At 45.2% G+C, this 72,089-nt stretch overlaps 1 protein-coding gene across 1 annotated transcript; it reads right to left on the bottom strand.

Annotated features, from left to right (window-relative positions):
* Positions 1-23,077: 23,077 nt before the first annotated feature.
* On the bottom strand, positions 23,078-68,955 carry GALNT15 (polypeptide N-acetylgalactosaminyltransferase 15). Its single transcript, XM_016140227.2, has 10 exons — positions 67,787-68,955; positions 49,674-49,840; positions 46,177-46,381; positions 40,686-40,853; positions 38,147-38,264; positions 36,577-36,771; positions 33,897-34,028; positions 33,405-33,509; positions 28,889-29,032; positions 23,078-26,484 (listed from the first exon to the last, which is right to left on the bottom strand). The coding sequence occupies exons 1-10, from the start codon at positions 68,314-68,316 to the stop codon at positions 26,338-26,340; spliced, it is 1,911 nt and encodes a 636-aa protein (XP_015995713.2). The 5' UTR covers positions 68,317-68,955; the 3' UTR covers positions 23,078-26,337.
* Positions 68,956-72,089: the final 3,134 nt, after the last annotated feature.

Genomic DNA, 72,089 nt, shown 5'->3' with positions numbered 1-72,089 from the left:
GACCGGAGATCCCAGGCTGTGCTAATGAACACAGTGGGAGAGCCCCAATATGGGCAGCCTCTGGGCTGTCTGTGCCCCCTATTTAAACAGGCAATCACACTTCCAGCACACGCTCTGGCTGCTAATTACACATCTTAGAAAAGTGACAGCTTCTGCAGGTGTAAGTAATTAGGATTTCTTTAACTCCATTTGGGATGCCTGCCATTCCCTACTTCTTACAAAGCAAATTGCTCATGATTACATATTTGGCTGGAAAACCATTTACAAATTTTTCCTTGTTAAGGGTTTAAAATGAAGGACATATGAAAAAGAAATCACAGTGTAAAATACTAGCCCCAGCTCACAAATGCTTAAAATAGGGGAAGAAACAGTAGAATCTCTTTCTCTGCGGATTTACAGGAGAACCCTAGAGCCCGGGGCGGGAGGGAGGAACCGGTAGAATCCTGAATGAATATTAATCAAATTCTAGGAAAGCATGTTAGCATTATTCAAAAGAAAATTGATCACCCCTAAAATAAGGGGAGAAAAGTCACTAACCCGTCTTCCCCATGCTCTGGTGCTGGTAAACAAGTTTGAGTTTGCAGGGATATCAAAGGTAGGCACATCCTGCTGCTGGAGCAGGAACGAACCATGGAGGCGGCTGGTGCAGAACTCTGGGAAGGTCATTGCTTCTGTGTTGCTATTAAACTCTGAGTTCACAGCCAAGCATTTGGTGATGAGCTGGGGGTTGCTGTTGGTCAGTAAAACAACAGTAAAAAGAGCTGACTTACAGCAGGAAAGAGAGAGGACAAATTAACCACTGGTGCCTCCACATCTGTCTCTCGCCACCTCTAACTGCAGCGATCTTCAAGGTCACAGCTGCTGCTTCCTTTCTGCCTTCCAAATTTTGCACAAATCTCTCTTTTTTAGCCAATTATAACCCAGAACCATATAGGGAAGATAATCCTGGAAAATATTGTTCCAGCTTAGCCAAGTTGATACCGCACAAAACTATCAAAGTTTTTGATATTGGAAAACCTCTCAAATCTACTTGAGGATTTGGGTTAGAAGCCCCAAAACATTTAATTTTTGTATAACCTGGCAAACCTCATCATAACACCTGCTACCGGAGATGGGACAAACACAGGAAACTGACCTGGCTACCAGTGCAGATTGCAGAGGCACAGTGGGCCCAACAGGCTGCCTCCAAGGAAGGCAGCTACCTTGGTCCTAGAGGGCCAATGAGGGGTATTGAATGAGAGACAGGATTCAATATAAAGAAGCTCACAATTAGGGATGAATGTCTAGTAAGGGGTGGGTGTGTCCTAATAAATGGCATCATCAAGCCACAGGCACTACTCCAGTCCAGGGGGGTCAACACTTGGAACTGGGACAGGTGAGCAATTCCCATGTGAGACCTGACCACGGCAGCAGGACCCAGTCACTAGGCAAAGATTTGGGGCCAGACTTCATTCTTAGAGGGGAACCAAGTTCTTGGGTAGGGTCGAAGAATGTACCTTTGGACAAAGATTAATGTCAAGGTTGAGGGAGGAGAAGAGAGGAAAAGAAATCCTTAATTGGCACCACCTGTGATCCAGGCTCTTTAGGTGCGGGCAGCACAGGTTACCTGGGGTCACCCCAGAAGGCACCAGGTCCCAGTCTACAATCCCAAATGACAGAACTTGAAATATTACTGTAGATGGCAGGTACTAATTGAGCTACTAATTGGTGAGGATAACAAGAGTGAGCTAGCTAGGATGGGGCATTGGGACCACTTAATGAGACTGAATGAGATACGTGTAATGCAGCGGAGTGTTAGCACACAGTGAGAGCTCAATGACGAATAGTTTAATCTTACATATTTCTTCATCCATCGAAAATGACTCAAACACTATGGTCTGGGGAACTTGCCTGAATTTATAGATTAAGACAACACTGCGCTTAGCCATAATACATCGGAATCCAATCCAGAGAAGAACTGTGAGTGGTAGCGAATGAAGGATTTGTTATAAGGATTAGACTTCACGTTTGTGGGAATGAGTGGAGAGATCGAAGCAAGGCAGTAATCTCTGCATCTAATGTTGAGCCTAACATAGCTATAAGTCTGCCGAACTGGTAGTTGGAAATGAAAATTTGGCATGAACAAGAGAAAATACAAACAAACCTACAACTGTCTCTTGCCACCTCCAACCTTGATGCTGTGGGTGGCTTCCGGGGTGCCCTTCCCCATGGGGTTGCATAAGTACTTGGTCCAGAACAAGGCAAGCTAGCAGATCAACGACAACACGTGTAGCACTCACTGCTCCTAGTGCCCCACTCCAACCTTCAGAGCATAGAAACATGTCTGCTGCTTTACTTCCGGCTTCTGAAAATGGCACAAAATTTCTCTGGTGGTCAGTGCTAACCTGGGACCACACAGGGAAGGGGATTCTGGACAACTTAGTTCTGTAATCTCAGTTTTGCTAAATTGGCACCATATACAATGTTGGGGAAGCCAAAGCAGGGGAGGGACACCCTATTTGTTCTTAAACAGGTAAAGTGATAACAACACGACGTCATGTAGATCATACTGTAATGTTAATATTATTATCCCCATGTTAACGAAAACTAAGTCTTTGCCGGTGTGTCAGCTAGGTGTTGTTGCATTACAAACTACCCCAAAATCGAAAACGGTCATCATTTAAACATTTTTATTATGTCTCTATGTGTTAGCTGGGGTTGGCTGGTACCGGCTGGGTTTGGCTGGTCCTGGCTGGGGTAGGCTGGCCGTCTCTAAAGTGCAGGCTGGGCCTGGGTCTGGTCCCACGTCTCCCTTCTTCCTCCGACCAGGACAAGAAGCATGAGAGTTAATTCTCACTGCACGTGCACATTTCAAGTCTTTGCTTGCATCATGTCTGCCAATGTACATTTGCCAAAATAAGTCATGTGACCGAGCCCAAAGACAATCAGGCAGGAAAATACAATTCTCCAATGACATGGTGGGATGGGAAGGAGTGAATATTTCTGAAAAGTGATCCAAACTATCATAGTCATTAAGTAGCAGACTTGACATTTCGATCCAATACTTTTGACTCCAAATCCCATTTTCTTTTCTTCTGTGGCAGTGTTTGAATTACTGAAAAACTTTCCAAGTAGTAAAATGGAAGCAGTTGAAACATTAAGTCAACCACTCTCGTCATGCCGGCCAGACACTGGACAACAGACCTGTGGGATTAATCTTTGCTACATTTGCCTTTTGAGATGAGCAAGACTTTGGCTGTGTTTCTCATACTCAAATTCAGAACCATGGAACTCCAGTAATGATAGGTTAATATTTCAAAAGTCTGTCAAAAATACCTACTTAAAGATATTTATTAGCTCTAATTACATAGAGAAATGGGGCCATGTGCTCATACAGTGCCATTAAAAGTGAGATGTAATGCCCGTGGGAATCTTGACTACCCACCTTACTGACGTGTCTGCTGGCACTTTGAGATGATTCATTTTGAGTGTTTTTATTGCAACGGATTCTCTGATACATTTCAGCATTATGCAACAGTTTGTTATCTAGACTGTTTCATACCAGGTGAGTATCTCTCACTTTAAGTCTGCTGTGATCTACACGGCCATACTTGAAACTTTGAACTTTGGACCTTTAACAAGTCTGCAAAACATAGTTTATACATTCCTGGCAAAATGTGGCCTACTTATGACTTGACTTGTCCATCTGGCTTGGCTAAGCACTCCCCACACCATGCTGTTTTAGAAGGGGAAAAATCAAGGTTGGACACGAAAGAGGACTTTCTGCTTGGGATAGTATTGAGATTAGTCTTAGTTACCCTAAAGATGGGTAAGCAGTGTAATTAAATCAATAAATATGCTCCAAGAATACTTTTTCTATGAGAGATGGGCCTGATCTCTGTGCAAAGAGGAGTTTTAAAAAAATAGACTTATATTACAGAGAATCTTTAAGAACAGGATAGATTTTTTAACCAATAAGTGACTCAAATGTATGTATTACCAGTTACATGATTGGAAACTTTGTTCTTTTTGCCAAACACGCTCCTTACTCATCATCAGTTTTAAGGAATTACTGCATGGACATAGCGAGGCAGCAGGAGTACCTGACCTCGGCCAGATGGCTCTGGGATTTCTTGCTTGCGCATATGTTCCTGCCCCGTCTGTGGGCTAAGTGGGTCAGGGCCCCAGGCAAAGAGGCCAAGGACAGTACTGGTCACCTCTCTGGGCCTTGGTCTCTCAACTCCTGTAAAATAAGAGATTCTGAAGAAATGATTTTGAAGGTGCCTCTCAGCTCTGTTCCGATGTGACTTTGAGCAGGTGAACAGCTAGCTCTTCTCCTCTCTGTTCAAGTTTCCTGGCTTGCCTGAAGGTGCAGCCTCCAGATGACTGCTGTGCTCTGGGCTGTGGGACTGGGAGGAGGATGAGAAGGAATGGAGAGGGGACTGAACACTCTCAAGAGAATGATTGTGAACTGACAGCCCTAAGGCCCATATGGGAAGCCAGAGCCCCGCTGAGCATGCCAGCTTGCTAAAGGGCATATGGAGCCAAAACCTCTCCAGACCCCTGTGTTCTTCTTCCCAAAAAATAGCCTACCTGATGTGAATGTCAAGGCAGCCCACATCTAAAGGACCTTCACTCCAAGTCTTGAGGCAAACGAAGCCCACCAGTTATAGGCCTTGGGGACTTCTCAAGATGTAGCTACCAGGCCTTTTGCATTCTGGAGCTGCACCATCCAACATGGCAGCCCCTAGCTACATGTGGCTTTTAAATTTACATTTTAATTAAGGTTAAATAAATTGAGAAGTCAGTTCCTCAGTCACACTACCACATTCAAGTAACCATGTAAAAAGTGGCTGCGGCTTATGGCTACCATATTAGATAGCTCCAGTAAAGGATACTTTCATTGTCACAGGAACTTCTGTTGGACTTTCTGTTCTAGAATGTGGCACAGTGTTCAAATACTGAAGAAATATAACACACCTCTCCCAATTTCTTTGTATATTACCTTTCTTTCTTGGCTTGCATTAAAATGTCCTAGTAATATATTCTTAAAGAGTGAAAAGGATGAGACATTTGATATTAGAGTTCAGGTCTCAGCTCCCTGCACCAAGTTTAGGAGAGTTAGCCTGTTTCTGCATCAATAAGATAAGAATAATAAACCACCCCCACAGACTATGAAAATCAAATGAGATAATAAACACGAAGCTATTGGTAAACCCTGTGCACTATACAAATGCCATCAAGTGATGCACAAGGAGAAAGGGAGGGGAGATTGACATTATACTTCTGTCAAAAAAAGAGGGGGTTTGGGGAAATAGTACTGGTAGGTTTTCAGAAGAGACTCTAAAGGTAAAATAATGATGCTTTCTTTTGGGACAAGACACTTACCTCCTGCTTCCTTCTCCTTAGGGAGTCTTCTGGAAAATTTAATAGGCCTGATAAGATGCCCAACATTTGGGTTTTATAATGCAAGGCCAAGGGCCCTTCCAATCGTTGGAATTATAGCCACATACCATAGAAATTAGCTCAGAAGTCTCTGGAGGTATACAGGAGACGATCCCAAGACCCACCCATTTGTCTCTCAGGAGATGAGAGAAGTTTTCATTGTTTCTTCTGCGACTTTACTGCATAAATTCATATGAAATTCTGTCCAGACTCTGCAGTCACTTTTGTCCTACGTTCAATGCACGTGAGTCTGTGGATGCTTACCTAATAATAAGTTGTGTCCACTCTCTCTTTTTGTTGACAGAATTGTTTTATTACCCCAACGGGATCAATGAATGGTTGAATTTCCCATGTAGAATGGAGTCACCAAGGGGTAAGCACCCCCCAGAGGACACAGGCTCACAGGGGAGGAAGGGCTGGATTTCTGGTAGGCATTTAGACCCAAGACAGAAGAGAGTAGCTGCTCCGGTTTCCAGGGCCCACCAGTGACAAAGCCCAGGAAGGCAGAGGGTTACCACAGGCTTATTCTCAGATCGTCCTGTGCTTGCAGGGCCTTACGCCTCTAGTGTGGCAGACTCACTGATGACTCTAAAAAATGTGACTTCTCCTATAAAAGCCCATGAAACAAAATTTCTGTTTTCAGTGCTCTAGGGCTTTGCCTAACATAAAATTTAAAATCACTGAGCTTCCAAGAACAACAAAAAAGTTCCCGCAGTTTCCTAGAAGAGGCTGGAAAGGAGCCCCTAGTCACACTGCATTAGTGGCCTAAGCTGGTGGCAGATTCTGGGTGCTTGTCTGCCTTTTGCAAAAGGGTGGTGGGTGATAACACAGACGTGTAAGTAAGTATAGTGCTACACAGGGGCAGAACGCAAGGGGCGAGAGGTTCCCAAGGGCTCTAAGAACTCAGATGGCTGAGGGACAAACAAGGGAGGGAGTTGCCTCCTCCCACTGAAACTGGGGCTTACGCTAGGTCCAAAAAGCAAGTCAGCTGACAAATTCAAAGATGAATTCAGTAACAACAAACAAACAAACAAAAACAATAACTGCATATATTCCAGTCAATATTCTTTCAAGTCTTTTGTTACATCATGGGACATTTAACAACTGCTTTGCACATGTTTATGCTTTTGGACAACTTTCATACTTTTCATTATTTTCTGTTTAATTTCTTTATTTTCTGCCAGTATTCCTGGTTTCATATTGCTTATAATTACGAAATGCGGGGAGGATATTAATGTTAAAAAAAAGGGGCTCGACTGGTACAAATTAAATGTCTAACAATAGAATTGTATTGTTTTGTCTCATAAGTAATGCATCCTCATTAGAGAAAAATCACAAAACTCAAACAAAAGAAGACAAAGAATGAGAGCTCCTGTAACCCTACCTTCCCTGTGAACTCAGCAAATACCTGGCAATACCTTGGTGTATAACTTTCTAATTCCTTCTGTTTGTCTGTCTGCCTGCCTGCCTGCCTCTCTCTCTCTCTCCACACACACACACACACGGAAGCACTTGTGTACTTTTTTCCAACAAAAATGAAATCACTTTGTACATGTTTGTTTGCAACTTGCCACAGTTCACATAAATGATCCACCAGTTCTTGGACTTCTCCACTACTCTCTTAGTATTGTAAGTTGGGTTGTTCCAATATTTTGTTATTATAAACAGAAATAACTGACAGAAATGAATCAGACTAAAGAGGCAAGATAGAAAAAAAGTCTTGCAAAATTCTGAAAACAATGGATCTTTGGGCGACTGAGGCCCTCTCGCGGCCCACAGGTCCAGCACACAAGGGACAAAATGGCCTGGATTCCAGTTCCCCCAGAGCCCCTCATCTAGCTTCTCCACCCTGCCTCCCCCCCTCCCCCCACCCCACTGCCTGGTTCCTTGGTCCCAGGATTCGAGAGCCTCCTTTGCTGCCTCCTCTCGGAGTCACTGGCCCCTTTGCAGGCCTCTCACCTCCAGACACCAGTTAGAAGAAGGGAGCACTTCTGTCACCCCAGATGACTACGAGAGCTAATGGAGCCTTCATGTCCATCTTCCAATCTGCCCTAAGCTGCTGTTTGTCAGGGGCCAGTCAGTCCAGGCCCAGGTGGCTGCATAAAGGACAACCCAGGACACTGGTTTCCTGAGAGCCTAGGGGAACTTAGTCCAGGGGAACTAAGCCCCTCTGTCTACTGTCCTTGGTTCAAATCCTGGGTCTGCCGCTTATTAGCTGTGTCCGTTTAGGAAATGGTTTAACCTTTCTGCAATTCAGTTTCTTCCTCCGTAAAATAGAGACAATGATGTTTTTTTCACAGAGTGGCTATGAGGACTGAATGAAATAATGAATGTTTGCAATTAGCACAGCACCTGCTTCACAACCTCACTTTGTCTCCTACTAATTTGATTTTGGGCGCCTTAACCTGTCTCTGTCTAGTTTCTCCGTCTATGAAATGAGGAGCATAACAGCACCTGTCTCACGGGGTCGTCAAGAGGATCACTGTTAATGTAAACAAAGCCCTTAGAACGGTGTCTGGCACGTGGAATGACCCTAATAAGTGTCTGCTGCTACCATTCATTTACCGAATATTTGTTAAGTATCTACCATGTGCCAAGCACAGCGATAAAAGCTGGGAAAGGAGCGCCTGTTATCAATCAGTCTGCTTTCCACGCACTACCATGCCCCGCCACCACCCACTCTCCTGCACGCACACCGACGGGGATCCCCCAGCTTAATTTCTGATCGAGGCCCAGCTGCGTCTCCCTTGCCTCCCTCACCTCATTCCCAAGCAGGGGAAACTGATTCCAAGGACGATGGCTGCTACTCAGCCCGAGAGATTGTGCCGTGGTCCTGGCATCTCTGAGGAGATGCATTCGGCGGGCGGGCGGAGAGCACTCAGCGATGCCTCCCACCGGTGTGCGCAGGGAATCGGCATCGCGACGCCTCCGAGCTCATCGCCAACCTGCGGTGGGAGAAGCATCTGAAAACACATCCCTATTTCAAACAAAAACAGAGAGGTGCCGCATTTCCATTTCTGTTCCTCTCATGGCGATTTCATGTTTTCTGTCTTTTTGTCTCCAAGGAGCTGTAGGCACCACCGACCTAGGGTGACCAGTGTCCTTCGCTGCGCCTGCTCCCGATGCAGTTCAGAGAAGGGCTCCTCCTCCGTGGCGCCAGGACTCCTCTCCCCAGATGACCCCAGCTGGTGTGCACTGCCCCTTCTCTGACCCTTTTTGTACTCGCTTTGCATTGTATTTCGATACCCATAAACATCATATTATGTGTGTTCTTATGTGAGATGCATGTATGTGTGTTTGTCTGTATGAGAGAGAGACTATAAGAATATTTACTTGCCTTCTGACTAAGGTCCCCACAATCTTTTTTAGGGCAGAATAAGTTCTTGTGCGTTTTGAGGAGTAGCAGGGGGCAGGAAACAGTAACTTGACCGATACCTTCTCAATGAATATTGTCAACAGGCAGCATGAAACGGAGTACTGCCCTGCCTCAAAAAATAGTAAAAACAGAGAAGGTGGGACTGTGGCTAGGATAGGAATGGGTCAGTGGGCGAGCAGATGGTCAGTGACTGGGTTGGAGAGATATCCCCCAGATAACCCCGGCTGCCCACAGGTGAGCCAGAGGCCTCGGCACTCTGCACACACTTCATGGTTCCCTGGAGCACCCGTGTGCTGTGTGAGGCGTCACTGCCATGCTGGGCCTTGTGGGCACAAGGTAGATAGATCTTCAGCGTTAACAGTGCTGGGTCGGGGTGGGGGGCAACAGATGGGGGTCGAGGGGAGCTCTGGAAATTTGGAGGGGGCAGGGGAATAAAGAGGAGCGTCTACATTCTCAGTGTAGAGGACAAAATTGTATTTTGGTAGAAAAAATATGCTTCTTCTAGAACGGGGATCCCCAGTCCCTGGGCCATGGACAGGTACTGGCCTGTGGTGAGCGGCAAGAGAGCGAGTGAAGCTTCATCTGCATTTGCAGCTGCTCCCCAGCGGTGCCTTCACTGCCTCAGCTCCACTTCAGATCATCCAGCACTAGATCCTCATAGGAGCGCCAGTCCCTGGTGCCAAAAAGGTTGGGGACCGCTGATCTTGAGGACTGATCTAGGTTATCTGACTCTAGCCTCTCATTGACTTTAAGCTTATTTTGCAACTCTGTCCTTGTAGGCAGCTGACAGCAATGCCAGATGGTTCTGGTCTGCAGGCGTGTACTTTCTGTACTTTCAGCAAAGGTTCACTTGTCTGCCCTCCCACCCTGTGAAAAGATGGGTTTTGCCTCATTTACATATTCATTTCAATAGTCTTATCTATAAATGTATCTGTTCTTTGGATTCTCTTGAATAACACCTCCCTGACCCTCCTCATGAGTTCAATAAAATGGTTCCCTCCTGAGTAAAATAAGATCTTTAACATGTGTTCATTTTCATATCTGTATGAGAGTCATGATTTTACCAGTTTCTTGAGACTTAACTTTTAACAGTTTTTGCAGGATTGAGGAGGGGGCAGCTGGAAGGTGAAGCGGGGGAGGGAAATGGGCTACCTGGACCTCCCTGGATGTGGAGGGAAGTTGGTGATGGGGCCAGGGCACCAGGTGTGTGTGGACAGAGTAAGGAGAAGGGCAGAGTAGGGGTAGGAGGTTCGCCTAGGAGAATAGGCACCAAGTGAGGAAAAGACTTGGGGAATACTCCTGGGAGTCTGGAGGGGGCTGGGCTGAATGTCTGGGGCCCCCTGGGAACCAGAAGCCCTGTGTCGAGGGGAGGAGAGTCCCCTAGCATGGCATCATACTCTGGGGACAACTTTCTTATCCTCAGGTTTCTCATCGACAAAATCAAAGATCTTGGGTACTTTCTGAGCATCCCTGCAGCATGAGGCTTCCAGGTTGTTCTGGAAACATCTCAGGACTAGTCCAGCCAATGATACTGCTGAGAAAAATCATTTAAAGCCTGAAGTTAAGGCAAAAGGATGTCTGCATGTCCTTTCAACATCACATTGGAGCATTGTCCAACAAGACCTGCTTAAGGATAATCTAAATCTCTAAAGAACTGTGCCTCTGTTTGGCTTACAATTTATTATTGATTAGGACTCAGACTCAATAAAGTAAGATGTTAATTTGTAGACAGTAATAAGTTCCAAGTGATTTTAGCCTGCTGCAGATGAAAAGAATTTCTGTCCACCACAAAATATAACTCCCAAGGTTTTATTGTCATCATCTAATTCTAGACATCATCTAATTAGACATCAATTAGACATCATCTAATTCTGCTATCTTATTTCAACATTCTTTCTTTATTCTTTGGGGGGAGGGGCTTTATTTTGCTTTATTTTTTTTTCTTTGTTGGAAGGCAACAGTCTTTCACTAACTGTATATACTATAGCTGGCTTTACCATTTTGCTGAAACCCTCGTTAATGAGTTAAATAAACTTTTGGCAAATGCTCACTATAATTTAAATGAGGGTCATATTTTTTTTAACATTTTGCAAATATACATTGACAGTGGAGTTGCCAGCTTATGCTAGCATCTGCATAACACAGTGTACTCTGCATTCTCTTATTTACTGAGCTACCTTGTGCCTGGCACGGTGCTATGTGCTGAAGTTAGGGGAAATGGAAGCTGAAGTTAGGGGAAATGGAAGCAGACACCGATCTTAAGGAACTCACACTTGTGGCGAGAGAAAAGCTGTTTGCTTGCTTGTTCGTTTATTAAATCAACAGCTACAATGAAATGTGATGAGCCCCATAATAGAGATTAGATGCTTACAGCACCCCTAGGTTGATGTCTATGCTCACCTCATCTTTCACAAAATGGGTATTTTAAACGGTAGCTGGAATCTTCAGTGGACGGAGTGAGCTACCCACATGTGGTGATGCTTACGAGGAAGGAAAAGAGAGTTTCCTCTCTCTGAAGCACCTCACCTCATCAGGGCAGGACCAGCGGCCCATAGGTTTTTAATTTTCTTGAAATCTCCTGGCACTATTTATTGTTTAGAATTTATGGTGCCGTTAGCTTTTGCTGCCTTTTTTTTTTCTTTTGGTCGTAGGTTGGGACAAGAGTGGGACACAGATGAGCCTATTTGCTTCTCCAGGTTCCATGAACCCTCCGGGGCCGTGTAGCTTTAATATTGTTTGTTGTGCGCTGACCTGGTACCTGTTCCAGTTCTGCCACTAGATGGCGCAAGTTCACTTTTCAGTGCAGCAGCTGCGAGACATAGGCGGCAAGGGCCTTCGGATCTGATGACTTTCCTGGATTTGAATTCTTTGTTAATTTTGTGACCTTAGGCAAACCAGTTTCCCCTTTTGTAAACAAGGAATGATGAAAATCACCTTGCAGGGTGGTTTGAGGATTAAATAAAGTGACATAGGCTAAGCACCCTGCAGAGCTTCGGACACACAATTAACTCTCAATAATCACTACTCTTCTCTTATAAAGACATTGTCCTCAATCATCCTACAATAAAGCACACACATGTGCACGTGTAGAAAACACTATTGTAGTTGCTGAACTAGAAAACATATCCTCCACCCCCTACTTTCGAATTCATTTAGAATTTACCCTTGTTCAAATGCATTTATGTATGAAAAGCCACATTCTGAAGATGTAAAGATCGAGTATGTAGCAATAATAACAATAAAACAACCAAGATACTCATTTCATCCTTCTCTAGTTTTCCTAGCAAAATTACAAGCCATAGGCCATGCAACTTATGAGAAACAATTTCAATTATTCCCTCTGATTTTAATTATAAATAGTTTACTTCTATAATCCTTCCATTTCCTATATTCACTGGTAGAAACACTGTTCTTTTTAGCCATATGATTCTCCTTGCCCCTTCAGAGTTAAAAGAGTGGACTTCCCTGAGAAGCACACAGATCACCTCTAGAATTGTCCACTAGGAGGATGGAGGCCCAAGCATCCCTCCACTGGCCCCCATCCTCTCAGGACTGAGCGTTGCCCTGGGGGTGTTAACTCTCCCAGCCAGCCAGGGTGTGAACAGCCCTCCTTCAGAGAAGACCCTGGGGCAGAACGCAGGAGACCCTTAGCTAAGAGAGTCACAGCCCCGCAGTAGTGGCCAGGAGCTGCGGCTGTGCACACAACCTGCCTCCAAACTTCTCTACAGGTTCCAAGTCCCATTTAAAGTTCTCCTGTGATGGTTGCAGCCGGCAGCAGAGTCTGCATCATGTGGAATGCCTGTCACTCTCCTCCCTGACAGCCAGGCTCCATTTAGTGTAAGGATTTTGTGGCTGGGAAGGTTATCTGAGCTGTCACCAGCCATGCTTTGTCACCCTCTGAACGAATGACAGGAAATGGATCAGCAAGCCCTGTCAGTTTCCTGTTACTAGCTTCATGTGAGTGACTGAGGAGGTAGAGAGACCCCAGTTAAATGTCTCCAGCTACACTTAGAGCTTTTCAAGAGACAGAAGAGCCCTATTAGCCTCTGCTTATTCTTCTGCCCCTTGCACTCCATGAGTTGATTGTTGCTTAAAGCTATGCAGCTAGGCTCACGAGGATACCTCCACTCTTATGAGGGCACAGAGCCTACGTCATATGAGGCCTGAGAAATAAAAAGGCACCAACCTCTAGGCTTGGCACCCACACCTAGGCTGCTGAGTCCCCTCTCTACTTAACATAATTTCACAGAATACCAACATTAAACATGGTCACTCTTGTAAATGCAGCCTGCAAGGTGCATTGGAGAGACTTAATGCCCCAGGGGTAACCTTCAACCAGTAAGGGAAGACAGCTGGTGGAAAAATGTCCCAGCCTGCGCCTGTCAGGTGGACAGTTCTGGAACATGTTCTGTGGGCATCCCAGAGCAGAAAGAATCAAGCCCTTTGCTTGCAACACCCATATGTTGGTTTCTCCTCCCTCCCTGTCTCACTCTTCCTACTCTGTCTCTTCTGATCCCAGGGGTCACCTTCCAAATTAAGCACCTGCATCCAAGGCCTTGTTCAGGTGTGCTCTTAGATTACTCCAAACTAGCACACCTCCCCAGGACCCACCTGCCACCATCGCCTCCCTATAGAAATTCTTAGCCATAATGCTGGCCAGTATTGTTTCCACCCCCGGCACCAAACAAAATTTCCCAAGCTCCTGGTCACAGAGACTGGTTCAGGGGAGGGCACATTCCCCAAGCCAGCTGGAGCTTTTGCTGGGGATCCTGGTACATAGACACTGGGCCCGTTGTGGCGGTCGTTTAAAGATGGCTGCACGTGTCCTGTTATTCCTCCGTTCGATAGATGGGGTCTGTTAGCCCAGAATCTGGGCCGATCTGTGATTGCTTTGAGCAGCAGAGAACAGTGGAAGGGGAGCTATATCAGGTCCAGGTCTAGCCTTTAAGAGGACTGGCAGCTTCCGTGTTGGTCTCTGGGTGTGCTGAGCCTCCGTATAAGAAACCTGAGTCCCTGCCACAGAGACGACGAGCGAGGCCCCGAGACTACATGGAAAGGAGAGGCCCCAGCTGAGCATGGCCTGCCAGATGCTCCCGCCGAAGGGCCTGACATGTGAGTGCAGCTCTTTTGGACCCTCTAGACTAGACCAGCCCCCAGCAGAATACCAAGTGACACCAGTAGGTGCCCCAGGAATTGCCTAGTTGAGCCATACCCAAACTCCTAACCCAGAAAATTGTGAGCTATAGTAAAATAGTTGTTTTAAGCCATTAAGTTTAAGGGTAGTTGGTTATGCAGCATTGGAACACTGGAGCAGTGTAGTGGGAGGATGTGAGGTCTAGAATTGAGGCCAGAGGGGCAGTCGAAAGCCATCAGCTGGCCATCTTGGGGGACCAGGTAATAGAGCTAAATCAGAGGAAGCCAGACCGAATGATGGAGCCTAGTGATCCTAGTCATCCCTAGAAAAGCAAGGGAGTTAGGCACTGGTATGAGAAAGGGGGCTGGGTCCGTTCTCATCCAGGCTAGGGGTAGGGGCTGTCAAGTGCAGAGAGGAGCCTAGCGATCCTGGATCAAGCTGAACCTGAAGGTAAACTATCCCATACTTGCCAATTACACCAGTCTATTATTTTCCCCTTTTGCTTAAGCCACTTTGTGTTAGATTTCCTTTTGCTTGCAAACCAAACCATCCTAAAAAACCCAGCCCCCAGTTTTCCTCAACATTGAAAAATTGAAAGTTTAGTTTTGTTCTGGTCTCTGCAGTTGCTGAAGAGCAGTTTCCTAATAAGGCTACTTCTCAAGGGCATCCAAATCTCCTAATCCTGGCTACATGGCAGAATACTGGAGATCTTTTAAAAATACAGATGCCCAGGCCCCACTTGGTCTGTGGCATTTACTGCCTCAGGGGAAAAATAAAAATGCAAAGGAAAAGTTTGGAAATGTGACAGCCTAGGTTCTGAGGGGAATGGAGGGTATACCCCCAGACTCTGAAGCTCTCCTGAGGAGCCAAAGTCACACTTTGCACATGCCCACACCCACTGTCTCAGAGGCTGGATATGCCCAGTCAGAGAGGGGTCCAGAGGGAAGAAAAGCAAGGGACTTGGGCGCCATTATGAGAAAGGATGCAGTGCCAGCTCCTATCTGGGTTAGGGTTAGGGGGCTGTCAAGTGTAGGGTGAATCTGTGGCTCCCAGGAGGACTTAAGGAGGTGGCATGACCCTAGCATGTCCCTGAGTCTCAGCTTAACACAGAAGCCACAGCGTCTGTGGGGTAAGTGTGAGCAGAGGGTGTTCCCGTGTGCCCGGTGCGGTGCTGACAGCGGCAAAATAAATGACTTCCCAGCGCCTGGAAGCACCAAGGCAGTGATAAAGGGTGTGAGGCATGCCCACCCTGGATCTCCCGTAGTCCCAGAGAGGCTCAGGGAGCAGCGCTTCTAAATCCTGAACAGATGAATGTAGCTGAAAGTTGGGCGTGGAGGGATTGTCCAGATATTAATGAGAAAATTTAGAAGCTACAGTGTAGACCAAAGAACAGATGTCCGTCCACCCGGCCTCTGACTCCTCCGCACTGTGCAAGCCCCTGGAATTCAAATGCAAACCCGGGAAGAACTCTACATTCACTGGGACCATCTGACCTCTAGTGCTCTAGAACTCAAAATGGAAATGCATTTGAGTTTGGGGACCGAATCCATTCCTGCTGCACCTGTTCTGCCGCAGTGTGAAGACCACATACTCCACGTAGAGTCCTTTGCTTCCGGGTTTAAGTGTCCCCTCCCCAAGATTTTAACCAATGTCCTCACTATGTCCCCACCTCCCTGGTTTGCTCTAAAACCCACAGACTCCAGGTAGAAAGCCAAGCTTTCCATGTGGGAGGTGGGGGAGATCGTTTCTCATCCTCTGCACTGTTATTTTCCATAGCTATCACTCCCAAGAACTTTGAAGGTTTTCTCCTTAGTCTCTTTATGTAGGATAATGAACTGTACACAGTTCATTTCCAGCTAGCACACTCTGGCCTACCTGATTTGTGTTCCTTTATACACAAATATGTGTGTGCCTGTATATATATGTATATGTATATACATATATATAAAAATATATATATACACGCACACATATATATACACATACATATATATACATATATATATATTTCTGCTTTGGCAAAAATAAAAAGTTTCCATTTGATCTCAATGAACTAGAATTGTGCGTTCTTCAAAAAAATTTTTTAGCACTTGAGAACCCTTCTTTCCTACTCTAAAGACTCTGGAAGACTGAAAAGTGATCGGGACAAAATTCCTCTTAAATTTGACTTCAATAAGAGCTGTTTGGTGTCTAAATTTGAATTCTGTAACTGTCCTTGCTTTCACTCTACTTGACTCTAAGCATAAAAAAAGATGTGATTATCACTTTAGTTCAAATTCAAGAAGTATTTGTTATGTGTCTAACAAGAGTCATACTGTGGTGAAAAGACATGCACAATTTGTTTAGTCTAGTGGAAGACACGTGTGTGTGATCGTTTTAATCCAGAGTGGTCCACATCCAGGCAGAGCTACATACACAGACTCCAGAAGAGGGGCACTTAGCCCAGCTAGGGGTTTGGGGTAGACTCTCTGGAGAGACGATGCGTGAATTAAGTCTTGCATGATGGATAAGAGCAAGCCGGTGGAAGAAGAGCAGGGCAGAGTAGATGCAGAGACAAGAAAAAGAGCATTGTGCCAAGGACTATATATTTACAGATGTGCAATGAGTGGCAGGAGGTGAGTCCCAAAGGTGAAGGCCAAGTTAGGAAGGACCTTGTAGACAGACTGTACCAGGAAACCAGGGCATTATTCTGAAGCTGATGGGTAGTATGGAAGGCATTCTAGCAGGCTAGCACTTTAATCAGACCACCTGAACTCCAATTGTAGTCTGAAGGTGCTTGAATGAGTGAATCTGAGCTGTAAGGGAGAAGTCAAGGTGAAAGAAACTCTTGGAATTATCCAACATAGCTGGATTATGACTTTACAAATATATATTTTAAGGATCACTGAATGTTGGGCATGTCCCCATAGCAATTTTGGAAAAATAATTGTTATTTACAAATTTAGGTCTATTTTGTGTCCCACTTGGCAAATGTATTAAAAGGCACGTTTGTTTGCTTTCCTGGAATTGTTTTTGAAATATCTTTGCCTTCCCAGAAACCAGAGAGTACATATCCAACTTAGTCTGAGTCTATGCTGACATAACACAATGAAAATGATATTTTGCAATTTTCTGATTCATGGGCAACTCATTAAGGTCATCCGAACTAAGCACTCAGAAAACACATGGGACAAGGACCTAGAGAAATGTCCTTGGTACATCATAGATATTCAATAAATATTTATAGCTTTTTTTTTTTTTGAAAGTGGCCCTAAGAGTCTAGAATTCATTCTGGAAAGAGCATTATAATCTGGATTGCTGATACTATACATATTATTTAGAAACTTTGTGCCTTGCAGAACTCCTCAACTCCAGCTTTTGAAATTTCTCAGAACCACCTAGGAAGACCAGGTGCTGTAGATGTAAAAAATAAAAATATGGGATTATAAAATGGCAAAGTCCCTGCAATCTGTGAGGTCAACCAAGGGTTGTTTTGCCTTAAAAAGAAAGAAAAGAAAAAGAAAAGAAAAGAAAACAAAACAAAACAAAAGAAAAAAGAAATTTCTCAGAGTGCAGATCTTACTTTTCCCACTCAGCCCTCCTGGGTACCTCGTCCAGATGCTGTCACCGTCTGTGGTTACTAACTAGACCAAAAGGCGGAGGATTAGAACTGAAGGGTTGAAGGATTTTGTCTTAAGCATCTGCCTTATGGGAAAGCCTTGAGAAAATCCAGAGGCCCCTTGCACTACCATGTAATGGCTTCTCCCACTTATGGGAAGCAGATGGGATTAACAGGCTGTAACTGTTTTAAGCAAAATTCCCAAATAACCTCCTATGTCAGATACTCCCATATGACATACAATAAAGAAAGAAAATCATTGTAAATCTCATGGGAAGTTTCCTCCTCTCACTTTTATAAACCTTGCTTACTCTATTTTTAAGTTTCTTTTTGAATGCAAATCGAAACCATTTCCTTAAAGACAGGAATAAAAGAAAAGTGTTTTATTGGATGGTACTTTGGGCCACAATTTTTTCCAGAGGGTGTGTAATAAAAGAGATCAAAACACCTTTGTTCCTTAGAATGTTTGTTCAAATCTGGTGGTAGAGGATGAGATCCAGATGGCAGCCACCTGTGTGCCTTCCTCATAACCCAAACTGAGTAAACTGAACTGGTTCTGGGCAGGAGCTGATTGGATAATATCTGGGAGTTGTAAGCACAGAATTTTATATGTCTCTGTCTCAGGATCCTGCCATTTTCATCTCATAATAATAAAGACCAGAAGCAGAGCTCAGTCTTGCCCGAGAGAGGAATCACTTCCAAATACAGACACTTACCATCCATTAGTCAAGCTCCCATCCTCTTGGCTTACAGAACCTCAGTTAGGTTCTGAGTGACAGTGTGCTCAGCACTTCCCCATTTGCTGGGGTACTTTCCTAGTCACTTTTCCAGCTTCCCTGGCACCAGAGGTAACCATGTGACACAATTCTGACCAATGAGACAATAGGGGAAGTTACTGAGGGGCTTCTGGGAAAGAATTTGCTTTCTCAATAGAGACAACGATGCTAGAGGAGAGCTTCTTTCTGCTGCCTCTCTTCCTTCCCAGAGTACTGGGACAAGGGTATTAGGACTGGTGTTGTGGGGGCCATCTTGTAACCAAGAAGAGAGAGATACCAGCATCAAAGCCAACAGGGATGGCGACTGGAAGGTTAAAAAGAGCCCTGCTTCATAGATGATACATGTGAGTCGTTGTACCAAGTATGGAACTACCAACCTTTGAAATGAGCAGGTGAGATAACTAGATATCCTTATTTCTTTAGCTCTTGGGAGTCAGTTATTCTGTTACTTGGACCTAAACGCATCCTAACTTGATGCATCTAATTTTGGCAGGTCCTAAAACAACATGGCCCTTATTGTCATCCATTCCCATTGGAAAGATCACTGTTTTACTTTATTATTATTATTTTTTTTTTTTTTTTGCACTCACACATACTGGAGGGAATAAATGTAGAGGTTAAAAGTAAAGGCCTTGGAACCCAATGACCCTGGGTTTATGATTCAGTTGTGTCACTTTCTTGTTCTGTGGCCTTCGGAAAATTGCTTTATCTATGTAAGCCTCACTTTCCCCCAACAATGGAATGGAGTATATAAAATGAGAATAGCAATGGTATCTGCTTTGCTGGCCTATTTTGAATAGAAGAAGAAATAATGTGAGTAAAGGGCTTAGCACAGGCTTAACACTTGAGCTTGTTTTGCTACTATTTCTGATGATGGGTACATACATTCGGTCAAGAGATCTTATTGTCTTTGCCCAATTAGTGTCCAAAGTTTTTTCTACTTGATTTTCCTCCCAGTTATTGAAATATCATTCATCTGTGTCCCAGCTCCTGGCTTTCTCTCCTCCATAATAGAATCTATGGAGTCAAGCATCCATCTCTGTGCTAAGTCCTGAGGAAGTATGGACCATGGACCATGGCTCTTTGCTTTGAAAAAGTCTATTGCTTAGTCTGGTATATAATTCTACCATGGGCCATACTGAATAAGGATGGAGGACAACATCCATCTTAAGGCACCATGTGTCATGTTTCCATCTGGAGTCTACCGTTGGGCCAGGGCCAGCAGGGAGGTTATGCAAGGAAGTGGCAGATGGGTTGGAGGAGGTTGCTGGACACCTGGTTGGCTGAGAGGACCATTGCTCAAAGCAGTCTGTGAGGGGCTGTCATTGTCAGGAGCACAGTCAGTGGTAGCTCCACCGCCAGGCAGACCAACACACCACCTAGAGCTATGCACAAGAGCCTCCCATGGAGAGTGGTCAAAGATATTCTCAAAGAGTTGACCCAAAAGGAAAATAACCTTCCCAATGAATAGTAAAAACAAGGATTGTCATCCTTCCATTGCATTAAGCATCTGACCAACATGGGGGCAAAACAAGATCTCTCTAAAATAAAAACCAACAGGCCTCAGCTGTGCTTCCACTTGGGTACTCAGAGACAAGGAGCTGCCCGTCCCTTGTGCATGGTGAAGGCTCACCAAACAGTGACAAGTGGGGTCAGCTGTATGGAAAGTGGAGAAACAGGATACAAAGTAGAGATGGAGTGGGACAGCTTTGGCACTGTCTGTGAGTGTGGGGAGGAGGAGGAACCTAGGGTGTTTGTTTTATCTGGAGCCAGCTGTGGACATACCTGCACTGACACTGGAAGAGGCGCGATGGTCTGGCAGCCCCAACATAGATTGTAACAGGCAAGAGGCACACCTCGGTCTGGCCTTTAAACATGTTTTATGGGCCCGTGTTGGCGCAGGAGCACAAGGAGTGAGTTGTGTTGGCCTGGTCCAGCCCTGGCCTCATGTTCTGCTATTCAAAGTCCCTTGCTTGGCTTGACTCTTACTGTTTGTGCTCTGGAGTCTGGCTAAATTGGATGCTAGGGATCGGAGTTTATATAAATACGTGGGGTGGATGCTCTTGCACACAAAAGCCTGCATCTGATTGTCCTTACATCCCAATTGCAAGAAAATTGTATGTGTGTGGGAGTGTGTGCATTGCCTTTTGTGAGTGTCTTCATCACAATAACATAAAAACTAGAGTGTCAGATTTTATCTGTTAGCGTAATTTAATTCCTTTGGCTTGGCTAAAACGCTGAGAGTTATTTTTGCTACTGAGCAGCCCTCTCTTCCATATTGATGTTTTTATTGCAGCCTGTAGTCTCATTAAGAAAGCTTCTTATCAACAGCGAAGGCCTGTGGAATCTGTATGTCCCCAAAAGAAAGAAGGCTATGGACTACAGCGTCAACATTTATGTTTTGATTTTTAAAATGATTTATTTGTTTGTTGGGTCCTGTTTCTTTCTAAAAAGGATTGGAATCTGCTTACAGTGAGAACATATGTTATATATTGTTCCCCTCTTGTTTTCCTTTGCTTTTTTTTTATTTATAGTACAAAAACACTTTATTTTTCTGTTTTTCAAGCTCGCTCCCAATTTCTTTGCTGCTATTTCTCAGTTTGTTTTTAAATAATCTGTAACATGTCGCCTCTGCAGCTAGTCCAAATACTTAAGTCCGGGGGTGGCCAACTATGGCTGTGGGCCAAGTCTGGCCAGCAGCTTGATTTTGCAAATAAAGTTTTATTGGAACACAGCCACCGAAGGCTGCTCCTGGGAGTGACTTTCAAGGCCTGTCTGGCCTGCCCCACATCATAATGCAGCCTTCTTTGACTCTGGAAAAAACCTTCAGGCAAAGAAATGTAGACAGTGACAACTGGAAGTTCTTTGGGAGCACACTAAAGCTTTAAGGCCAGAGGAAGGAAGGTGAGACCAGAACACTCTATGTCACAGACTCTGGCATTGAAGGGTGAATTTGGAATCTCTTAGTTAATTATGCTTTAACTTTACTATGGGGTTTAATTTAAAGATTAAGAGGTTCAAATTCTGTGCTTTGGCAGGATTTCTTTTCTGATAATCTAATCTCATATTTGGCCCTTAGATGAGGCTTTTTTCAGAAGCCACAGGTCCAAGCCCATCTCCAGAAGGTCCCCTATTGCTGCCTTTATGTAGATCCTTAAGATAGGGCTACTCGCCTACCAGGGCCCCAACTGCCTCCTCAAGACCAGGGCATATTCCTACCACTGTCATCCCATGTTCATGTTAAATGGCACTTCTGTGCCTTCCTTTGGTGGAATCTTTAAAGAGAGGAGCTGAGACTGAGAAGAGCTAAAAATTTGAGTGATCAATTGATTTTCTCAGTGCTCCAAAAATACTTTGGAGAAATTGATACTGTTCACTCCATCAGGATTGGGCCATTGGACTTGGTGATGGAAGGGAATTGAGAGCCAAATAGAGGAAAAGAGAGAGTGAGATAAAAGATACCAAAACCTGGGAAAGCAGCTTCAATCAGAGATGAGAAAAAAGGAAATTGAAGGGCAAAATAAGGAAAGTGAGGAGAGCACAGTATAACCACAGAACAAACCGCAAAAACAACAAAAACGAGAGGGCAAAAGAGTAGAACTAGTAGACAGAATGAGAAAAAGAAAGAGTACTGAGAGAAGAGGAAAATGAATTTTTAAATGGCTGGGTTACATTGGACAAGATGTGTTGATCCCTGAAAGATAAGGTCAAATCATTCTACCATGTGGATTCAAAAAGAGAGCTGTGAGAAGCAAAGGAGAACAGTCCGAGAACTGGTCCAGGGACTCTCCTAGTTCCTAGCAGAACTATCTGGGAAAGTTCAAGCGTTTGCTGCTCAGACAGTGGTCCACAGACAGGCAGCACCAGTTTCCTCTGGAACCTCGTTAGGAATGCAGAATCTCAAGCCCCACCCCAGATCTACGGAATCAGAATCTGCATTTGGCACAATGCCCAGGTGATTTGTGAGCACAGTAAAATTTGAGGAGCCTGGGTTAAACAAAAATATTACGGGGCATTTAAAGACTCTTAGAAGAGGGATCTAGCAAGTCCCTGGGAGCACACTGAAACCAAGAAATTGAAGTTTCTGCTCCTATTTGTATGTTTATTTCCCATCCCCATCCCCACTCTCTCATTCTCTTTCTCCAGACCCGGTTTATCAGCTTTGTAAGGCCATATATAGAAAACAAGGCTGCTGAGAGCTCATACATTTTCACATTATCTAAGTCTCTTATAGAGACACTAATTTCTTCGTCTTAGTAACAAAATCACTGGGGAATGTGTTGATTGGTCCAGCTTGGGTCAGATGTCCTCCCTAGAACCGACTGGCTGGGGACCGGGGGCGAAATCCTGCCATGGGCACGAGGCAGCTGCACTGCAGCCATATGACTAGAGTTGGAGAATTGTTCTGGATGGATAATCCAATAGCTGCCCACCTCCTACACAACAGAACTTCACCCTCTCTGAACAGGGTCAGCCTTGGTGCATCTGAGCAGGTTATGACTTTAAAGACAGCTAGCTACTTAAGCTCTCCTGAATCTTATTTAAACAAAGCATTAAGCATTGGCTTGTGCCTAGAGGAGAGTGGTCGATGGTGCCTTCATGAGCACCTCAATGAAGTAAAACTCACACTTTACTGAAAAGTAAAAGGCTTTCATAAGCCCATGCTGCAGCACAGTTGGCCATGTCTTTAACCTGAGAGAGGACTATAGTGTTTTAGCATTTGTCATGGATTCTGGAATGTCATAGTTGACTATGAGTTAGTTGGCTGAACCATTTGGAAATTGTTGGGAAACTTTAATTTTCAGACATGAGCCTGATCTGTTTGGGCCGAGACTGCAAACAATCACACTAGGGGTGAAGTGATCATGATGACTATTTCTAAGCCAAATAAAGTCAGGCAAGCTGCTTATATGTTGTGATAACACAGTATATTGGTATTACATAGAGCCTTTGGTGATGAGAAAATATAAATATCCCAGACCTGTGGAAAGAACTACTACACCAGCAAAGAACCTCACAATATTAAAAACGATGCTAAGAACAAACCTCCATATTTACCAAACACATTTCATGAAAAAAAGGGTTACATAGGCAAGAAAGTTTGAGATTAAAAGAACTATTATTTATACAAAAAGAGCAGAGGATTCTAGAATCCTGGAAATATCCCCTCCTTGGCTATTGTACTTAACATAATCATTTGAAATATGTTTAAATCAAGATGTTTGAAGAATCAGGGAAAAACTTGTAGGTGCTTTGGGGTTTCACCAAAACTGGTCAAGAACACATTGCAGTTTTGAAAGAACAAGCATATATAGAATAAATAATGTATAGAGTTGTGCCCATCAAGGTAGCCCATGCCAGTGGATTGCCTTTGTCCAGATTTGGTGACTTTCCACAGATCACATGGTATCCAATTGGCTTTTTTCATGGCCTTTCAGTAGAAAACGGAATCCCTTGAAGAAGGCCTCTAATAATGCCCACTTCTGGTGCAATGATTGCAATGTCATCGAGGACCTGGGGGACTTTTTGTTGTCTATGGGAGTTGGAATTATGAGTTGACCAGTGGGATCTATGGTCTTGAGACCAAAGAGGAAATAGATTAGGGTCCTCCAGGAATGACATCTGCTTTACTGCTGTGAAATAGCATAAGGAGTGTTGGACTCCAAACTGCTGGCTGAATACTTCCCTGTCCCCACAATGGGATACTTAAAAATGGTGAGCTGGATAAAGGTGATGAAGAATTCAATCTAAAAGTCCAAGCAATGAAATCTAATCATAAAATTTAAATGAACATGTAAAGAACAAACTCAAGAATCAAATCTTCCAACTGCCAGGTTTCCCTACTTTAAAGTTAATCATTGTGTATAAAATTAGAACTGAGCTCAGAGAGAAGAGAATTTGAATACTCAGTTACACTATGAGAAAAAGGTTGAATTTCTTTAAGAACTTAATGGAGGCATCTGTTTTGTTTCAATTAAGGGTCTGTAAGTACCAGCCAGAGACTGAGTTGACAGTCATTTCTGTAATACAGTAATAAATCATGGGGATGGTTAAGGAAACAAGAAACACTAAGTTCTTCCTTTGTTCAACCAATTAAACAATAAGCCATCTGGGTCTTTTTGTTAATTACTGTCAAACACAACATACGATTGAATTCAGCCTTTTATTTAATTATATTAATTTATTCCAGCAACTTCAAATACCCACAATGCCAATAATAAAGTTCATTTAAAAAAATAGAGGTCTCATTTAACTTTTATTTTTCAACCATTGATATCCTTTACAACGTTGCTGTCTGAGAATTTTCAGCTCTGTCTCAGCCTCAGGATATTAAAGGAATTTGATTTAAATATACACAGTTCTGAAGGAAGAGGAGAGTGGCTAAAATTTCTTCTCTCAATAGGAAGATGAGTCTATCTAGATCAGCGCTATCCAATAGAACTGATGTTTGCAATGATGACATGTTATATATCTGTACTCTCCAATACAGTAGTCCCTAGGAACATGTGGCTATTGAGCATGCGAAAGGTGACCAGTACAACTAAGGAAGTGAGTTTAAATTTTTTTTAATTTTAATGCATTTATATTTAGATAGCCACACGTGGCTGGTGGCTACTAGTACAGATCTAAAGTACATTCTGAGCAAGGAGAAATGCAGTGAGTCATTGACCTAAGTAGATGGAGAAGGAATACATAGTTATGACAGGTATTGTTTGGAAACTCTCACTTTCTACCTAGTTGTTCTCACTTGAAAAACACTGAGTTCTGAGATAGCCCCAAAGAAATCAGCATTTTGGGGGGGAGGTTTCTAAGCAGAGCATGTGAAGAGTAAACTCCATCTCAAAGAGAAATGGGCATGAATGGTGTCTTCTGAATAGCATAACTAATGCACTCAGTAGCATGGTCAGACTAGGCCGAGTCAAAGCAAGGAGAGCTGGTCAGCTCTTGCTAGTGCTGGCTCTGCTCTAGTGGAGGTGTGCTCGTTCCACGATTGCGAATGTTCAACCTGTGGACGCACTTGGGAGTCTCAGACAGTTTCTACAGGCTGAGATAGCCCTGTCTGCCCTCACAAATATTAACACCCGACTCTGGTTCCTCTCATAAGAATTTTGGCTCAGACACTGGCATTTCCCCTCCGAGAAGTTTGCCTCAAAGGTTGCTATTTCTGATCCAGTCAATACAAATCCTGTAACAGGGTGTCAGGAGTTTCTCAATTGAATACGCTTTTGAAAACGGGAATACTCAGTCTGAGCAGACCCTTCCAGACACCAATGACTAAAGAGAAATATATTGCATAAGAATCTGGTCATGGTTAACCAAGCTAGAGAAAGGCTAGGGCAGAGTGAATGGAGGTAGAAAGTTCTGAGGAAATTCTCATCAACATGAAAATGTCCTATCCCTGGTTTACTGACCCTTTCAGCTGCTAGGCTGAGCTGGGGAGTTGGTCCAAAGCTCTCTCCATCTTCTCTCCAGCCCTAGTTTCCCTTCCTTCTTCTAAGCTATCGCTCAACCAGTAAACATGAAATTTGTCCTAATAAGCCTAATCCAAAATTTGGGGGATGTTGGGCCATTATGCCCTCGTCACGCTTTAATTTTCACGACTGGCCACAAAGACAATCCAAGGTAAGGCCACTTAAAATAAACTGATTGATTAAATATATGTATCCTGGAGATGCTTCCAGAGAATGTCTAGGCCTCTTTCTGTAGTCAGAGATAAAAGCAATTATTACACGCTCAATGGAAGAAAATGAAGAACCTTCTGTACAATATAATGATCATCTACCAGTGATGAAGACAATGAGACAATGAGTCCATTTTTTTTCTTTTCCTTTTTCTAAAATAGCCAGTAGACAATGAAATAGGTGTGAGAAGGAAAGACTTTCTATATTTGTTCATGGATATTTCTTTTCTACTATGACAAGGAGTAAAAACATAACAGAACCTGCTTCGTGAAACATTCAAGCTCTTTTAGTTCCCTTGGAGCTGAACTGTGATAGCCAAACTTCTCTTTTCCTTCTGACATGGGGGTTCAGTGTTCATCCACATTGTTGACATTGTCGAATCGCCACAGTTGGCTGGCTTTGCCATCACACTGACGCAAGTACAAATCTTTATTTTTTTCCTGCACCATGGCTTCCATGCATTTCCCAGAAAGGATGTGAACAATCATACCATTCTGAAATGTGAGAAGAAAAGGAAAAAAAAAGAAAACCAGTCAGCTTTCCACAGTTAGCAAAGAAGAATTTCTAAGATTTGTGTTAATCGTTAAGAAAATAGTAGTGGTGGTGTGAACTGGCCTGGTAAGGAACTATAGTATTTTGGTTAAAATATAATATAATATAGGTAGCTCTAAAGTTTGGATATCATTTAGAGCCTTAGGGCCATTAATTCGATTATCGTTATTGTGGTTGGGTAATTATACTATTTCTTACAGAGATCTGGTTAGTAAAATGTCAGTGTAAAAATCATGTTCGATCTTTATACCGTATTTGTGACATTCATGGTTATCACTGATTTGTAAATTTCTGCTTTCAAAAGGATTTAATTTAATCTCTGCCCTCTATTAAACCTGCAATTTGGTACTGCTGCCACCAGGCTGCAGTAGAGAGTAAGACTTTACGGATATACTGAAGGCCTAAGTAAGCCATGTTTGAAAGACTACACAAAATCTACCAGATTTAATATTGAATTCAGCCATGCTCTTTTCATACAATCAGTATCTCCATGGAAAGTTAAACATCCTTAACCAGCAAAGCTGATAATGTCCATTTATTCATTTGTTTATTATTTATATATTTTTGAGATATAATTCACATGCCATAATATTCACTCTTTTAAAGTATACAAGTTGGTGTTTTTAGTATATTCACAGGGTGTATGCAACCATCACCACTATCTATTTCCAGAACATTTTTATCACTGTTAAAGGAAAACTGTTATTCATTAGTAGTCACTTCCAATTCCTCCTTCCTTCCAGCCACTGGAAATCGCTAATTAGTCATTTATAGGATTTGTCTATTTCAGACATTTCCTATAAATGAAATCATATAATATGTGGCCTTTAGTAACTAGCTTCTTTCACTTTGCATGATATTTTCAAGATTCATGTCATAGCATAAAATAGAACCTTTTTTGTTTATTGTGGTAAAAATATATAACTTAACACTTGCTATCTTAACCATTTTTAAGTGTAAATTTAGTAGTGTTAAGTATACTTACATTGTGAAACAGATATTCAAAACTCTTTCATCTCTCAAAACTGAAACTCTATATCCATTTAACAACTCCCCCTCACCCCAGCCCCTGGTAACCACCATTCTACTTTCTGTTTCTATGAATTTGACTACTTTAGATACCTCGTATAAGTGGAATCATACAGTACTTGTCTTTTTTGCAACTGGCTTATTTCACTTAGCATGATGTCCTCCTGTTTCATACACATTGTAGTATATGACAAAATTTCCTCCCTTTTTAAGTCTAAATACTATTCCATTGTATGTGTATGCCACATTTTGTTTATCCATTCACCCACCACTGTACCCTTGGGTTGCTTCTACCTGTTGGCTACTGTGAGTAGTGCATCTGCAAAGAGTTCATCAATCCTTTTCATGGCTGAATAACACTTTTTCTAAATCTTATTCATCAATACCTGAAAGATGCTACAAGTAGTTTACTCACTAATCTTTTACTAATTATTTTTAAATGCTGTTTCTAAATGTATCTTGTCCACAGAACTTACTTAGTGATACTTTATCATCATTCATAAAGGACCCTAACTCGTGAACTTTGTTCTCAACTGCTTTTGAGTTCAGCCTAAGTTTTCCATTATATGATCTTCTTTCACAGCTTGCTTTAAGAGTACTAATGCACAGAGTTATGCTTATTTCACCCTCTTAATTCTCAAGCAGAAGTTGAAGAAATAAAAAGATGTATGTATTTATTTGTTTATATATTTATACTGTAACTCATTTCAAAAAGGATTTGATGTGGAGAAAAAGTTGTGTATGGATATTTGTTGTTGATGCTGTCACATCCCTCTCCCAATTGTGTATGGGGCACCCATTCACTCTCTCTAAGTATTTATATTTTACCTATTTCCTTTTTATTGATGGATAACTTCTAGAAAGAATCTAGAGCTTCTCTGTCCTAAGGTAATAGGGATCAAATAGGGATCTTACTAAAATGCTGAAATAGGCAGAATTTGCAAAGGAAGAAAGTAATAACTAAATCTATATCTATGTGGTGGTGGAGGAGCAGGGAACCTCTGCATTGCTCTTAAAATCACACTACCGAGGTGGTTGACTACTTCCATGCTCGTGGTCCTACTTGTGACCTGAGCTAATACACTTCAGAAAGGGGCTGCCTCCACTCTGCCACAGTCGAGGTCAGAGCTATCCAGAAACATGGCAAATTAGTACATTTCAAGATGCTGGTGGCCCAACATTGCTGTAAATTTGGCTTTAACTCCCCCTGAGGCCTTAGTGCCAAGCCACTAAGTTAAACAACCGAGACACAGGCCAAATAGTAATGCTTGAGCTCCTGGAAGAGCTTCGGGACACCACCACTGCTGAGCTACTTACGTCCTGGAAGTCCCAGAGCTGCTGATGGATGACAGGACCCTCCTCAGTGCAGTTCTGAAGAATCACCTGCTCTCTCCTGACATCGAAGCACAGGTGCTGTGGGCTGCCGAAGTGGATCTCCTTCCTGCCAATGTGCTCCAGGTGCTGGGAGAAAGGGAATGGTTGTCAGCACAGATAGAAGGAGATGTTCTCCAAAGCTGGAGATGTGGGAAGCAGAGCTCACAATAGAGCTGAAGTCTAAGGGGCTTTTAGATTTTTAGATTTTGGGGGGAGTCAGCAAGACTGATAGTATCTCATAGTCAAGTCGACAAACATGCTGCTTGACTATCTCTGGCCTCTAACATCTCCACATTTCAGCTGCTCTCACATTCATATTTAATGGAGGAACATACATTCCTCCATTGTTCTATTTACTACATCGTAGGTGAGTCCATGAAGAATGCTGTGAGCTTTGTGAGTGTACAGTTGGAAGGGCAGATGAAGAACCCTTCTGAGGCCCAAGGTCATCGCTTTCTGGAGAGATGCGATCTGGCCCTGCGACTGAATTTCCTGCTGTCTGTTGTATCTGCTCTCACTCATGCTAATTATCTTCTCTGGTGTTTGGGAGTGTTGAGTTGTGCTTACCTTTGCAGATGGGCTTTAACTGTGGGATGCCTGTGTGGCTGGGTGGAGAGCATGTTCTGACAAAAACATTTTCCATTTGTTCCTGCCAAGTGCAGCCTGCACTAATTTTTATGTCAATTTTGTGGCTTAGTGACGAGGTCAGCTGCATGGGCATGTGACCTGTGCCCCTACACGGGGCTTCATGCTTACAATGGTTAATGATCTTAGTTCAACATACTTGATTTAATGCTCTACTGTGTTGAAATTCTTAATAAATGCTGAATTAGAGGCCTCACATTTTCATTTCGATCTGGGCCCCACAAATGAGGTAGCCGGGCCTGCTTGTAGATTCCCAGACCACACTGTTTGTATAAATTTGAATCCTAAACCCATATGAGATGCAAGTTTGTGGTTAAAAATCCAGGGGAGTAATTGTCTCCCACCCAAAGACTCTGTAGAGATAGACAAGCTTTCTTATTATCTTCCCATAGCAGTGGGTAGGTTTTACTAGTCAAACTTTTCAGCTTGAAGTTTTCACAGTTTCTCTTTGAAAATCAATTCTGGGTTGACATAGGATCTCTCATGGACTCAGAGAGGACACTTGTCACTAACTTTGACGTAGAACCAACACCTCTAAGATTCCTGAGGTTGACAGTAACTGTCCCCTCAGCCCAGGCAGGGATGTTTGGTCCATACCCAATGGCTCTATTTTCAGTTACCTCTTGATTTTTGTCTCTCGGAAATTTTCCTTTCTTACAAACTCAGTTATTTATGCATGGAAGAGGGTGTTTCTTATATAATTTTTAGATCTAGCCTACCGAGGTGTTTTCAGAAGGGCTTTCAGCTTATCTAGTTCACAGTTTTATTAGGTCCAGAAGTCCTTGCTAATCTCCTTCTCCTCTTCCAAAATCAAAAAACCCAAATGGCTAACATTCTGTCTTCATGAGGGAGGCTGCATTATTCCCAGTTGCAGATGAGGAAATCAAGATTAAGAGAGGTTAGGAAGCCTGCTTGATATCACACAGCTAGAAAGTGGTGAGCTGTTACTGCCACATTACAAGGCTTGCTCACTTTATACTCATGTCCTCCTCCCCTGTGCCAGGTGTGAACACCCACCACTGTGTTCTGGAAGACTGGTGAAGGGCAAAGCTGAAGAGGCCAAATGGATCCTGAGCATCGCCCTCCTCCAGGACCCCAGGGCCTCCCCTGCCAACTCCAGCCTCAGACAGTCCTCCCTGCAGGGCTCAGCTTCGGACCCTCCAAGAGATGTTCTGGCTTTTACTCCCAGGCTTTCAGGGCTTCACTTGGCTCTTTTGATCAATATCTCCAGGAACGTGTATCTTGTTGATTATTTTTAACAGAGGCTTTTGGGATATGATAGTTATGCTATATCGAGCTGAAAGGAGAGAGGTCTGGGGGCAGGCTAGACTTTCCAGTTTATCATCCAAGTTGTAAAAAAAAAAAGAGTGGATCTACCAACCTTCAGCCAGTATCATGGAAGCTGCCCACCACCTTGGGCAATTATTCTGTGATGTAAATTTTGAAAAGAAATAAGAAATATCCTAAGATGTAAGGAGATGTTCCTGCTGGCCAAGGGGACTACATAGATGCTGGAATAACCCTTCTGCATCTAGATCCTTTCCCTGACTCAATTGCCTTCCTCTCTCCTCAGATGCTTGAGATAGAGTCTACAACAGCTAAGGGGCTGCATGAAGAGATATAGTTCTACCTTTGATTCCTTCCTTTCACTTTAGGGAATTCTAAGCCAGCAATTCTAGAGCCCCATGGACCCTAGAGGGATTCCCTGAACCCTTAAAATTGTTAAAATGTTGTACGGATGAGCTTATATACATTTTTCTTGGGAAAGGGTCCTTAAAGTTCATTAACTTCTTAAAAGAAATGTCTAACCTGCAACAAACATGTCTAATGTTTGACCTCTGAGTTCCCAAGCGCCACCCCTCTCCTTCCTTGCCCTAGTTCTGGATAAGCTCACAAGAAAGCCTGGTGCTTCCTTCTTTGCTGTCAGTGGGAAGTTCGAAGCAGGTAAGCCCTATCTTGAGCCTAGGAAGCATCATCCTGGCCCATCCCCTAAACACACAAGAGCCAGAGCCAGTCACTCCTTCTTGCTAACTCAAGATAGTTGCAGACCTGCTTGGGAGCCTGCCCTGCTCTCCCCCAGAAAGTCTCACTATGTGAATAACAATGAGACTTGTCATGTGCCCTCTTGTATGTGTGGAATCATCGGTATTGATATTTGAACCAAATTTTGGGCCAGGGCTTGATCCTGTCCCCGCTTAGGCAACCACAAGATACAACCTAAAAAGGTTAAGAACCATAACTAGGAAATGGACAGGTCACAAGATTGACCTGCCCTTCCTAAGCCTAAGCCTAGATTTTAACCAGGAACCACCTAGATTCTTCAGTGTTGATTTCAAATAGTCTGGGTTATGTATACCATGAGCAGGACCATCAGCTCAAGGAAGAGCTTCCCCCACTGGGCAGCATGCCTGCCAGTCCTGAGCAGCATTTCTCTCTGGCTACCCTTTGGCCCATAAGTTTTTGTTGTCAACAAAACAGGCCCATCCTTCTTGGGTACTGAGGGCTCCAGCTACACTGCAGAATGGGGCCTCGGGGAAATCTGTGGAGCTGGTCTTTGTCCTTCCCCAAACAAGTCATTAGAGCCCCTATTCCAGGGAGAGGCTCCCAGCAGCCCTGGCCTCCCAGGAGAGCTTATGTGTAGCTCCCATCCTCTCCCCAAGGGTGTTCGTACTCTCTACTTCCTTCTAGAAGCCTCCTCCCTGTGGAAGGAATTTCACAAACCAAATTGCTCTCTAAATGAGGCTAGAGCTGAAACCTGGAGCCAACGACTCCATCTATGTGTAAACCCTCCTCTGGCAAGTGGGGCAGCTGGTAGCTGAGGCCATGAGGCCTGTCTGCTCCGAACCCAGCCCTCCCTCCCCATCTCACACACACACACACACACACACACACACACACACACACACACACACACACACACGACGTGCTCCTGTAGTGGAATAAAGGTCCCCTTCTGGGATAAAGTGTCTGCTCTCTTAGATCCCCATGAAATACCTGAAAGACACAAGGCATCTACTCCCCTCAGGCCTCAGCGTCCAAGGACTTGAGACTTAAAAATATGAGTTGTGAGTCTTGAGTTTGAGGCACCACTGTGAATGAAGAGTATTCTCTGGGTTCCCTCACTTCCTCAGTGCTTCTGAGCCTACAGCCCCCACTTGGGTGACCCCTTTTCCAGTTGGCTAATGATCTCGGGCTGGTCCTAATATTTCATAAATGGTGCCCTGGTGGAACTTTGCCTACATACAGATTTTCTTTGACCTTTAGTTATAGTTTTTAATTTTAATAGTGAGCTTTTGCATAAACTCTGGATTTTGAGTGTCTTAAAATTTTGGATGATCTCATAATACCAGGTCCACTTTCCTATGAAACAGAAATCATTTATTGCAGCTGGGGTGGGTGCAGCTGTCCTTGCAGATGAGTGATGTGCTCCTCACTCACAACAGCCTCAAGCCAGCTAGAGCTGCTCATTTCCTTTATCTTCCTAAAGGCTGGAGACATTTTAGTTTGCCACCCCTGGGATGGCCACTCTCTAAGCCTCAGTTTCCTCATCTGTCATATGCAAGCATTGACTAAACAGTCTCTCCATTTCCCTTGAGCTCAGATGCTCATATTCTGATGATGGTCTATGTCTGTGCTTGCATCTTGGGGCAGAGTGCACAGGGCTGGAATGGGTCATCACAGTGGGGAAACTGTAGGCCATCAAGGGATATGGGACCACTAAAAGTAGATGCCCCCAAAAGAAGTGAGGAGCATTCATAGAAACACCACTTGCAGGTCTGCCCTGGCCGTTATTCTGAGAACTCTGACCACCCACCTGTTGCTGCCGGTCATCACTGCAAGGAGCCAGCATCATGGTACAGCCCAGGATGTCCCCTTCTGCCTGGCAGTCTGCACAGAAGCCAAGTCCGATGTTGTGAAGCTGAAAGTGACATTCATACAGAAGTGAATCCCATCCTCCATGTAAAGACACCCTCTGTCAGGTGCCATGCTTCTCCTTCACCCTCTGGAGTATAGCTCAAGGTGCTATTTCAGACCACAAAAACGAGCAAGGTCAAGCTGAAGCCACTGGTCCTAAGGGACAGGCCTCCTGAAGCAGCAGGCAGCACCTGTCCTGGTGAGGGGCTCTGGGACAGGTTAGGGGGCAATCTAGTCGCCTTCCTCAGGGCAGGCATGGAAGCCTCCAAGGCCCAGCTGAGCTTAGCATGGGTTGGCCTGGGTCATGGAAGACCATCAGAACCTCAGTTCCTGACTTGAGAAGCTGCCCGCCCCTCCTTTTCCTCCTCATCTTCCCTGGGTCAGGCCTTGCCTTTCCAGAGAACCTGGGCCTGAGTTCCGATGGGTACAGCTTAGGGTAGATGTTGGCCAGAAACCAGTGGAACGTCCGACAACCCAGTCTCCTTTGCAGCTGCAAGCGTTCTGTGCAGTCCAGCTTCTCAGCCTGACGGGCAGGGGAGGGGAAGGGTGGAAGACAAAGGCAGTGAGATACAAAACGCTTGTCGTAGATCAGTATTCACGTGGTGGAAGAGGGATCAAAGCTGAAACCGAAGGATTGGGATAAAATGAGGAAACCGAGACCACAGTTTCCCAGGGCTGCAGACAGGGGAGAGAGTCATGTGTTGGGAAAAGAGAATTTGGAAGGGACAGAATAGAGTGGGTCTTCCCTAGAGAGAGTTGTAGAACCAGCAACATGGTGAATGATGTCCCTTCCTTCCCACAAGTCCTCACATCTTCAGTCTACAAAGACCATGATAGCTATGCTTTGATGACTTTTGTGGAAGTTGGCAAAAGCCGATGGGACTTTAGATCTAGGTTAGTGTGGTACAGCACCATGATGGGCCTCATGGAGGCAGGAACTGACCCAAAGGCAACTAAGATGAAGTAAGCTGAGAAATTGTGGGGTGAGGGTGGAGAGAAGGCAAATTTTCCTTTCTTCTTCTCCAGGAGCCAAATTTCCTCCATGAATGAATCATTCCTTTGGGCTTAACTCTCCCCTCTTCTTGAGATTCTCCTTTATGATACTATTGTCCTAGGATGCATATCAAGGTAAGTCCTTAACACTTTAGTATAAATTAAGGTTTGGGGCTATATTGATAAGATACAAAGAACCCTATCCAGAAGTTTAGTACTAAATCCTAGATACATTTAAGGAAGAGAGAGGTGCCAAGAAGGGGTTGGAAGGACTAGAAACACACACACACACACTAAACAAAAGAAAACAAACAAAAGAGAGATTATTATTTCTTGGGGTGGGGGAACTGGAATAGGATTCCAGTCCATGAGAGTTCCAATTTGATGGTCTCTAGTCTAGCGATTAGACATTGGTCTAATTGGCTGCATGAAGTGAGCTTGGTTCGATTGTGTTTTTCCCTCTCTTCGTCCTCAGATAGAAATGTTGGAAGGAGTAACACCTGGTCTCCAATATTTAAATGTTCCCTACATGCTGCTCAATGTGTGATCCCCTGAGATCTGGCTCAGAAATGCCCAAGTAACTTATTTAAAATGTGGATTCCTGGGCTTGGCTCCAGAGCTCATGATTCAGTAGGTTGAGGCACAGCCCCTGTAATCTGCATCTAACCATTTCTCCCAGTGAGTCTTATCCACAGAAAGTTTGAGAACAACCACAGAATGTCTTATTGATTTGACATAATTGTTCACCATTAAACCACAGAGAGCTATTACTTTTTCTTCTAAAGAAATTATTATAGGTTTTTTGATAGTTTCATGACACTCGTAAGTGTTTATTTGGGTCCGTCCCAGCTCTTCTCCTGGGCCGAATTTTGCTACTAATGCAGAAACATTCCTTTATGCCAATTTCTTTACCTTCACCTTTCTTGGTGATGAGACAAACTGGCAAATCTACCCAGCCCTTGTTTGACCTCAAATGAAGGGGCATGCTAACAAGGAACTTTCACTCTATAACCGTGTCTGAGAACGGAGAAAACAAAAGAATGTCAATTTCTCTAGCACTGAAACTCCAGCCTTGTCTTTGGGCGCCATGATTTCTGTATCTCAAAATCCATGTGAGGGTTTTGAGAATGGAGCAGGAGGAGAGATGGAAGAATAGAAATCGTTAGAGCAAACAATATTTAGCTATCTAAATTTATGGTAAATGCATGCTATCAAATACCTTCAGGGAGGCAGTGATATTATTGTAATCTTGACATCAAAGTAAGCGATAGGACAGTTCCAAAACATGAATTAATAGAATGTTCAAAAGAAAAAAAGCAGAAAAAAAAAGTTTTCTTACGTACCAAGAAGAGGTGCCATTTTCCTAGTGAAAGTCATCAAATGAAAGACGGGGATATTTGTAGACCACAGAAAGGACCACACCCAGCAGTACACACTGGCGAGAGGCTTGTGAGAGTTGTTCCAGGATATTTGGGGGTCCTGGAAATCTGACCTTTAGAGCCCCACTTCCAGAACAGCAAATATTAATATGATCTATGTCCCATGTGAAATAGCATTTATATATCACTCCATAATAATCGAGCTGAGCGACAGTTGAGTAGCTGAAAAGGCAGTGCCTGTGGGCCTTTAATTAAATGTTTCAATTTTTATTTTTCTATGACTTGTTTTGGATCCTTTATGTTTATCAATATACTTCTATTTGTTTCACGTCTTTGATAATTTCACAGCCTTGAACACCTTGCCCGGGATGGAAGGGCGCTCTGAGACCTGTTTCATCACTTTCTCCCTGCCCAATCTCTCCTCTGGCTCCATGCTGAAGGATTGCATCCCATAGATGTCATCCCACAGACATCAAGGAGTTCCAGGCCAAGACCAGCTCTGATGCCCCATGAGATGCTGGGAGAGACAGAGGACAGCCCCGCCAGGTGGAGGAGCCCGCTTGGGAGGAGCGACTCAAGGGAAGTACAAGCCAGAAGCTTCTATTTTCCCCTCCAGGCAGGAGGGAGAGCCACTTCCAGACCTGGCTTCCAGCTGGTGGCCCTGTCATGGGCACAGAACCCCTGCTGAGCTCTCCTTACCTTGCTCAAGGAGAAGGCCTTGGGGCTGTGCCTGTAGAAGGTGTCTTTGAACGAGCCCAGCCAGGTCTCAGCAACGCGAATCTTGTTCCGCAGGGCGGCCTCCTGGTCAGGGGGGGAGTGGGCGTCCTGATTTTGGTAGATGTGCCCCACTCGAGAGCAGGGAAGGATTTCAACGGAGCCGCCGCAGAGCCAGGCCTGCCACAAAAGGAGAAAATATACGCCTCTGCACTCCTCTCCAAGAACGTGGGAAGAAAGGGACCTGCACGAGGCTGGCAAAATGCGCGGGAATCATGAGCACAAAATGGAAAAGATAAGTATAGTCCTCAGGGTGCAGCAGAAATTCCGCATCTGGGAGTTATGAGTGGCGGGGCGGGGGGAGGGGGTCGGAGTGACAAGGTGGGAAGAATGGGCACAGTTGTCCTGGGCCGGAACTGCCGGGGTGAGGGGGCGACTCCCACGCAACGACCTGAACAGTCCCCCTTGAAACACACGCGCAGACTTAGCATCATGGCGATGCGCCCACGCGGGTTAGTACCCCTATTCTCCAAAGGTGGCTTCCTCAGGGAAAAAGGGGCCTCCGGTGATCAGTAATTTCTAAAAGCTCGCGAAATCGCCTGCTGCAAAGGCACCCGAGGCTACTTGGGTAAAGATCAAAGCAAATCTTTTCTAAACAGAGTCTTTCTTGTTTCAGGAGGGTTCTCCCCGCTCTCCACTAACTCTTCTGCCTGATCACAAATGCCTGACATTCATTTGACAGGAAGCTTTTCATTGCACACTTGGGGATACAGATGAAAATAAAACCATTCTTAGCAGAGGCAACATATGAATTGAAACACACCAAAGCTGAGATTCCCAGATTGTGCGCCAAGGTGCCCCAGGGTGCTCCAGCAAACTGAAAAGGCCACTTGGGATAGTTTGTGTTTGAGACAAACATAGTGGCATCTGTTGGATGTTCTGCAAACTACAAGTTTGGGGTAGTTCATGGTTTCAAGATTAGATCACTGCACTTTGTGATGGTGTGTACCTTCATAGGGTTGGGCTTTTAAACGTTGCTGTGATGACAAATATCGTGCTAACATTGACATAGAACAGGAAAGGAGAGTGATGGTGTCCAGTCTGACTCTAAGATTTGAGAAGTTGTGCAGTGTCCAGCAGGCACTAAGTTGTTAGAACGAATGTCTATTAAGTTGTTTGGACCAAACTACTCAGCATACAGAGCTGCTTGGGGTTCGTTTTGGCCTGTGGGTGCTGTAAAAAATTACTGAGATGCTAAGGGTGCAATGAATGGAGAATGTAGCGGGAGATCTACGCTGAGGTGTGGGTGACTGATAATACGCCCTTTCCCATGGGCAACTTTGATAGTCAAGTTCACGAGGGCAGCTGGGGGTAGGACACAAAGAGACAGGAAGGGAGAAGAAACCAGAAGTTTGACACACCACATTTAATGACTTCATAATTTCCCCACGTCCTTATCCCTGACCGGTGGCATTTCCAATGACTGCCTCCAAGCTGTGACCACACAGACAGATCCAGAGAGCCCATCCGAGTCCTCCCCTGGTCCAGGGCTTACCTTGAGAGACAGTTCGAGGTTTTCACCACCACGCAGTGACATGAGAGGGTCATAAGCTCCAGTGTTTTGGAAGTAATGTCTGTCCATGGCCACAACCCCACCCGGCACCACAGGGCTCCTGGAGAGAGAAGACAGGAACAGGCTACAGTTCAGAACCCAGAGCACATCAGGGAGGTATCCTGAAGGAAGCTCTCGTGGCTGAGAGAGTGGACTCTTGGCTCCAAGAGACCTCAGTGCTTTTAATGGCAAGACTGGAGCAAAGCAAGCACTTTAGAAATTCCAATATTTTATGAAAAGATAACTGTGGTTGCCTGAGCTTTTACACCCCATCCTAAGGTACTGCTCCTGTAGGGAGGGCTATGGGGCCACACCTGAGGCTCCCCTACCCTTTTGCTGAATCTTGCTGGAGAGACTTTTGAAAAAGAGGCTGGGATTTAAATAAGATACCAGGCAGGTAGCACCAGGCCTGGAGAAAGGGAAATGTCAGCTCTGTCCTCTTTCTCTCCTCACCCTTGACCTTACCCTCTTCTGTTTATTTCATGACCATCAAGCCCTCCTGGGTTCTAAGATGAATCAATCCACCAGGGGCTGTGGTCATAGATAGGTCCCCTCCTGTCCTGAAGAAATACACGTGACTTATTTAAACGTATTTAACATTTAAATACAGGATTAAACACAGGAAACTAGAACCCCCAAATGAGGGAATTAAGATGAAAATAACATCCCTCAGAAGGGTTTAAACAAGAAAAGATGTAGCCATGAGGCTTTTGAAAGTATGTCCATTCAGGGAAAAAAAAATTAAACAAATATTAATACGGCTAAATTCTGGGTATGTCTCAAGATGTAAATGATTCAGAGTCAAGGCTTTTTAATTACCAAGAAAATAGTATTAAATTACAAAAATTACCAAGAAAAATAGTATTAAACTATCAAAACTTTTAGTTTATTAAAAATGTTTAGTCATACCAGAATACTTAAAACCAGTATCGTATATTACTTGATACAATTTCCAATTCTGCCACTTTCTATTTGTAAGCTCATGGTTAATTCCTAGAGGAGGACCCAGCGCTTGTTGTTTGGGTATCTGAGAGCTGAGGGCACTTTGTCTGCTTCCCATATGGCTGTTGTGGGAACCCAGGAACTCCTCACCACCCTCTGCCCCAGGAGACAGGCTCCAGGCAGCACCCTGGGGCACCAGGCAGAAGGTGCTGGACGCAGCTCCATGAAGAACCTGGGACTGTCAGCAGAGCAGCATGGGCTGTGGCATAGGGGCTAAGAGAGGGTGTGAAACTTCGGCAGATGGTGCATGGAGGGTGCAGGCTGCTGGGGTCAGGTGTGCCAACCCCCTGCCAGCGTCCATGACCAGTCGAGGTGCATCTCGGTGAACACGGATGCATGGCAGCTTAACCTGAGATGGGGCACTCTCTCCCCACCAGTGCTAGCTCCACAGAAGCCTGGAGCTCAAAATCAACTCCAGGGAGACAGGGAGAGGGAGTGGTTGCACACTATCTGAATATACTAAATGCTACTGAATCGTTCGCTTTACATGATTAATTTTATGCCATATGAATTTCACCTAATTAAATCATTTTTCAAAGGGGGTAGATATAGGTTTCTTCACCTGGCTCTCTCAGGATACTTGCTCTCAGAACCCAGTGCCATCGTGTAGCAAGCCACAACTAGCCCCAGCGCAGTGACCTCATGGAGAGAACAGATGAAGACGTTCCCACTGAGGTCCGAGCTGATGGCCAACATCAACCTTCAGACCTGTGATCAGCCTTCAGGGGATTCCAGCCCCTAGATGTTGAGTGATTTTCAGACAGTCCAGCCTAGTAAAGAATAGTACCCCTGAGGCTCCAGATACCACGGAGCAGACACAACTGACCCCGATGCTCCTTTTCAGAATTCATGACCCACAGAGCCCATAAGCTTAATAAAAGGGTTTTTTTTTTTTTTTTTTTGTACATTGTTACGTTTGGGTGATTTGTTATGCACCAGAAGATATCTAGAACATCTACTTAAATAGCATAGTTGTCCAAAAGCCAAACAGGTGAGAAGCAACCCATAAAATTTAATGTATTTTGATACTTTATGGTGTCTTAGCAGTTGTCTGGCTGAGTTCTTCTTTTTGACTGAGAAGGGACCCAAAGCCAGGGAAATTCCAATGTTATCTAGTGAGACAGAGTTGGGTCAAGATCCCAGCTCAGGTTCTGTCACTGTCCCACACTGGGGTACCCATTAAAGGTGTCTTCAAGACCTTCACTGGTCTCTATTAATATAGCAATATAACAATAATAACACTTACACCTGAGTGCTTGGTACTCTCTGAATGCTTTCCATATATTACATCATTCAGTCTTCACAACAACCCAGTAAGGTAAGTGTGGTTATTATCCTCAATTTACTGATGAGGAAACTGAGACACAGATTAAGTAACTTGCTAGGAAACTTGGGGAGCCAGGATTAGTTCCCAGGCAGTCTGGCTACTGAGTCCATCCTAAGGAAGCAAAAGAAGAGCAGGCTCTGTGGTGGGCCTCACCTGATGGGGCTGATGGGGGACCGAAGGGTCTTCCTTTCACTCTCTGGCAAAGGCTCCCAGTGAAAATCCAGCTTCCAGTCTAACACCCCACGCTGTAGGTCCCTGGAGGGGTAATACTGGAAAGTCTTCCAGTCAATCACATCTATCACTGGAGACACCACCCGGCTCCTGGAAAGGATTGTAGAGTCAGATAAGGAATGCAAACCACTCAGTCCCTGGGGATGGAAGCATAATCTATACACCCACCGCCCAATATGGTGGCAGCTAGCCACATGTGGCTACTGGACACCCAAAAGATAGTGTGTTTGAATTTGGATGTGGTATAAGTGTGAAATACACACTGGATTTAGAAAACAGTATGAAAAAAAGGTAAAAAATCTCAGTAATGTTTATATTGATTATATGTTGAAATGATAATATTTTGGATATATTGGGTTTGTTTAAATATATTTAAATTAATTTCTGATTTCTTTTTATGTTGTAATGTGACTACTAGGAATGTTTAAATTACATACATAAAAACTTTTTAAAAATAAATTACATATATGGCTCATGTTGTATTTCCATTGCTCAGCACTATTCTGGAAAATGTTTTTCCATTTCATTAGAGAGTGCCTGCCCCTTTCTTTCTTTAAAAATCTCTGTTGACAACACTAAGAAACAGGAGAACGGGGTGCTTGGCTCAGCTCTACCATGAATGAACTGTGCAATCTTGAGAGAGCCGTTGGACCTCTTCGGACCTCATTTGTAAAATGAAAGTTGAACTACTTCCCACCAAGGTCTTTCTCAGACGTAAAGCTCCAGGGCTATGGCTTGTGACCTCTTTGGGGTCTTTGATTCTTTTGAGAAGCAGGGGAAGACTAGGGAGCCCTCCTCAGAAAAAATAATCACATGCACATGTACAAATATTGCACACAATTTCACAGGGTCTGTGCGGCCCTGCTCTAGGGTCTGGTTCTTATTCCTCCCGGTGTCGTAAGACTTGATTGATTTGAAGAAGCAGGACTGCCAAGCCCCAGAAGTGTCACTGGTGTTAGTGTATCTGTATGCGAGCACATGGTATCTACCAGCAAACCAAAGTCCTGAGTCTAGGTTTATCTGTTCAGTTACCGATGCTGTTGGTGATTGTATTTTATCCCCCCGCCCCTTTCTTTTCCATAGGCTGCAATCCAGCCTCTGAGAGGATGATGTGGGAAATTGGTACAGATCAGAAACTTCACCTTTTAAATAAATAGGTAATCACTCAGGCATACCAGGAGCTTCTCTCCACCTGGACAATATATTAATCATATATATATAGTTATAGTTATATATATTTTTATATATAGTTTTATATATATAATGTATGTTATATATATTTATATATATTTAAATATATATTTATATATATTTTATATATATTTAAATATATATTTATATATATTATATATATTTAATATATATTTATATATATTTTATATATATATATATTTTTTTTTTTTTCCTGGCCTCTCATGACTTCTAAAATCCGTGCTGTGAAATGGGTAAGGCCATGAACTCAGAGGTAGCTGGCAGGTACCACTCTAAGGAAAGTGAAGTTCCTGGAAGTAGAGACGCCAGCCACGGCGTGTTTATACTACCATTGATTCCCGATTCCTGTGTCTGTTCCTTTCATCTTGGAGAAAGTCAGGTCTGGCGTAAGCCCAGGCCCAACAGAGAAGGCCTGGGTGGTCCTGAGGTTCAATTATCTGTTCTAACCTGTGCCCTTTAGTGACTGATATTGGTGTGAGGGGTCATGGGGTTTATATTTAGATCAAGGATCTTAAAAAGCTTTTGCTGCCCTTTTCACATCGCTCCCTCTGGAAGGTAAAGGGGACTCAATCCCCCTCATCTCTGCTATTTTGGGACACCCTGCATGGACCTAAGAAAACCGAGAAGCAAGATCAAGGATGAAAAGAAGGCACCCGCCTTTTTCCCTAGTCTCTGTTTACTGGAGAATGAACTGAGCAGATGGATGGATCTGGCTATTGGCAAAGCATTTTGTGGAATTTCAGAATCAAGAGCCAGGGAGCCATGTGGCTGAATTTTTAAGAATCTCATCAAATTTGTGTCATCTCAGTAATCATAGTCGTACAAGAAGGGAAATTGCATTTGAGCAGCCACACGATCAGTTTGTCCTAGACCTCTGAGCTGTGTGCCCCTTTGACAGAGTGTACATTGCTTTTCATCAGAAAATGAGAACTCTAAAACTCATTAAATTTTTATTCTGTTTTGCTGGAAGTTCAGAGTCAGATGTAAAGCTCACTTCTACTAACTTCATTATCCCTGACTCTCAGTACCATCTTTTCCTTCGTGAAATCTCCTTTTCCTTCTATTTTAACCAGACACATATGTGATTAATCATGAGCCTCTCTGAGTTCATTTTGGATACAGATGAAGAATAAAATCTCAATAAAGGAAGTGAAAGATGTTTTCTGTTTTGGTTTTTATTTTCATGGACCATAGTGACTGCTTCACCAGGGCTGAATTAGAGAGTAACAGCAGTCTAGGGACTCAAAAAGAGTGATTAAAAACAAACAAAAAAAAAGATCTTATATTTAGCTTTGGATTTTGTACCTACAGCTGTGTCTGATGTTCTTGGAATTCACTTAAAGCAAAATAGCAAAGCTGCCCTGTCTGACTTGGAAGGAACTAGCAGTGTCTACTTACTCCATCATTCTTGCTTGTGAATTGGCTTTTAATGCTCAGGTAGATGGGAGGTGGATCCTCTCATAAGCCTTTCTAAGCTCCAAGAGGTCAAGTGTTTCGATTTCAAAAGACAAATAGTGGCAACTGAGTTGTCAACACAGACTGGCTTGGCTTCCTCTTCACATGCCCTTCCTCTGAGATCTGACCATTTTGTGGTCTCCCCACACGTCATTCACAGCTTCCTGTGCACTCTGTTTTCTCTGGGCCCCAGCATTTGGGCTAAGTTTTCAACATATCAGTTGGGGGAGGACGCATTCAGTCCATATCAGGTCATCTAATAAAGTACCATTCATATATTCAAAAGGTAACTGCATTTCCAACCTTAACAACCAACACTATTACCACAGGAAAGAATAAGCCCTAGTTTATTCCAACCCCTCTTTATTTTCCCTGGACCTGGATGTCCCTCCAGGGCTGCAATAGATAGTCATTTTGAAAATCCACTCAAATTCTTGGTTTTTGCGAAAAGCTTCTTACACTGAGAAGCAAAAAGCGCTGAATTCTCTCTTCCCAGAGCTCCTGCTACCTAGGTGTGCCCCCCCAACCCCCCACCCCCACCTCCACCCCCGAGGCTGGTCAGCCCCTCCCAGACTCTGTCATGCTGGGAGGTGTGGAGTAGGATGGAGCTGGAGAGGTTCCTCGGGGGCATCAGACCCAGAGAAGGCTGCTCCCTCTGCCAGGCTGGGAGGCATCTTGAGCCCCACCCCCACCCCCGCTCCTCAATACACACGCTCACAAACTCTCTCTCACACACTCACTACATAAACGCACACTCACACACGATTCCTCAGGCTGCCCTCTATCATTTAACCCTGTGACAGAGAGGTAGAAGGCAGTCTGTTCCCTGCCCCACCCTGCTTCTCCCTACTGAGCAGTCTCAGCCCTGGCTCAGCTCCAGGTGACCTTAAAAACTAGGTGTCTCTAAGATAGGGGACCAGACCAGTCTTCACGTGGAAAACAGCTTGGACAGCCTCTTGAGCCAGGATTGCCCCTAAGATGGTGCTGCTTTTCAGCACTTCACCAAGGACTGCCCCTTTCCCCTTGGAAATCTTCATTTTTCTCAAGCCCTGACTCTCATTCCCTGGCTAGAATACTGGAGCTGGCAGTCAGCACCAGACAGTTGGCAGCTGTAATGACAGCTACTCTTCATGTTCGTCCTTGTTACTTTATGTAGAAACCAGCCACCAATCACCACCTCTTAAGACAGCTCTAAAAACAATTTCTCTTAAAAAAAAAAAAAAAAAAAAAAAGCAACAACTCTGTCTGAGGCTGTTATATAGAGTTATGTGGGTTGTACATTGCCCAATTTTAAAGAATGCTTCAAATATCATAGACACTATAAATTTGCATATTTATTTCTAAATTATCTGACAGCACTATAGTCTCTTCTTCTAACAAAATGAGAATATTATGACAAATTTTCTGAAGGATGGGAGTAAACGGTCATGGAGAAGGGACTCTTTTCACCTAGTCGCACCAAGCTGCCATATGGCTTACAGCAGACGTCGTCTGTGGGCAGGGGCAGGGAACCAGGGCTAGTAACCAGGCCTTGAATTTTCTGACCAGGGTGTTGAGAAAGTTATGACTCTTTAAATAGATGATTTATGTCTTATCACACTGTTTATTTACCATTTCAACTCTACCTTTTTAATGAAAGCTCTTAAATACCCTTCCTTGCTTTTTGGGCAAGGGTCCTCACCTGGTGACAGAATGTCTCCTGCTATGAGCCCTAGAGACAGCAAGGGCCCTCTTCCCTCAAAGAACAGCAGCTATTAGGAGCTGTGCCCAGTGGCTTCTACAGCTTTGCTTTACACAAGTTGAGAAACTGCCTGAGCAAGGTCACTGAGGGAGTAAAGCAAACCTTGAAAGGGGATGCTCTCTCAGGCCATAGCTCACAGAGCATCGCTGTGTGTAGTGGAAAGAAAGGAGAACTTAGACCTGTGCAAGGTAGCTTTTCTTTCAGACCCTCATCTGCAAGGGCATGTAAACCAAGCTATAGGAATATTATTCAGGCATAAAAAATAATAAAATCTTATCATTTGCAATAACATGAATGGACCTAAAGGGTATTGTGCTAAGTGAAATAAGTCAGACAGAGAAAGACAAATAAGACACGATTTCACTTATATGTGGAATCTAAAATACAAGGTAAATGAACAAACAAAACAGAAACAGACTCATAGATATAGAGAAAAAACTGATGGTTGTCATATGGGTGGGGAGTTGAGGGGCTGGGTAAAAAAGGTGAAGGAATCAAGAAGTACAAATTCATAGTTACAAAATCGTCATGGGGATGTAAAGTACAGCATAAGGAATACAATCAATAACATTGTAATGACTATGTATGGTGCCAGGTACGTCCTAGACTTATTGGACCACTTTGTAAGTTGTATAAATGTCTAACCACTATGCTATACACCTAACACTAATAATAATTTTTAATGTCAATTGCTGGCTTTTCATCAAAGGTAGTGATAACCACGATGAGGTGCAACCTAATAGAAGCTGTTCTCCAGGCCTCAGTTTCTATATCTATAAAACAAGGTAAGTAGCCTGGAGGACTCCAACCTCCCTTCCACCTCTACCTCCTTATGCTTCTTTAAAGTCTCAAACATCCGAAAAATCCCTTAAGAATGCGTTGCTCTCTGATGGTGGAGACTTAGGCACTTTCTTTGATGGCGAGTAGGTGTCTATGAGTGGCTGAGGCTATCAACTACATCCCACACTCCCACCTCTGGCTCCCCAGACCGCAGAGGTGAGTTACCTGTCACCAGCTATTCTGCTGAGGAGGGGTTCCAGCCAGCCTGGGTGGCATTCGCAGTGGGAGTCCATGAAGACCAGCACGTCCCCGGCGGCCCTGGTGGCGCCCAGCACCCGGGCCCTGACGGCGCCCAGCCTCTTGTTGCTCCTGAGCAGCTTCACCCCCTCCAACCGGGCCACGTATTCACTGAGAGCAGACTTGAGCTGTCCTGGAATCAACAGGGTTTTGGTCAATGGGGTCACAGATGCTACAGCCAGCGAGAGTGTGATGACGGTCACTAGAATCGGTGGCAGAAATTCTCTCCTGGGATCTGCGGTGAGCACAAGGGGCCCGAGAATCAGACACGTCATCACCGTGGCTGTCGCTAAGATGTCAGTTGTTCCATTAGCTTGTGGTAAGTCAGGATTCTCTCCAGCAACGACCAGGAAGGATGATGTCATATAACCAGGAGAGGAGAGAACATGCTAACCTCCTCTAAATGCAGCAGCAAGATTGTAGCAGACAACGCTCAGATGCCCCGGGACCCTTTTATTGCTTCGGTTTGGTTCACGTGTCCTCAGCTGGTGTGGGTTTGTTGTTAACTGCAATTGCCTCCTTCCCTGGGGACGTGCCCTTGGGTATTAGAACTGCCACTGATCCCATGGGTCACTCTGCAGTGTAAGAATCTGTCCTGCCACCAGGCACGACAGATTCTTACACTGCAGAGTGACCCATGGGATCAGGCTGCGGACTTCATCTGAAACCACATCTTGGTTCAGGGACTTCCTCTGCCTCTCCAATTCCCCTACAGGATTCCCTTCCCTGATAGTACACCCCCAAATCACGTGCACATGAATCCTCATCTCAGTCTCTACTTCTAGAGAACCTGACCTAAAACAGTGGTCAAGGAAGTCAACGGCAGAAGGGTCTCTGAAATGTGGTCACTGGTGGTGCTGGCCAAAGAGGTCTCATGGCAGGGGTAGGGATGGGTGGGAAATGCAGTGGGTTGAAAAAAAGTGGGAGGTGAAAAACTGAGACCTAGAGTCTAGATTCTCTCTTAGGAATGATGTTTTTATAGGGGAAAAGAGAGAAAGAGTCTTAAGGAGACGGCAATAAATAATGAGAAATGTGTGTGTGTGTGTGTGTAATTTTCTTTACGGAAAATGAACAAGAATGGAGAGAGAGGTATTTAACTGCAATAAACTGGCCCTATGTGGCCAAAAAAATGAGAAACTTGTTAAGTTTGTGTTTGCGATAAGTGTGTGTGTGTGTGTGTGTGTGTGTGTGTGTGTGTGTGTGTTGCATATGCCAACAAGAACAAGCCAGTGGGGGTGGAAGGAATAATTTGATCATTCACGTAGAAGTAGTGTCCTCCATGAAGTGTTGGAAGTGGGGCGCCAGCAGCCCACTGGACCAAGACCTGCTTAAGGGCAAGCAAGGCTTGTACCTCATGCATCTCTTCTACTCAGGGGCAGCCCACAGTGGGCACTCAGTGGATGTGTGTTGAACAGAACTGAGCCAAAAAGCAAGACTTTACCTGGTTCCACAGCCTGGAGCCTGGCTGCTTTTGTAGCTGGTTCTCCAGGCTGGCAGAAGGCTCAGGCAGTCTCACCCAAAGGCCTACTAGACTCCCTGGGGAGCTGCCTTCTGAGCAGCATGTGGTTCCCCAGGAATACTTTTCTGCCAGGAAACTGTTCTAAGCCGTGGACATAAGGATCCCAGTCACTTGGCTGTTGCTATTCTCAGTGGTAAAAATGTGCTGATTTATTACTTTGTAATTATTTTTCTGGAAATCTTGTTAGCTCCAGCTCCATTCCCTAGAGAAGGATTTCTGTTAGTGAAGCTGTTAAAATTTCTGAACTTGGACTCTGAGAATCAGCCCCTTGGTGACTCCACTGTATTGAGTATTGTTAGTCATTTTTCTCAATATTTATTCTCCCCTTCCACCTTGCTAACGGAAACTTTATTTTCTCAGGGCACTCACCTACCCAGACGCCCTTGCCACTAGAAGTACCTTTTGATCCAACTCTGATAGAAATACACTGAGGAAGAGGATTGCAGAAAACTATGGTTTTACTGATGTTTTTCTAAAAGGACAAACTTGTCTGGCTTCGGCCTATCTGCTTTTCACCCTTTTCCTGCATGGAATGGGGGATGTGATGCCAAGAGGTACAGCAGCCTCACTGTGACTATGAGACCAAACACCAGCCTCCAGGTATGGCTAAATGGAAAAGAGAGGAGCTGAGGACATTGGAGGTGGCCCGCATCCCTGGGGCCCTGCTCCTTTGCCTCTGCACATGAAAAGAGATGGGAAGTCTCCCAAAGGGACACTGACATAACACAGTTCATCCGCTGATGGGGGAGGGACCATAACTGTGCTATTGGGAGGACTCTGCCCCAGCCAAGGGTTTGGAGTCTCTGGGTACCTAGGCCAGCCGACCCAGCCCAGCCCAGGACCTGCTCATTTGTCTAATAGACAGCCAGATGCACCTCAGTAACCCCATGTACTCCTGAGGCCTCTGGCTAGTCTGACTCACTGCCATGTCCAGGCTGGACAAATCCTCACCATGAGGACCTTAGAAAGAGCTAACAGAGGCATTTACCCTGTCCTCTGCCATTCCCCTTAGAAAAGTGCTTGGCAAACCTCACAAACGCTCAGCTTAACTCAGAGCAATCTGTTTCCGCATGAAGCCAGGAAGGACCTCTGTAGACAATTTAGTTGAGCCAGAAATGTAGTCCTCAGGCCCCAGCCAAAGACAGGAGCAATGTGGTCCATGGACCAGCAGCATCAGCATCACCTGGGAGCTTGTTGGAAAAGTCCATTCTGGAGCCCAATACCAGATCCAGAAACTGAGAGGGTGGGCCCAACGATCAGTGTTTTAACAAGCCTGCAGGTGGTTCTGATGCATATTTAAGTTTGAGAAACACTGACCTAGAAGTCAGCCAGGATTTGTTCTGCCTCCATCTTCTTTCAGGCACCCAGCCACGCAAGGGGGCTGGTCCCCAGCAGTGAGTTTCCTGTCAGTGGAACTCTGCTGCACTTACCATGACTCAGCTCGGGTCAATTCTCTTCTCTGCATCCCCCCATTTCCTCACCTGGGAAGTGAGTGGATTGGACTAAGCGAGAACAATTTAATCATTAATACTTGTACAGTGCTTGGCCCAATGTCTAGGAGGCAGGGAGCACTCACAAAATGGCCACTCCTTGTGATTCTTGAGTGTCTTGGGCGGAAGTTTATAGGTCCATGTGGAGGCTGGGGCCCAGGGAAGACTCCACTGCCCCATGGGACCGAGCTGGAGCACCCCTTGCCTTGTGTGTCTGTTTACCTTCTCTATCCTCTCCCCCTACCTCCGCATTAGTTTCCCGGGGGGCCCTTCGGTAATGAGTTACCTGCACCTGAAGCCTCACCTGAAGGTCTGCTTCTGGTAGACTTTTCTAAGCAGTTTCCAAACTTCAGTGTTTACATAGGAACCCTTCCCCCAGGATTCCCTCCCACCCGGGGGGGGTCTGGGGAAGCCACCTTGCTGGCTGAGGTCGTCCACGAGGATGATCTCCTTTAGGAAAGCCCTGGGCGCTGTGTCAAGGATGCTGTGTATGGTTCTCAGGAGGATGGACCAGGGCTCATCATGGAAACAGAGGATGATGCTGGCTGTGGGCAGGCTGTCCTCAGGGTGCTGCTGTAGACACCTGCAGGGGTGAAAACCAGGGAGCCGTGGGGAAGAATGGTTGAAAGAAGTGTTCAACACTCTTGAACTCACTCCCCAGGCCCTGGCTGGGGCTGTTCCAACCACACGGCTCTCTCCCGACTCAATGGCTCTTCCTGGGTTTTCTTAAAATTTCCACATAAAGAGAGCCCATTCCCCCTGCCCCCATGCTCCCCACATACACACACACAGTAATGCTGCCTACTGCCTCCCAGATCCTCAGATCCCAACACCTTCTTTACAATGCTTAATCCACGCCTCTCTCATAGCAGGTGAGAGGCGTTGCCATCATTCTCAGCAGATGACGGTCCTAGCCTGTAGAAGCATGCCAGTAGTATAAATCTCATGGAGCTGGTTGGTGTGAGGCCTAAATAGGATGGTGTACGAAGCAAGTGATGTACGAACACTTTCGTCATCCGTTTAAGGGCAGGGACTCTTTCCTTTGTTTTTGTATTCCTACAACCTAATACAGCACTTGGCACTTAATAAATGTTTATTATTAGTATTATTAGTATTATTTTTTGAAGAAGAAGAAGAAGAAGGGACAAGGATTAAACATTTGTGAATGTCAGCAACATGCCAGACACTGTGCTAGGCCCTATACACACATTACTGAGTGTTCATTCTATAATGAGCCTGTGAGTTGGGTTACATTATCCCATTTTACAGATGTGGAGACTGAGGCTGAGAAGGCGCCACGACTCATTGAAGGCCACATAACTGGTAAGTGGCAGAGCTGGATGTTTTCCTTCAAAGCTGTCATGACCTTTCCACTTTGCCAATTCATGGCCAGGTACACGGGGGTGCATGGCGTTCTCTCTATCAGGAGGCCGTTTTTTAAGGAAAAGAGAAATGTTCTTTCTAGCATTTTTTTTAAATAATTTATAACTTTTTATTTTGAAGTAGTTTAAGACTCACAAGAAGTTGCAAAAAATTGAACAGAGAGTTCCTGTGTTATCTTTGCCCGGCTTCACCCAGCGATAACATCTTACACAACCATCCGCATGCTTAAAACCAGGAATTCGACACAGTTCAACACTGTCAGCTCAAATACTGACCTTATTTGGATTGCACCAGTTTTTATATCTAGCAGTAATTTTTAAAGGAAATCCCTATGGACTTCAGAAAGAAGTCCCTAGATGGATGACAATGTCTGTAGAAGTGTCTCAGAGACAAGTAGAATAATGAACTTTATATGAACTTTTACAGTCTTGTTTCAGGGCTGTTCAAATAACATGTCCAAAGTGGAATTGAGGGGGGACGTAACTTGTAAAATTCTTAATCTTTAAGCAGGAATTGATAAGGGGAATCTCTTGCAGAATTCTTAATCTTTTTAGTAAACCTAGTTTTCTTCCCTCCTTTTTTGGGAAAAAGGCTCTCTCCCTCAAGTCCCGATAACTGCCCTAAAACTGGTGATTCAGATCCTCTGGCTATTGATAAGGGTCATAGGCCCATTGTTAGCAGAAATGGCAATAGGCCGGACAAGGCCCTTAGAGTCTGAGAGGGGAGGGGACTTTAGGCCAAAGGTCTTTTTTCTCTTTAAGAAATACATTAACGAAACCTGTTTCCCTTTGCTCACTTAATAGGCAAATCAATAATAGAAATTAATAGATATATAACTTAAATAACAAGCTTGTATCTTCTATTCCTTGTCTAGGGACTGAAGCAGCATTTCAGTAGGAAACCCAAGACCCCACCCTGACTGAGGCAGAAAGAGAAAGAGCTCCATGAAACCCCAATAGGCAGGGACAAGGCTCTTCTCAGCAGGAAGCAGATACGGAAGAAGAAACCTCCTATCCCTCAACATCCATACTAATAATAGGGGGGTTCATGACTCTTAGAAAAGAGTTAGGCAGGTAAGTTAGTTAGGGGGTTTCGGGTCTGCCTGTAAAAACACTGAAGTCATCCTATTCTAGAAGGGGTCTGCCCTAATCTACCCACAATCAAGCAAGCCAGAAGGCATTTTTAAAAAACACATACGAAGAAACAAGTTGGCAGAGAATTAGGTACCAATTTAAGCCAGTCACTCGTACCTTGGCAATGAAGACCCCAATGACCTTCAACTCACCTGAGCCTCATTATACCATCATTATAATATGATGCATATGCACAGAAGTTCATTAATATCATTATAATATACTGAATTCTGGGAACGAACATGCACAGAAAGCAAATGATGGATCACTGAGTCCTGTCAATCTTAGTTGTCAATCAAGGAAGCCCACTCCTCTAAGAAAAGTAACCACCCACAGCAAAAAAGAGAGAAAAACCCTGAAGTCTTTGTTACCAGGCCTTTTGAGCCAGTTTCTCTTGCTCAGGCCTTCTTCCACGTCTGGAAGTGTACTTTCCCTTCTAATAAAGCTTTTCTTTTCTACCGTATTTCCGTATTTCCGTGTCTTCTCGCTCAGATCTTTGTTCAAGACATCAAGAACCTGGACAATGTGGCGAGAGAGAATCCCCACTCTCCGGTAACAAAATAAGTTCCTTATAAAGTTTTAGGAAGATAACTGAGTCCCCTAGTGCAGGCTGCAGTCTTTGCCAAGTTCTTGTACCCTCTCCAGCCTCCCCCATACCCAGTACTCCCCCTTCCCTCTCTCCATGGTTGGGAGGGGGAGGGAGGCTTTCCTCCTCCAAATCTACCAGATTTTGAGAATTTCCACTCTGCCCTCAGAATCGTTCTAGACTTGCTCACAAACATGTTCAAAACTTCTTGTGTGTCCTGTCTATGACCATTGTGGTTGTGGGTGCAGACAAATCCAGGGGTCCTAGGGGCCTTGTGGGGGCGGAGGGCTATAAAAAGATTTTGCCTCAATGAACTCAGTGGGTAGAAAAAAACTTAAAACAATACTTGGACAATTGCCAGGAGGCTGACTGTTTTCCAACTCAGATAGGAGAAGAATTTGGGGACAGAGAGACCTGCATATGAAATTCCTATGGGTGCAGTTTTATAGAAAATAAAGTCCATTACCTCAGGGCAGAACATGGCCATGTCTTCCTCCCAAGGGACCAGCCCTTTTTTTACCCCAATCCATAAAATACAATGACCAGAAATAACACAAGTATATAGTGCATGTGTATTCTTGTGGCAATGATACAGGCCTGGGCAAATTTCCCAAGTGACAGGGAGACCAAGCCCTGTACCAAAAGAAGAAGAAGGTCCTTTGGCAGAGAGTGACAAATTCAACACACAGGCCAAAGTTAAGGTCAAAAGGAAAGTTTATTAGGAAAGGGGTAACACTCCACAGAGTGTGGTCTCCTCTCAGAGGGACCGAGAGAGGCTTAGAAAGACAGTGAGCAGAGAGGGGCTCAGTGTTCAGGGAATTCAGTTTACATATCATTCTTTAGTTCCTGTGAGTTCCATTTCCTTTGATACGGACAGACAGTGAGGATGGGAAAGGGTATGTAGTGTGAAAAGGTAAGAATATGCAGAATGGAAAGCCTGCTGGCAGTTTATAGCCTTTAATCCATAGGTTCCCCAAGATTTTACCATAGGGAATGGCTCTTGCAAAGTCCCTGTTTCCCCTTCACAGGTGTGGGGGATGGGTTGTTAACTCCAGCAGAACTCTTCCTTTGTTCTGGAGGTGTCCTCCTGGCCTGGCTGCAGGGCTGATCTGCATATTGCAGTCTCTGATTGGGGCTTGATTAACATTTTTAATTCTCTTGCCTCCTCCCTACATTGGTAAGGTAATCAGGAAAGCTAACACTTTGGAATCAGACATGTTTAGACTTGAGTATTCACCCTGCTGCTTGCTATGTTTCCTTGGATAGTATACTCAGTATTTGTAAACTTCAGTTTCTTCATCTGAAAAATAAGGATAATAATATTTATCTTTTTGGCCTGTTGTGAGAATCTAAGAATAATTATAGGAATTCAATAGGCAGCGGCTATTTTATAGCATTTTTGGAGAAAGACAAGATGTGATTAGCACGTGTCATCTTTGTAAAATGTAACTGTCTTTAAACAACTGCCCTACATTATAGCAATGAGACGCCTTTTGGAAGTTTGGTTTTCCAGTTCTGCAAATTGGAATGCCCACAGCACCTACTTCAAAGCTTTCATAAGGAAGAAGTGCTTAGCATAGCGCTGGCACATAGTAGGGACTCCATCAAAGAAAGAGATTCTTGTTGAAATTCTAGCTCTTTAAGACCATACTCCTCGCACATTCCTCAAAGTCAGGAGGCTGGAGAGCTTCCTGCTCTGCTAAGTAGCCAGTGACCCAGGGCAACTGACTTCCGCTCTTTGGCCTCAGGGAATGGTCTCTGCAGAGGCATCTAGCCTGAGAATTCAGTCCTGGGTCCACTTCCTAACAGTGTAAAACGACCATGGGCAAGTCGCTTAGCTTCTGCATGCCTTGGTTTCCTTGGGATGGTAATAACAGCATCCACTTTGAAGGGCTGCTGTATTGATTAAATGGCTTCACAGAGCACTAAGAGCAGTGGCTGTAAATGCTGTGTGAGTATTTGCTCCATTATTAGAAGATATACCATTACTGCAAGGTGGATCCCAAAGGCTCTTCCAGCCATGAAATTCTGTGTTCCCGGCTCTTTGGGGTCCTCTTCAGGAAGGAGAGGAGGAAGGGAAAAACCAGGGGAGCAGGAGCTTTAAGGAGAATTTCATGACTCCCCTCCTCTCCCTCCATCTGTCTTACTCCAGGATTTTCTAGGTTGTATGTATAGCTAGAACTGTGTTCTCTCTTCACAGTGAGAGGATGACTAACAGATAAATGGGCAAGCTGTGTGCTTGCAATAAACTTAATAGATTGCTAAGTACTTTGAAAGGCCAAGTGGGTTTTTGGAAGCTATTACAAGGCTAAAGGCGCTGCCTCCGTGAGCTGTGGATGTAGGTGTCCTGGCATCAGCTTGGACAGGACCTGTCATCACTTGCTCCATGGGAAGAAGCTCACACAGCCTTCAAGAGAGACAGCTTAGGGGCATCTCTTTGGGCAACTGCAAAACTGCCAGGAGATGAGAGCTGAAAATAACCATGGAAATAATCTGGTGTTTCGGGGAAAACAGGCTTGGGCTCTGAGTGAATCCTGTGGTTTGTGAGAAAGCCCAGTACCCTGGACATGACTCTGGAATGCAGCGCTAAATATTATAAACACAAGTCTGGCAATTCTCATGTCTCAGGCCTGTTAGATGTTTTTCAGAGGAGACAGGGATTGATTGTTTCTGGTAGGTTGAGTGACCGAGAGGAGGGGGCCTATGGATGGTGCAAGTGGTACAGCCCCAGACACCAATGGGGGTACCAGATATACGCATGGGCTTGTGAGGGTCCATGGTCATCATTCCAGGGAATGATGGGCGGCACCGAGCCTTGTGAGGTTGGGAGAATGAGATGAGCCCTCTCTGTGCCAATGGCCCGAGTAGCAGCACAGAGAGGAGGAGGGTATAACATGTAATAACCCTGAGAGCAGCCAAACTGTAACTCCACCCACCTTGGTCAAAAACTGTGTCAACTTAGAGCATCTGGGGAAGAGACTGTATGTCAAATGGCTAGAGTTTGGAATCCTGGATCTGTCCTTATGTGACTTGGGCAAGCGACAGAACCATCTGATAACCATCCTTCCTTTCAACAATTTCCAGATTCACAGATCCAGTTACAAATAATCAGTTCTTATTTTCAGCCATCATTTCAATTCCAATAAATCCTTTTTGAGCATGCACTTACTTAAACTCAGTTTTGTCATCTGTAAAACAGGTTGTTGGAAGAATCAAATGAGTGAATACATATAAAGTACTTAGCTCAGCGCCTTGTTCATTGTAAGAGTTCAATAAATATTTATTATTATTATTATTATTTATTGTTATTATTTTGCAAGCCTCCCATGTGCTTTGAGACCTATCTAGGCCTCAATTTCTTCATCTACAAAATGAGGATAACAAATAGGGTTACTTTAGAGGGCCATGTGTAGATTACATAAGCAAAGAGATATGTGTGCGTGCTTTGTCCATAGCAAACTTTTTATAAACGGAAACTGTCACTGTCACTCAGGTTTATGTTGCGTGCTGGCTGGCTTCTGATGTTCTCCCTCAATACAGGGGAGGACTGGCCAGATGTTCCTAGAATAATGATCCCTGATATTAGTAGAAGTTTCCCATATGCTGTCTCATTTAATCTTCATCGCCATCATTGGGGCTGTTGTGCTGTGCATCTCCAGTGGACATCATGCTCATTGAACATCATGTGATGGTGCCTCTTGTAGCTGGAGTATGGCAGCACTGACCACCACACAGCATCACAGGCAACGAAGGCCATGTGTGTGATGGGAGCTCATGCAGATCCCCTGCCAGGCCCAACTCCCTAGAACACAGGCCGAGTGGTATGATGTTCTCCATCACTTAGGCAGTCACTGAGAGCGAAGGCCTCCCTACTCCTTCCTCACCCAAGTAGCTTTTGTGGCTTTTAATTTGTCTTATTAAAATGTGGATGAATTTCCTTCAAGAGGGTAAAGGCTACAATAGTGAGCTGATGTGAGTACATAAGGTTCAGGAGATGCTGGTGAGAGTGTAAGAAAAGGTTCAGATTGCGGAGCCCAGCTCACCTGTGTTTGGGAACCCTAGACCCTGATGTCAGCATGAGAACACTGGGTCTCTAAGGAGAGAGAGAGAGCACACGAACAAGGGGTGGGGAATGAGGAGAGTGAGGGAGGTGGTCCTAACCACCCATCATCTGTTTCAAAATATACCCACTTTCCCTATCCACCTCCTACCCAACGCTACAGAGCTTTAAGGGTAGAGAAAGAGGGGTGGGTAGCCCAGACTCAGGAGAGTACATTCAGGTCAGTGATTCAGGGAAACTACAGGAAGGCTTTTTAAAAACGTTCTAAGTTCCAGTCAACAATGGTCTTTAAAAGGGACCTTAAAGTTCATCTAGGCCAACCCCTCCTTGTGAGCACAAACTCAAATGCCTACAGAGGCTGGTAGGCAGCCAAGGGGTCACTGTCCCTAGTGTATGTGGGCCCGTGGTGACAGCAGTGAGTTAGAGACCACACGGCCCACATAAGAGGAGCAGCCAATATTACCAGGAGGAGATCCATCCCAGGGTTGCCAGATCTTCCTGGTTTACAGGAAAAGCCATAAATCTGAAACGTTTATATGAAATCTCTTGAGTTTTTATGTTGGCCACTAGCCCAATTTAAAAAAAACAAACAAACAAAACTGTGTGGCCAAAGAAACGTCAGTGACTGGATACAACCCTCGGGCTGCCGTTTTGTGGTGTCTGAATCACCGGGAACTCATGGGACAACATTTTGTCCTCTGTGCTTCTTTACCCCTCAAAGACTCCTCTCGCTGGTGATGCCTGCACTGCCTTTATAGCTGCCAGGATACAACAATTTTATTGGGTTCCATATCCTTGTCAGCACTTGTTACTGTCTTTTTCATTTTCCCCATTCTACTGGAGGTGACATGGTACCTCATTGTAGTTTTGATTCGCATTTCCGTACTGACTAATAACTTGAGCATCTTTGTGTGTGTGTGTGTTGGCCATTTCTATAAATTCGTTGGAGAAATGTCTATTCAAATCTTTCGCTTATTTATCAATTGGTGACTTTATATTGTTGGGCCGTAAGGGCTTTTTCTGCATTCTGGATGCAAATGCCTTCTCGAATATATGATTGGCAAATATTTTCTCCCATTACTGGATTATCTTTTCACTTTCTTGAAGCACAAATTTTTAAAAATTTTCATTAGCCAAATTTATCTATTTTTTTAAGCCACTAAATTTTGAGGTGGTTTGTTATACAGCACTAGATAATGAACACACATTCCATTTTAAAGATGAGGAAACTAGAGCTCAGAGAACTTATGAGACTGGCTTATAGTTACACAGCAAATAGCTGATGATCGGTCTGACTCCAAACCTAGTGCTCTTCATGGTTTTATATATATATATATATATATATATATATATATATATATATATATCCATCTTGGACTAAAGTACTAGCAGAATGTTCTGGAATCAAAGTCACAGACTTGGGTTCCAGTGTCCAGATCAAAGTAACAATGATGGAGGGTTATTGGAAGAACATGTAATCCATCGGTTCCTTCATATATTCTGGACTATCTCTGCTGATTCATTAAGATCCTAAAAAAGTAACTTACTTAGATCCTGCTGTCTTGGCTGCCTTAGAAATTTGTTTATGTGCAGCCGGGCTAGGTGCCATGCTCTCAGCTTTCTTCAGGGGACAGCATAAGAATCGGTTTTGTGAAAGCTGCTTTGTATCACAGAGGAACCCGTTAGGGCTGTTGTGTCCTCTGCCACTTACTACCCCTTCTACAAAGCTTTGGCAGGAAATTTCTGTCAGATACAAGTGCCAGGAAAAGCTTTTCCTCCTCTGATGACCTGATGCGTTTCCTCCTCCTGAACAATAAGGACCATGATAGTGATTGTGTTTCCTTTTTCGGTTTGGCTGCCAGGAAGCTCAGAGTAAGAAAATAAGATATTTAGTTATTGAAAGGGTTCTGCGGATTACTTTCATTCTGATTTTCTGTTTGATCTTGACCTTCCATCTTTCCATCCAGGCATTTAACAGATATTTACTGACAACCTAGTACACAAGAAGACTGAAAGAGAAGTGAATAGATAAGATCTTTGAAGCAGAAACTGTGGTGCCCCTTCCTGTATTCCCTAGGGCTATATCATTGTAAGGCAGGGCAGCCTGACTTCCAGCTGCCTGCCGGCTATCTCTGGCAGGCTGGAGATGTTCTTCCCAGTCACCAGCAGGAGAGAATTAACCTCCCACCCACCCCTGTGAGCTGCCCTCAGCCAGTGACTAGAAGAAGTTGGGTATTTATATCCAGCAACCTCAACCCTAAGGAGGAAGGGTGGGTAATGCAGAGATGCTTTTCCACACATCTCCCAGGTCCCCCCGCAGGGCTGGACTCCAGTTGCCCGCTGAAGTGACTGCCTTAGAAACACAGCTTCCATTGGCTGCCTTCTAGTCTCTGCTCCACACGCCCCTTCACCTCCCAGTTCTCCCTGGCGATCCCTGCAGAACAAATCCTTGTCTCAGGGTCTGCTTTGGGGGAAACCCAACTAAGATAGTCTCCGATCTCATGGAATTTATATCCTATTAAACAGATAATTATTTGACAACTATAGTGAGTGCTCCAAAGAGTTGCCCAGGGAGTGGAGCCATGAGATGAAAGGCGAGGCCGGAAGAGTGGGTCGGACGCAGTCCAGAGGAGGCATGTGGGTGGCGAAAAGTGTTCCTGGCAGATGTCACAGGCTCTGCTAAGGCCTGGAGGTGGGAAGGGGCTTAGCATGTCCTAGAAACTGAAGGAAAGATATTCTCAAGTATATATCCGCTTATCTTGAGTAAACATTGTATTAGTAGCAATTTTCTATTTTATGATGTATCTCGAAATCCTTTGTGGAAATAAGGTAGGTAGGTAAACAATAAGAGAGCAAAAGGTAAGTGGTCCACACAAGGAGGCTTGGGCAGGCCTCCACCTCTCTGCACCTCAAATTCTTTCAGCCGGGTGGGAGGTGCACAGTCCTCCTACTCCATCTGGGCCACGGCTTTGCTGAGGGGATCGACGAGGCAGTGCACAGACACGGCTTTAGGACACTGGGAAGCAGTGTCTGTGTGGCCAGGTATTCATGGAGAGTATCCATGAAGAAACACGTGTTTTTATTGTTAAATAATCGGGCTACTTTCTTTGTCCTTCAGCCAGATATCTGGGGAGTATTTTACTATCTCAGTTTGTACACACACACAAATGTCCAGAAGCCCACCCTGACCTCACGCGCCCATCTTCTGAGTGGCAACAAGGAAGAGAAAAGATCTAGGGTTTTGGAATCAAATCGACCTGGCTTTGAATCCTGGCTCTGCCATTTACACCTTCTAATTAGCCAGCACAAGATGCTGATACATTTCTCCAGCTCAGGGATGCTGCCTGGATTCAAAGGGATCATCCTGGTCCAAGAGAGCTGCTCAAGAAATGTTAGCTTTGTAGCATCACACTCCACGATCAGAGGAGTCCGGGTGTATGTTTACACACAGATGCACACCCTCTCTTTATGCAGCTCCAGGATCCCTTGTGAACTTGGAAAATGCACTTGGACGATGACTCGAAGAGAGTGAGTCACAGCATTGCACCAGATGGCCTGGCTGCAGCATAAATACTCCCCCACCCTCCCCTTGCCAAGCCAGAGAAGAAAAGTTTCTGTGGGGGTTTCTAAAGCTATTTTGGGGTTACTGACCCGGAATCTCCCCAGATTAACAAATTCCTCCCACACATACATACTCAGGTGGGCTTCCATATCTGTCCTGTGCCCACTCATGTAACAGCCTAGCTATTTGTTTGCATCCCCCAGGGTCCCCAAGCTCCTTGGGGTTGAGGCTGGGTCTTGCTCACCTTCTCACCTTTAATAATTGCTAGATAAATATTTGTTCAGTGTAGGAAGAAAGACACCATTCTTGCTCTCAAGGAGTGTGGAGGCTGGTTATCAATGTAAGCAGGAGAGTAATACCATTGAGTGAATTTCCTGCATCTTGAGAAAATCCCCAATGGTCAGCCCATCTTGTCTGTAATTGGTATGGCTTATCTTGGGAACCAATTTCCAGGCCGAGCTTAGGGAGAGAAGGGCTGGGATGCTTTGGGCATCCTTGGTCTTGCTCTGATCTTGACCCCCTAGCCCTGGACCAGAGATGGGCATGAATTAGATCACCAGTCTGAATATTGACCGAGGCCTAAGAAGTGTCCTGGTTCCCCCCTGGTGCGGACGGCCTCCCCTGGATAGTGGCCACAGGAAACGTCCATGCTCTATCTCTAAGAGTTTGATCTTCAGGCATACAAAGAGGGTCAGCGGTTGGTAGCAGATCATAGAACGGGCGGTAAGCCAAAGATGAGGCAGCAGAAGCCAAGAGGCAGCGTAGTGCTTCTCAGATGTTAATATGCATGGTTTCCCCGGCATCTCCATACATGCAGATTCAGATCCAGGAGGTGTGCGGTGGGGTCTGAGGTTCTGCATCTCTAGTGAGTGAGTTCCCAGGTGATGACACCAGCAGCTGAAGGACATCGGGAAGGCCCAATCCTGGAAAAGCTGTGGCTTGTACCTCCTGCAGCCTTCCCTGGGCGGTCCCGTTTCCTTACTTCCTGTGCAGACTTGCAGTAACCCTGACACCTGATGTAACGAATCTCTATTCCTTTTCACCTAAAGGGGCCTATCAGTGGTTCTTAGCCTGGCTGCACGTTGGAATCACCTAGGAGCAAGTCTCAGCGAATTGTACGTAACTGGTTGGTCTGAGGTGGAGCCTGGGTTTTGATTTGTAAACTCTCCAATGGATTCTAATGAGCAGCCAGGGCCATGAATCGTTGGCCTTACTCATGGTTCTCAAACCTTAACATGTATATAAATCGCCTTTAACATGGGAGCTTGTTAAACTAGAGATTTTCATTCAGTAGGTCTGAGTGGGGCCTGAGAGCCTGCATTTCTGATGCTGGAGGTCTGAGGACCACACTTTGAGTAGCACTGGGGTAGGTAATACCACTTACGTTTGGTAATGAAAAAAGACAAGGTACAGGTTGACCACAAAGCAGAAGGCAAGGCCGAAGCACAAAGCAACACACTACCTTACTGGCTCCCATGAGCTTGATCTCTTACCACCCATTCTATGACCTGCTGCCAACTGCTGACCTCTTTGTACGCCCAAAGATCAAACTCCTTGAAGAAGAGCATGGAAGGTTCACACGGCCACTCTCCAGGGAAGGCTGTCCCCATCAGGGGGAACTATTGCACCAATTCGCTTCTTAGGCCTTGGTCACTGCTCAGACTGGTGAGTCCAATCAGTGCTGACCTCTTGGTTAGCCTGTCTACACCACAACCCCACTGAGAGTGTCTGATCCCGAGAGGAGATGAGATCCAGGGAAGGTACTGCTCCTGGCTATGGTGACGCTGGGCTCCGGGGCAGAAAGCTTAGCACCTGTGGGTTTCCCTTGGTGACTTGGCCGGCCAGACCCTGAGGCCAGTACTCCTACAGACCTGCTGGGTTGTTTTATGTCTCTTCTGTGGGGAGGGGATGAGCTGAGACCCTACCTGGGTCTCTGCCCCAGCCTATTCCTGTTTCTTCTCTCCCCTCACTGCATCTCCACACCCAGGGGTGAGCCCACTCACTCAGATTTATTGGCGTCATGTCAGCTGCCTCTTCTCTCCTCTCCATAGAGATTCATCCTGGGGTGGCTCACTGCCTGGCAGCAACTGATAGATTGGGCAGGAGGGAAGGAACAATGGAGAAGATACCACTTCTGATCTCCCGCCACTGGCTGCGAAATGCCGTCGCCCCCCTGGTGGCCGGCAGCCCTGGTTCTCAGCCCTGGTTGTACATTAGAACCATTTGGGGAGGCACAGGCCCTACCCCAGACCAATGAAATAAGAATCCCTGGAAGTAGGACCCGGGTATGAGTAGTTTCTAAGACTTTTCAGATAATTCCAATGTGCCTCCAAGTTCATGATAATTCAGCAGCCCCCTAGGGGCAGAAAATAACTGATCAGAGAAAGGACAATGGTGTGATGTCCACACCTGCCAATCCCAACTTTCTGCCATCTTTCCAACTCACTCCTAGGTCCTAGACAGACCCAAGGAGGTGATGAGGGAAACTTCTGCTTGAACTTGAATGCTGGGGGAAAAATCATCAACATTTTGTCTCATTTGATCCATAACCTTATGCGGGGCTGTTACCTCCCTGAGGAAACTGAGGCTCAGAGAAGTTGAGCGATTATACAAGGTCACACAATAACAAGTGTTGCCAGGATTCGACCCCAAGTTCACTGTTCCATGTGACTTTGGTTTAGTTTATACAGTTGTGACTGTATAAACCAGGGAAACATGGGCTCAAATGTAAACCACGTTATAAGTCGATGCAAGCACGTGGCACACAGCCAGCTACAGCTGAGCTGACATTTACGTTTGAGTACAAAATCCCCGGTGATGAGGGGGACTGTGTTTCCTCTTTTCCCTAGTTTCCAATCCTTGTACCACTTCCTCCATAGAGCCTTCCCGATTCTATTACCTCTTCATTCACTGTCACTAACTTTTGTACCCATGGTTCCCCAAACTGTCCTGCATCAGCTTTTAAAAATTCAAATCACTGGGCTACAACTGAGAACTATGAAGAGTCTCTAGTGATGGGGTCTGAAAATCTACATTTTAAACAAGCAATTAGGGGGGAATCTGATATGCATGTCCTTTGAGAACCAGTGATGGTGTATGGACCAGCAGTGCTGGTGCCAATGAAGAGCTGGATAGAAAAGTATCCTGGGCTGCACCCCCGGCTTATTAAATTACACTCTGTATTTTGTAATCTGCATGCAGGTTACAGTTTGAGAAGCACAGCTCTGTGCAACCTGTTTGGCATAAAGAGTGTTCTAGATCAGCAGCAGCAGCAGCATCACCCAGGAACTCACAGAAACCAAATTCTTGGACCTCACCCTAGACCTACTGAGTCTACAACTGTAGGGGCGGAGGCTAGGAATCTGTATTTTAACAAACTCTCTAAGTGTTCTTTTCTTTTTTTAAAATTAAATTTATTGGGGTGACATTGGTTAATAAAATTATATCTCTCTCAGTGTTCTGAAGCACACTCTAGTTTGAGAACCCAAGCCTGGGGGAAAGACTACAAGGCACTTTCTCAGGTGGGAGCCTCTTTGATCCTGGACATCAATTGCCCTACACTGGAAGCCAAGATGATCAAAGAAGAGCTGGGCCCAGAAGAGCTGTCGATGCCACACAGGGCTGAATGGGCACGGCTTGTTCCTCCCCGCCCCCTTTTTGACAGCAGCGTTGAAGGGCTGAGTCGCTCTCAGTGCTCAGCCTGTGGCTTCATCATGGGTCCTTCTCTTTATTTTATTTGCATATTCATTCACTTTCATTCCTGCCCCCACCTCCAGAACCCGCCCACAGCACATCCATTCCATCATGTTTCATCCGTTCTTATAAAGATTGGATTGTCAGTGTGCATGGAGTACACATTTCGCCCAGTGATGGTGTGCTACGGCCCTTTTTCTGTGTCTTTTTCACTCAGTGTGGTACTATGAAGGTCTCTCTCCATCGGTAGTGTGAGCTGAGAAGGGTGTTGCTTCTTCTACTCCTGGCAGAGAACCTCTGGGCTGCACCCAGCCAGCGCCCTATGATGAGACACCCACGTGGTTCCCAACTCCTCAGTGCTACCAAGGCTGCTGTGATAAACATCCTCCTTCGTGTCTCCCTGTGGACCAACGTGAGTTCTCTCCATTTTATGGATGGAAAGACTGGAAATGCTTCCAGCCCCAGAAGGTACAGGATGGTAGTGAAGAGAGCATGGCTTTGGTGTCAGGCACACCTGGCCAGACAACCTGGCCCCAGTCCCTTCCCCTTTCTGTGCCTCAGTTTTCTCATCCATATAATGGAGATGACAATATTACTTACCTTATAGGTTTGTTATGAAGATTCAACAAGTGAACACCACCTAGCAGGATCCCCGGCACATAGTCAGTGCTTAATAAATGTTCGCTATAGTTTTATCTCTTTCCAGAGGCAGCTTTTTGATCTTTTACATTGACTTTTTTGTTTGTTTTGGTCTTACATTATTGGTAACTCTCCTCTCATGACCCCTTTTCAAACTGACCTCCAGCAAAGACCCAGAGCCTCAGAAAAGGCTTGCGGACCAGACTGGGGAAATAAGCAAAGACTAGGGCTGGTGTGGGGGGTTTTGGTGTGGAAACTGGTGCCACTGGGGCTTGTCTGGAGTAGGAATCAAGGACGGGCTTGCAAGAAGCTCTGGAGCAGTTGGTAGTGCGTCTTGCTGCAGCAGGAGGCAGAGCTGTGGGATGTCTAGTGTTCTGGACCTGCGTGCGGTAGATGCCTAATACATGGCTGTTCTTTTACGGGTTATATTTTAGTCCAGTTTTAAAGTGGTGGCAGGAGGAGAGCCCTGTCACCCTGGGGCGGGGGTATTGCCTCACTTTGCAGAGAATCTCTGTGTATCCCGGAGGGCTGGGAAGGGAAGACCCCAGACCCTGAAGTGTAGATGGAAGAGGGGAGACTGGGGCCAAGGCCCAGGCTGCGTGGACGGGCTCCAGCCAGCAGAGGGCGCCACACACCTCCCAATGGAGCTGGGGCAGTCCTTCAAGAACCCTGGAAAGCTGGGGGGTGGAGAGACCAACTGTCCCGGTTTGTCTGGGACTTGTTAGAGCTTTCAGTGCTAAAATCGGGAAAGTCTCAGGCAAACTGAGATGAGCTGGTTACTCTGGCCTGAAAAGGCAACCACCGAAGTGATGCACACACACATGCACACATACAATGTACAAATCCCGCACAGCACAGAAAGTACCTACCCACGCTCACACCACACACACACGATACACACCGTGCACTTGACACTACGAACATGACACAACACACTTGCACACATACACGTTAATACAACACAATTATAATACATGTGCTGCACACGAGCATACAATACATATGTGCAACACACAACAAATACACATGCACACATATACTACAAAAACATGAAAAGGAAGTAGTTTATCACAACATGTACATACAAGCACAGTACATGTGCATAAAACATCACATGCACAATATACACAATACACATGTGTACTACACACATGCACACAACACATGCATACACATGTGCGCATCACCCATATGCCACGAAATTCACCCACACTTGCACCACACACGCAGCACACCTATGCACTTCATACCACATGCATAACACACATTTGCACATGTACACATGTACCACTCACACCATACATTTGTAACACACACAGGCAAAACGTACACTCACATGATACACACAAGAGCACATCATACATGTGCTACACAATCACAACACAATATACATGCACATGTGTACCATACAAGCATATGCAAAACAAACATCGCCTTATGAAACATGTATGCACACACATGCATGATCCATGTGCACATCATACCATAGGCACAACATAAAACACACAATACATATATGTACCACACACATTCCAATGTCCGTATCAACACATAGGGACATTGACACATCCATAGCACATGTGTACACATGACACATGACAACATGTCACACAAGTCATACCTGTGCACATCATACCACACACACAACGGGCACAGGCACCAGGCTCACAAGGACAATATAATGCACTAGACACATGTACCACATGAACACATATGCACAGCGTTTATTTAATATGCATACAACGCAATGTAAACACAACACACATCCACAAACACACATACACAATGAACCCACAGATATGCTTATGCACGGCACACTTGCACAATGAGACATACATACATAGTCACACACACACACACACACACACACACACACACACTCCTTTGGTAACCAGAGACCTCTTGTTTGAGGCAATGTTTCTTTTTTGGCAAAATAAGGATACTCATTCTAGCTCTAGGCCAATGAAAAAATTGTATGAAAAGAATTTGAAAACTCTATATTCACTCATTCAGCAATCATTCCTTTACTGTGTGCTGGACCTATGGGCTCACTGCATGGCAGAGAAGCAGGCATTGAACTAACCGACACATCAATGGCTATTTAGCTCTCTTTGTAGTGAGTATTATGAGTTAAAACTGCAGAGAGCTCAAAACTGCAAGGGGGTGGGCCTGGCTGGGTTTGGGAGTTTCCTGAAAAGAGCTTTCTAAGCCAAGACCTGAAGTCAAAACAGCAGGGTTGGAAAGAGGGGGAGGGGAGCGAGGCACCCAGGCTCACAATGTAAGGAGGTGTCATTCTCGTGCTGTTCTGTATTTGCAGGACCCTGAGAGTGGTGGCTCAGTAGCCAGGCTGAGAGGGACCCCGTCAGGGATCTGAGGAGTATGTGGTCCTGCTCCTAACTGCCGCTCTATATGGCTTCTCTCACCCAGAGGGCTGGAGGATACACTTGCTTCCCAGGAAACTCTCTGGGCTCTGGGAAGAGCTGTGGCTTTAGGGAAGGGACCTAGATCACCCAAACTGACCAGCCCCTGGATGCTGGTAACCAGGCCCCATTCTGTGCAGCTGGCCATGGTGACGGTGGAGGAGGAGAGCAGGCGTGCACAGGACGAGGCCACCGTCTCCCTGTGCACAGCCTGCGTGTCATCACATTTCCTAGCTTGCTCCTGAGGGTGGGGCCACCCTGCCGCTTTAGGCTGCATGATCGCAGTATTTCAGCTCTTGGGCATTAGAATTGTCCCCTTAGTCTAGTGGACTAAGGAGGGTAGTGTGTAGTGGTGGTTCAGGCAGACTGGAGCTTCTACCTAGATTCAAATCCCTGCTTTGGCACCTACTAGCTGTGTGACTGTGGGGAAGTCGCTTGGTCTCTCTGTGTCTTATTTTCATGCTTATAAAATAAGCCCCATCCAACAGAGTTGTAAGGACCTTGTGAGTTAATACATGAAAAGTTCTTGCATTAAAGCCAAGCACATGGCAACAGCCACATAAATGTTAGTTGCAACTGTTATTTCGATCCGAAATAAAAGTAAACTCTAACAACAATTATAATATTGAAATGCACTGGAGTCAGAGAATTAGAACTGGAAGGTGCCTTGGAGAACATCTGATCCAAGTGCCCTCTGTTTGACGGGATAATCCAGAGACAGAAGGAGTAGAACCCAGGGTGGGGAAGAAAAGGAATAAGTAAGAGCCGCTCGTTTCTGTTCTCTAGGACAGTGGTTCTCACCTGGAGGGCTCATTGGTTACAGGTCATGGCTGGGACCCCACCCAGGGTTTCTGACTCAGTGGGTCTGGGAGGGCCTGCGACTCTGCATTTCTAACAAGTTCTCAGGTAACGGTGCTGCTGCTGGTGGTTCAGCAGCCCCACTTTAATAAGTGCAGCCCTAGGGACAGCCGGCCCCTAGTGGACGCAGCGTACAGAAAGTTCACTGATAGCACCCCAGTACCGGAGGAAATAAGAAAAAATGACCTTACTTACAGCGGATGCCGTACCTCCGGCAGCGCCCTCTGCAGGGGGATGCGGGCGCTGAGCGCCACCTCCAGGTTGAGCGGGGTCAGCTCATCCTCTTCAGATACCTCCCGGTCTTCCTCCTCGGCTGCCCAGTCCCTCTCTGGGGCTTTCTGGTCCTGCCTCCTGCTCCGCTGCTTGATGAACCGGTAGCTACCACCTCTCCTGCTCTGGCTCTGGTTCCTTCTGACCCTGGGTGAAGCCACAGCCACCAGGAGCTGGTCCTCCCGCAGCGAGATAAAGGGCGGCAGGCCCTCCAGCGGGCTGTACTCTTCGTCCTCATCCTCCAACTCCAGCACCCATTCCTGGGATTCCCCAAAGTCCAGGCGGTACCCAGCTTCAGGGCTGTACTGGGCGGCCTGGGCCGTGACAGCCTGCTGCAGGGCCTGTGGGGGCAGGTGCAGCATGGCTACCATCAACAGCACACATCCCAGCGTCAGGAAGGGCAGCAGGAATTGCAGTCTGCATGGTCCATGCCTGCATCGCTTCCTTAGGAGCATGTTGTTGGAACTTGCCAAATGCAACAAGTCATGTTCAAGTTCGCTTTCTTCTCCTGCTCCAGGTTCCTTCAAGCTTGCAGCAGAGCCTGGGTCCCTGGTTCCACCTGCAAGGTTTTTGCCTGTCACTTAACCTGGTCCTTTTATCCCATCTGACAGTTGCCAACAGCGCATGTAAGACCGACTGACACTTAGAATCAGAAAGACACAGGACCCGAGTCCCACCCCAGGTTCTCTCTGAATAAACTTCTTTAATTGCCTTCTGAAAGCCCATTCATGGGGACTTCAAATTAAATTGTTTGCTCCCATTTACACCCTTTTTCTCCTTAGGAAAAAAATTATTATTCCATTCTGCTCAGGTGTTTCATTTCATTTCTCCCCTGGCGTGAATGGTCAGGTTGCTGGGCGGTGTCCGGGAGAGAGAGCTCTGGTGGGTCCTCAGTCCAGCTGTCGTCCTTTGGACGCTTCAAGTCAGGTCAGATCAACAGATGTGAAGCCGGCAGGCAGTGCCTGATTTCCTTTCACACATAGCTCCGTGCTCAGGCTCAGCCGAGAGCCCTCTGCCAGACACAGCCTGAGCCAGGCACGCGCCTCACTCCTGGTCCTAATGCCCTCACTGTTCCCAGGCTTTGCACAACCCAAGGAACACAGCTCCAGAGGAAAATAAAAGTCGTCACTGCTGGGACCAAACCCAAACCGGAACATGCCAGCAATTTGGATTTGAATCTTCTTGCCCCACCCAAAGGGGCAGGAGAGCATATTCCCTCCTGATTTCAGAAAGGCTGGCCATCCATGTGACCTAGGTGCATGGAGCTAGCTGTCTATGTGCACCCTCAATCTCCCACAGGGGATCTGCAAGCCTCAGTTGGACTCTCTGTCCTTTCCTGAGGACCACTGTCCTCATTCTTTTGAAAATGAGAAAAGCTGGGGGATGCTCTTATAAGCCCCTCCTGCCCACAGAGCATCTGAATACTTACTATGCTCCTTCAGTTGTAAAACTTCTTTCATTCAACTAACAAATATTAATGAACACTTACCATGTGCCAAAACTATTCTAGGGACTGGGAGTACAGCGATGAATAAAACAAACCAAAAATTGTGCCTCGTGGGGCTTACACTCTAGTGGGAGATAGATAAGTTATTAAAGTATACAATGGAACAGATGGTGATAAGAGCTAAGGAAAAAAAATATGGCAGGGGAAGGGGATGGGGATAAAACGTATCGATGAATGGCAAGGGGAAGTTTCACAGAAGAGTTAGCATTTTGTATAAGGAGAAGGACTAGACAGCTATCCGGGGATGAGCATTCTGGGCAGAGAGAATTACAAATGCCAAGGTCTTGAGGCAAGAGTGTGCCTGGCCTGTCTGAGGAACAGCAGAGTGGCTGGAACAGAGTGGGCAAGGTGGAACGTGATGGAAAATGGAATGAGAGAAGTAAGAAGGATGAGAGGTAGGGGGAGGATCACGTAGCACCATGGAGGAAATTGTAGGGACTTGGGCTTTTCCTCGGAGTGAGATGGGAGCCCCACGAAGATTGCGAGCAAAAGACAGACACAGTCAGCTTGGATTTTAACTGCATGGCTCTGGCTACTGGGTTGAGAGTAGACAGTACGGAGCAGGGGCACAAGCAGGGAGGCCATCTAAGGCATTTTGCAGTGAGGATGATAAGGGTGTGAAGCAAAGAAGCATCAGTATAGGTGATGAGAAGTGATCAGCTTCTGGACATATTTTAAGGAAGAGCGTGTAGGATTTACTGATGAATTGATATCCAGTGTGAGAAAAAGATGAGTCCAGGACGATTTCAACTTTTTGGTCTGAATAATTAGAAGAACAGAGTTGCCAGAGATGAGGAAGGCCAGGAGGAGGTAGGAGGTGCGCAGCGGTGTGCAGCAGTGGCTCAGTTTGGGACATGTGAAGTTGGAGGTGTCTTAAGACAGCCAAGGGGAAATGAAGGGTAGGCAACTGGATAGGTTAGCTGGAGGTCAGGGGAGAGGTCTGGCCCTCGGACAGAAAGCGAGACTCCAGCAGCACATGGAAGGCGTTTTACGCTATGAGACCCCGCATCAGGGAGGGAGTGGTGCAGGGAGGAGAGAGGAGAGAACCCAGCATGGCCAACGCTCCCGAGAGGTGGGTTTCTCCCGATGACTGCAAAGCAGCAAGGCCGTCCTTGTAAACAGAAGTGGAGTGGGAAAAATGCCCTGGGGGAATTCCTGAAGTGAATTGCTCATTGTTTCTGTTTTGATGTCGATCTTAGAAAGTGAGCTTAAACATCTTAATGGAAAAAAAAATGTTTTTCCTTCTGACTCGGTTGCTTCTTCCAATACGTGTGACTGTGCGGGTGGGTGATTCAAGTCCAGCGAGATCTGCTGTCTTCTGAAACTCTAGGATTTGGATCAGCCCTGAAAGCATTCCGCATAGTCCATAATTATGGTATGATATTTTAAGGCTGCCTTGTAGGAAATAAAATTCCCAGGTGATCCCCAAATGAACAGAGTCACCTCAAACCCCCTCAAACTGGTCCATATCTGCTGGGATGGCTTGGGGTTGGAATAGACCCCAAGCCATGTGATGCAGGACAAGGCAAATTTCCCTCAAGTGACAGAGAGATCAAGCCCTGTACAGGAAGAAGAAGAGGGTCCTTTGGCAGAGAGTGAAGAAAGAATTCAACACACAGGCCAAAGTTGGAGTCAAAAGAAAAGTTTATTAGGAAAGGGGTAACACTCCACAGACAGAGTGTGGTCTCCTCTCAGAGACAGAGAGTGAGAGGGACAGTGAGAAGGACAGTGAAAGGGACACCGAGTGTTAAGGGAATTCAGTTTATAAATCATTTTAGTTCCCGCAAGTTATAGTTTAAAAGACTTTGTTAACCCATTTCCTTTCCTTTGCTATGGATGTATAGTGAGGAAGGGGAAGACTATGTAGCATGAAAAGGTAGGAATGTGTGGAGTGAAGGGCCTGCTGCCAGTTCCCGCCTTTAATCCTTAGGCTCCCCATGGCTTTAGCCACAGGGAATGCCTCTTGGGTCCTGTTTCCCCTTCACAGGTGTGGGGAACGGGCTGTCAGCAATCCAGCAGAACTCTTCCTTTGTTCTGAAGGTGTCCTCCTGGCCTGGCTGCAGGGCTGATCAGCATGTTGCAGTCTCTGATTGTGGCTTGATTAACATTTTAATTCTCTTGCCTCCTCCCTGCATTACTGGCAGGACCATCATGGAGGGGCTCAGCCATGCTGCCATTGACTCTGCCTCTCACCAGTCTCCTGGGAAAATTCACTCTAATGGACCCCTGAGCCCTCCATCCCAAGCGTTTATTACACAGTTAAAAGTAGGGTCCCCACTCATGGGCAATAGAGCGAGTGTTACCTCTCCACACGGCATGGGACCCAGACTTCTCCACAAACCCCCGGAGTCACTAGGACTGAGGGGAGCAGTAGGCTTTCCCAGCCCCAGGCCTTGGGGACCATGTCCCACACACAGCTGCTCTGCTCTGTCTCAGCTACTGGCTCGCAGGGCTGTTCCTTTGCTGCCCCTATAATTTCTCGTAGCCTGATCATCCCTTTAACACCCAGGTGTCAGCAGTGCATCCTCCTGTCTCTCAGCTTCTGTCCTGGTGTGGCTGGAATGGTCTTGTCTATGCCTTCTTTTTTCAGAAACAGAACCAAACAAGCCATGGATCCCTAAACACAACACTAAAGCCCTTTCTGTCACCACCTCACCCCTCTCAGCCTCAGAAAAGGGACTTTCCTGAGGGACTTTCCTTCTGTCACTCATTGCCCGAAGT

This window comes from Rousettus aegyptiacus, unplaced genomic scaffold (assembly GCF_014176215.1).
Source record: "Rousettus aegyptiacus isolate mRouAeg1 unplaced genomic scaffold, mRouAeg1.p scaffold_m13_p_4, whole genome shotgun sequence".
NCBI classification, from domain to species: Eukaryota; Metazoa; Chordata; class Mammalia; order Chiroptera; family Pteropodidae; genus Rousettus; species Rousettus aegyptiacus.
Note: the sequence above shows the minus strand (reverse complement) of the source record. Positions and strands in the feature narration are given on the sequence as shown.

Bases quoted from the DNA above. Each gene is read 5' to 3' on its own strand.
- GALNT15 (XM_016140227.2), bottom strand. From the start codon at position 68,316: ATGCTCCTAAGGAAGCGATGCAGGCATGGACCATGCAGACTGCAATTC. The intron at 49,841-67,786 runs GTAAGTAAGGTC...TCACCCCTGCAG, and splicing joins CCGGAGGTACGGCATCCGCT to GTGTCTACAGCAGCACCCTG. The intron at 33,510-33,896 runs GCAAGGCCTGAC...TGTCACTTTCAG, and splicing joins GGCCCAGGTTCTCTGGAAAG to CTTCACAACATCGGACTTGG.